The 72,089-nt window shown below is 41.2% G+C and overlaps 1 protein-coding gene across 2 annotated transcripts; it reads right to left on the reverse strand.

The window, feature by feature from the left end:
- Window positions 1-13,930: 13,930 nt before the first annotated feature.
- LOC131304782 (protein HASTY 1) lies at window positions 13,931-43,189 on the reverse strand. Of its 2 annotated transcripts, XR_009192473.1 has the most exons (23): window positions 42,916-43,189; window positions 40,509-40,610; window positions 36,573-36,716; window positions 36,414-36,494; window positions 36,255-36,324; window positions 34,180-34,250; window positions 33,942-34,105; window positions 33,785-33,856; window positions 33,460-33,697; window positions 29,117-29,179; window positions 28,724-29,011; window positions 26,954-27,067; window positions 26,669-26,795; window positions 26,413-26,582; window positions 26,214-26,315; window positions 23,029-23,132; window positions 22,630-22,924; window positions 22,252-22,496; window positions 19,887-20,390; window positions 19,460-19,754; window positions 19,149-19,332; window positions 14,783-14,946; window positions 13,931-14,165 (listed from the first exon to the last, which is right to left on the reverse strand). XR_009192473.1 is itself a non-coding variant. In XM_058332162.1 (22 exons), the coding sequence occupies exons 1-22, from the start codon at window positions 43,021-43,023 to the stop codon at window positions 14,864-14,866; spliced, it is 3,624 nt and encodes a 1,207-aa protein (XP_058188145.1). In that variant the 5' UTR covers window positions 43,024-43,189; the 3' UTR covers window positions 14,577-14,863. The 2 variants fall into 2 exon arrangements, 1 of the variants encoding a protein (XP_058188145.1); XM_058332162.1 differs by lacking the exon at window positions 13,931-14,165 and having other exon boundaries at window positions 14,577-14,946.
- Window positions 43,190-72,089: the final 28,900 nt, after the last annotated feature.

Genomic DNA, 72,089 nt, shown 5'->3' on the forward strand with positions numbered 1-72,089 from the left:
ACCGAACTTGAAACGCTTTATACGCTGTTTGATTTGAAAAGGTGGAAGCACCAGTTCGTCATAACCATATCTGGGTTCGAGAGCCAGGTTACGAGAGGGAAAGGGTTTTAAGGCACCCCTCTCGCCCAATCCAGAGATCGGTCTCTACTTAGGCATTTTATGAAAAGTTTCGAGATTCTTCTTTTTCAATTAACATTTTAGACAATTAGGGCAGGGAATAGTTAAAATGGGGATTAAAACTATAACACTTTGTAGGATGTGATAACATAGCATGAATGGATGATTTAACAAATAATACATGGGATAAAACCCAAGTACTGCCTTAAAGCCAAAACAGTACACTATTTGAAAGTTGGCGAGAATAGGAATCGACTTGCATGCAATGATCTACGTGCATGCAAGCAGACCTACGCGAGCCATACTCAAACAAGCGCGCGTGTGTTGTCCTTTTAAAATAGTTTTGATTTTATCTCTTTTTGGGTTCTGGAACCCAGAACCAAACCAAGCAGTTTTTATGTTCAGAGGAACTGTAGGGAGGTATTCCCGAACAGGTGCAAAATAAGCCCGAGCATGGTCAACAAAGGGTCAACGCACTGTGGGCCAGTGACATGAGAAGTCAATGGTCCAGAGAGGTTGTACGATTCTCGGTGCAATAACATGAGACGTTATTAGGACCAAATACAAGGAAAATGACATGAGATGCCACTATTCATAGAAACTTGTTCGGCAAGAGAGAGCCGAACAAGTGGAGAGTTCCTTACAAAAGATATGGTTCAAATTGTTTCCTTAGGACCAGTAACACGTGAGGTAATTGGTCCAGGCCATCTGTTCGGCCATGAGATGGCCGAACAGAGAGAGAAGTACTATTTGAGGGAACATTCTGGAAAGTTCCAGAGTAGTCATGTCCCATAAAGGGATAAAGATCCCAAGAATATAGGATCTGAGAAAGATACCCAACAACTATGGGATGTTCGGCTCTTAAAGGAAAAGGACTCTTTTCCATAAACTGATAAAGGAAACGAGACTCCTTGATATCCTGGGTTTCCTATACGAGTTAGGAATCCTATGGTAACATGGATGCCTGGACAGCAAGCATCCATAAATCTATAAATATGAGGTAAACCTAGAGGTGAGAGGTACGCAATACACTGCATTCTATTTGCTTTCCTACTGATAATTAGGGTTTGATCACTAGTACGAAATACTAACAAAGGCATCGGAGGGCCTTTGCCACGAGAGGCAAAGGTGCACTCACTCCTTGTCTGTTTTTGCAGGATAAGGATTCCTTTGACAAATTAGGGTTACGTTCAAGAGGCACGTGAAGCCGCTGCATTCCAGTGCTGTTCAAAGCACTACTTGAATTTGTCCACCTACAATTGGCACCGTCTGTGGGAAACGAAAGAGTTCCCTTTGAAATACGACTATGGTGGAAGTAGAGCCAGTAACGCCACACGACCCGAAGGATGTGCTAATTGGAGGAGGGGATAAGTCTCCACCCGGGGCTCCGAGAAAGCCCGAAGGAGGACACAGAAGGACCACGAGTAAGGGCCACCCCCTTACTATCCATGGCAACTCCAGAAATAGAGATGGAGAGACGACATCGAAGTCCACGAGAAGGACTAAATCCCATCGAGGGGATGAATCGATTGCACACTCCAGGAGTATATACCGTAGCGAAGACGTTCTTGATAAGAAGAGACAAGAAATCGAGGAGTATGCTCGTTTGATCAAAAAACGAGAACATGAGATCAGAGAATTAGAGAAAATCAGAGAACATCCGGAGGACTCTGGACTATCTCGAAGAAATTCTAGAGGTAGTGAATACGCTCTGGTGCAGTATCAAAAGGCTCCTTCGCGAGGAAGGAGGAGCAGAAGCAGAAGTCTGACCCCGAGGCGACATAAGACTTCTCCACGAAAAGGGAGGAGCAGGATCCGAACACCCGAGCGAAGGAGGATATCTCCAAGAAAGAGGAGAAGCAAAGGTCGGAGTTCTACCCCCGAAGAAGAAGGGAGTAGAAAACATCATAGGGACAGGTACGAGAGACCTGATTCCGATTGGGAACGAATTAGGTCCAAGAAAGGACCAGAGGATGAAGCCATGACTGCACGGGAAGCAGCACGGAAAGCACTGCAGAATATAGCATCTTCCCCTTTTGCAAGAAAGTTACAGGAGGCTAGATTGCCGACCAGGGTAAAGCACGGGACATTCATCCTTTACGAGACAGATGCTGATCCCGTGGCCCATATACAACATTACCAGCAAGCGATGTTTATGCATGAAGGGGATGATGCAATCATGTGCAAGATGTTCCCGTCGAGTTTGGGGAAGGTTGCTCTGTCCTGGTTCCACAAACTGGGCTCGCGCTCCATCCGAACATGGGTGCAATTGGCCGAGGAATTCACTGCACGGTTCTTGACGAGCAGGAAAGCTCCCAAAACCTTTGAGAGTCTTTCTTTTATGAAACAAGGAGAGGACGAGCCGATCAGGACTTATGCAAAGAAGTACTGGGAAACCTTCAACGAAATTGAAGGATGTAGTGAAGAGTACGCAATAGCCACGTTCAAAACGGGTTTACCTGTTCGGGGGGAACTGCGTAAGTCTCTAAACATGAGTCCCGTGCAGACATTGGCAAAATTAATGGAGAGGATTGAGCAGCACGCCAGGAACGAGGATGACATCCTACGAGAGGATGGAAAGTTGGCCGCCGAGCAAGTAAAGGGGCCTATAAAGAAAGCTGACAAGCCAGAGCCCAAAACTTATCGTGAAAGGAAAGATTATGGGCAGGCGAAGAAAAAGCAGTACAAGGATAAACAAGCCCCGGATCCCAAGTCATTCTTTTCAATAAACACGGTTTGGAAAGAGCCCATTTACAGGATTCTTTATCGAATAAAGAATCAACCATACTTCAAATGGCCCCCAACTCTTGGTGGGAATAAAGATGCAAAACGTGCTACGAATCAGCACTGCAGTTACCATAAGGATTGGGGTCACATGACAGAGGACTGTGAGATGTTTAAACGACATCTTGATGATTTGGTCTCACGAGGTTACCTTAAAGAATTTATCCAAGAAGATTCCAAGGATAAAGACAAGGCAATGGAATTGGATTACGAACAGATTCCAAAAGGGGTAATCCATATGATACATGGATTAGCCGAACCTTATACGAGAAATGAGGTGAGATTGCTTCAGAGGCAAGTAAAACATAACCAACATGTAATGCAGTTGGGGAAGAAAAGAGGGCGCGACGAAAGGGCAAGTAACGAGGGCATAGTTTTCATAGATGAAGATCTGGGAGGAGTCCAGGTACCTCACAATGATGCTTTGGTCATAACCCTACAAGTTGGGGAATATGATATGGAGAGAATCCTGGTGGATTCAGGGAGTTGCACCGAAGTGCTATACTACGATGCGTTCAAGAAACTGGGGCTCACACAAGAAGATTTGGTACAATCAGCAACTCCACTGGTCGGATTTGGAGCAGGAGCAGTTTGGCCCTTAGGCAAGGTAACTCTGCCTGTTCGGGCTGGGACAGTGGTGCTACGAACCGACTTCTTAGTGGTGGATGTACCGTCTTCCTATAACGTGATTATAGGAAGGACATGGTTGCACAAGATGAGGGCAGTCTCTTCAACTTTCCATCAGATGGTAAAGTTCCCAGGGTCTAATGGGATTGAGCACATCAAAGGTAACCAAAAGATAGCTCAACAATGTTTGGTATCCATCATTAAAAGAGTCCATAATGCCCACCATGTTAATACCGTGGAAATTCCGGATCTGCCGACCATTGAGGATATTGGAAAAGACCCAACCGAGAGGGTAGTTGAGGATTTGAAGAAAACACTGATCAACGAGACTGATCCAGATAAGTATTTTCTAATTGGGGAATCGCTGCCAGAAGAGGAGGAGAATGAATTAATAAGTTTCTTGAAAACTTATGTCGATGTATTTGCTTGGACACCAGAGGAGATGCCTGGGGTAAATGCAGATGTTATTTGCCATCACTTGAATATAGATCCACAGCATAAACCGGTCATTCAAAAGAAACGAAGGGCAGCCGTACAGCACGTTGACGCTGTAATCGAAGAAGTGGATCACTTGTTGGAAGCCAAGGCAATAAGGGAAGTTTATTATCCAGAGTGGCTATCAAATACTGTTGTCGTCAAGAAAAAGAACGGAAAATGGCGTGTATGTGTTGACTTCACAGATTTAAACAAGGCGTGTCCTAAAGACAGTTTTCCTCTTCCAAGGATTGACCAGTTGGTGGATGCAACAGCAGGATATGGACGGATGAGTTTTCTCGATGCATATCGAGGATACCATCAAATTGCAATGTTTGGGCCAGATCAGGAGAAGACGTCTTTTATTACACCACGAGGGTTGTACTATTATAATGTCATGCCTTTTGGATTGAAGAATGCAGGGGCAACGTATCAGAGACTGGCGACCATCATGTTTAGAAAATTGCTTGGCAAAACTATGGAGGTCTACATAGATGACATGGTGGTAAAGAGTAAATCTGGGCAAGGCCATATTGCAGATTTGAGAGAAGCTTTCGAGATTTTGAGGAAATACAAGTTGAAACTCAACGCCTCGAAGTGTGCGTTTGGAGTCGGCTCTGGAAAGTTTTTGGGCCATCTTGTAACTCTAAGGGGAATAGAGGCAAATCCCGACCAGATAAAGGCCTTACAAAATCTGGAAAGTCCTCGAACAACGAAAGAAGTCCAACGATTAACTGGGATGGCAGCAGCTCTTAATCGATTTATTAGCCGATCAAGTGACAAGTGCAGACCTTTCTTTCAGCTGTTAAAGAAAAGGGAAGGGTTCGAATGGGGAGCAGAATGTAAACAAGCCTTTCAGGATCTAAAGGGATATTTGGCCTCTCCTCCCCTTCTTTCAACTCCAGAAACAGGTGAGTCTCTGATTTTATATTTAGCTGTTTCTGAGCATGCTGTAAGTGCAGTACTATTAAGGGATAAGGGATCCGAGCAAATCCCAGTCTATTATGTGAGCAAAACTTTGTTAGATGCCGAATCAAGGTATTTGCCCCTCAAGAAATTGGTCCTAGCACTAAGGACAGCAACTAGAAAATTGCCACATTATTTCCAGAGCCATAAAGTTGTGGTTTACACTGAGTTCCCATTAAAATCATTGCTCCGAAAGGCAGATTTCTCGGGAAGGATCTCAACTTGGTCCGTTGAGTTGAGCCAATATGACATCGACTATCAGCCGCGCACAGCAATCAAAGGCCAGGTGTTGGCGGATTTTGTGGCAGAATTCTCACCTGCGGTTGCACCTCTGCCTCCTACGAGAAAGAGTGTGAAGCAAAGTCTCCTGTAACGAAGAAATAGGCATTAGCCGAACAAGATCCCCTGGAATGGAAGCTGTTTGTTGATGGGTCAGCTTGCAACACCGGTTCAGGAATTGGAGTTGTGCTTTTACCCCCCGAAGGGTCAATGTTAGAATTATCTGTTCGGCTAGGGTTCAATGCATCAAATAATGTGGCAGAGTATGAGGCGCTTTTAGCTGGTTTGAGAAGTGCAAAAACCCTAAAAGCTGAACGAGTTAGGGTGTATTCTGATTCACAGCTCGTAGTCCATCAACTGTCCGGGCAATATGAAACCCGGAGCGAGAAGATGGCGGCATATGTACAGGTGACCAGAGATCTACTTGATACCTTCGAAAGGGTGTATATTGAACAGATAAGTTCTGGGAAGAATGCTCATGCAGATTCATTGGCATGGTTAGCCGCAGCTGTGCCATTTGAGTTTAAAAGAAAAATAGCCGTAGAGTATTTGGCTGAGCCGAGCATTGGCAGAAGTGTAGAGATGGTCTTGGACGTGAATCAAGGACCAAGTTGGATGGACCCAATAGTGGAGTTTTTACGAGATGAAGTACTCCCTTTGGACAAAAAGGAGGCACATAAAATCAGGACCAAATCTGCTCGGTTCTGGTTATCCCCAAAGGGAAAACTATATAGGAAGTCTTTTACAGGACCCTACTTGCTTTGTGTGCATCCTGAGATGGTGCAAAAGTTCCTCCACGAAATTCACGAGGGGACTTGTGGAAGCCATGCTGGTGGTCGGTCCATAGCCCACCGAGCAATCACCCAAGGGTATTGGTGGCCGTACATGCAAGAAGATGCTAAGGTGTACGTAAAAATTTGTGAGAAGTGTCAGAAATTTTCACCACTGATTCGAACACCAGCCGAGGACCTGGTGCCGCTGACAAGTCCCTGGCCGTTTGCTCAATGGGGAATGGACATAGTGGGTCCACTACACAAGGCAACTGGGAATCGAAAATTCCTATTAGTTGCAACAGATTACTTCACTAAGTGGATTGAGGCTGAGCCGTTGGCCAAGATTACTGAGCCTATGATAGAAAGGTTTGTGTGGAAAAGCATCATAACTCGTTTTGGGGTACCCTATTCGTTGATTACAGACAATGGGTCGCAATTTCAGAAGAAATTCAAAACTTTCTGTGCCCAGTATGGGATAAGAAATTATTATTCAACTCCAGCTTACCCTCAAAGCAACGGACAAGCAGATGCTTCAAACAAAACAATCCTTGATGGGATCAAGAAACGTTTGGATAAAGCAAAGGGGAAATGGCCCGATGAATTGCCATTGGTCCTATGGGCATACCGAACAACGCCTAGGAGGTCTACGGGAGAGACCCCCTATTCATTAGCATATGGAACAGAGGCTGTTATTCCATTAGAAATAGGTCTGCCGACCAACAGGACCACTTTGGTTGAAAGTGGAGGAAATGACAGAGCCTTGGAGATTGAGTTAGACTTTGCCGAGGAACGACGAGAACGGGCCTTGGTGCACTTGGCCTCATACCAAGAGCAGCTCATCAAAAGTTATAACAAGAATGTACACCCACGAGAGTTTGGTGTTGGAGACCTTGTGCTACGAAAAGTGCTCGGCAATACTAAAGTGGCTAATGAGGGAAAGCTAGGGGCAAATTGGGAAGGCCCATATCGAGTTACAGAAATCGCAGGCATTGGGGCTTATCGATTGGCAGACTTGGATGGGAACCCAGTGCCAAGACCTTGGAATGTCCATAATCTAAGAAAGTTTTTTATATAATTTTTCTTTATGCACATCGTGATTGTGTGGGAGTTACGAATAAAACTCTCTTGTGTTCTAGTTTTGCTATTTTTACAAGGGATATGAGTAACGCCCTCTTGGGTTTTACAGTTTATGAATGAAGTTACGTTTTTTGTCTAGACTGCTGTTTTCTTGGTATTTGTTTTGAATACGAAATCACGACATTGGTTTCCCTCTTTCGTATTGGGGAGCAGGGTATAGGATATCCATTTAAGTACGTGATACTTGAACACAAGTTCGAAACACTTGTGTGAACTTCAAACAAGTACGAAATACTTGAGAAATTGTTCTAAGTACGTGATACTTTAAAGTACGTGACACTTATGAGAACGCAAGTACGAAATACTTGAAGAATTGTTCTAACAAGTATATGTTAGCCACGAGATATTCAAAGTACGAGAACCCTTACGGCGCATACGAATACATGCATAAAAGCATACGAGTATATATGCACCAACAGTCCACAGCATACGAAAACATGCACAAACTTGGAAGCATACGAATATATGCATAAAAGTACGTGAAACTTTTAAACTTTAAACTTTAAACGATTTAAGTACGAAATACTTAAACATCTTAAAACACCCATGACAGAAACATATGGAAAAGGTATCTTGACAGGAATAATTCAACAACAGATGTAAAGAACGACAGAGCTCATTCATCTTCTGTGAGATCTTGGACAGCTGCAGGAGTAATTATAGGAGCTACTGGAGCAGCCAGCTCTTCTGTGGGATTTTCATCTCCAAGTTGACCATCACTGACTTCCTTTTGGCCAGGATTGGTCATATCAACTTGAGGCTCCACTTCAGACACAGGTTGCTCAGCAGACACGTTCACCTCCTGCTCATCATTTATCTCCTCAGCAACATCCTCCTCTTGACTAGCAGCACTGGGTAGTTCAATGTTGGTCCACAGAGGAGATGATTCTGGAATCTCAGCTTTGGCAAGGCAAGCTGTCCAAGAGGCCACCCAGACTTGGTCTTGTATCCCAGGCATTTGGCTAGTATAGCTTTCCGTGGCAATCTTGATTCCTTCATTATATCCTTTCTCAAAAGCAGCTTTGGCTTCAGTCTGGGTCGTCTCCAGCTCCTTCAAAGTTTGAGCAAGACTGTCCTCCGCCCCCTTCAGTTGTCCCTTTAACCCATCTGCCACTTCCAAGGCTTGGTTCCTTTCTTTCTCGAGCCTAATGATGGTACGTTGAAGCTTGGTATTCTCACTTGCAAGCTTGACACGTTGAGGCTCAGACTGGCTAAGCTTTTGAGCCATTGCCACCATTTTTTGCATCACCTGGAACGATCAAAATAGTTAAACATGGAAACCAAATGCTATGGTATGCTATGATTTACAAAAGCGAACTTTTTACCTTGGCATTGTGAGACATGAATGAGCTTAGAAGGTTGTCAGGCGAGCTTGCCACCTCCTTCTGCATATCTCCTGGCAGCAGAAAAGCTTGAGACAAGGCAAGGGCAGTGCCTTCTGACTCAACACTGTCCCGAGCAGTGATAGCTCGGCTCCCGTGTGAGAATGGAGGAGCCCAGAGGGGAGCAGGAGATGAGGAGGATGTAGGGGGTCTTTCTTGAGTTTCCTCCACTCGGTGACGTTTTTCACGGTGAAGGGCTTCAATCTCTTCAAGGGAAAATCCAAGGGGAGCATCTGTTTGAGTTTGGAGGCGACGACCACGACCTTGAACATTTTGGCCCCGACCACGACCTCTACCAGGAATGGTGAGGAGGCTGCCCAAGTCAATTGGCCGGTTCATCTCTGAAGTTGAGAAGGTACGGCCGCTGGAAGACGAGTTGGATGTGGAACTGGAAGCTTCCTCAGCAAGAGGGATAGGCTCGTCAGAGATTGGAGGAGTCTGGGAACGCCTCTCTTCTTGTTCGGGAACTGGTCTTGAAGGACCAGCTACTGCAGGATTATCAGCTGCTCGGGTTCGCCGATCAATAAACCCACCGTATGAAGCTTTGTAGCTGAGAAGTACTTGGGCTGCTCTTGCTCGGTCTGCAAGGTATGTCCCTTCGCCGTTGAATGCAAGTGCTCGTCTGATATCAGCTACGTGAACTTGTGGGGTTATGATGTTATAACCACGGTTGATATTTGATGCTGAAACAAAAAGCACAAAGAAATTAGAAGCACGAAAAAGCTCTTCCTATGAAAAAGGACAACACATATGAAATTAGGGAAAAGCACTAACGTGGGCTCCCGAATATGTGAGGGGCATGAAAACCAATCACTTGGTCGTCCTCATCTCTGGGTTCGAAGTTGCCCGTAACGATCAGAAAGTCGTCATCATCCCCTCGAGCAGAGTCAGGGAGTTCAAGGACAAGCTTTTTTCTAGAATCCCTACTTTTTAGATAATAAGTAAGGGCGTCCCCAGTTCTGGAAATACTGTATAGATGATGAATGTCGTACAGGCCTAGCGAAGTCCCTAACATTTGGTTTAAAGTATTTATGCCCATAACTACCCTGAAGAAATTAGCAGAAACCTGCATTGGCGAAAGCCTGTAATACGCTAAGACTTGGCGGAGCAGAGGGGCTAAGGGAAACCTAACTCCACCTTCAACGACGGCTACTACCGGAATATGAAGGGTGTCGAAATCAAAACTCTCGCGGATGGCATCCTCAGGTGCCAAAACAATAGCTACGTTGTCAGGAATCCCATATCGAGATCTGAAACTAGCCATAGTTTGAGGAGTATTGCAATGTCTGCGAAATCTCCCCATTACCAGAAAAGCTTTTTGGGTTCTTTGAAGTATAAAGAAAGGGGACGATGAAACCCTAAACGAAAGATTGTGAACAATCCACCAAGAGAGATAGAGCAGTAAGGAGAGGAATGATGACTTACGAAAAATAGTCGACTGAATCCCTAAGAGCAGAGAGGAAGAGGTCTTGAAATGATGAACAGAGCTTCAATGGCGGGTAAACCTTGAAATCGCCTCTTTCTGCTGAGGAAATCTAAGAGAGAGATTGAGATTTTTGAAAATGGGACGAAAACTCAAAAATACCCCAAAAAGTGGGTGGCGTACGAGAAACGTCATCCCAGACGCCGTTTGAGCGTTCCGTTTTCCCATAAACACGTCTGTTCGTATTTAATGAAACGCAATACGATGATCGACGCGTGTAAAAGTTAGGGTTAAAAGCCTGTGACGGCCACAAGAAAAGATGATTTTTCCTTAAGCAACGTGATGAAACGCTGCACCGATATGTGAAATAGGGTGCAGAAACAAAGTAAATTTGTTCGGTAAAAAAGCTTTACTCGTCATCTGAGTAAAAAATAAACGAGCAAAGCTGGGGAGCAATTGTAGGGAGGTATTCCCGAACAGGTGCAAAATAAGCCCGAGCATGGTCAACAAAGGGTCAACGCACTGTGGGCCAGTGACATGAGAAGTCAATGGTCCAGAGAGGTTGTACGATTCTCGGTGCAATAACATGAGACGTTATTAGGACCAAATACAAGGAAAATGACATGAGATGCCACTATTCATAGAAACTTGTTCGGCAAGAGAGAGCCGAACAAGTGGAGAGTTCCTTACAAAAGATATGGTTCAAATTGTTTCCTTAGGACCAGTAACACGTGAGGTAATTGGTCCAGGCCATCTGTTCGGCCATGAGATGGCCGAACAGAGAGAGAAGTACTATTTGAGGGAACATTCTGGAAAGTTCCAGAGTAGTCATGTCCCATAAAGGGATAAAGATCCCAAGAATATAGGATCTGAGAAAGATACCCAACAACTATGGGATGTTCGGCTCTTAAAGGAAAAGGACTCTTTTCCATAAACTGATAAAGGAAACGAGACTCCTTGATATCCTGGGTTTCCTATACGAGTTAGGAATCCTATGGTAACATGGATGCCTGGACAGCAAGCATCCATAAATCTATAAATATGAGGTAAACCTAGAGGTGAGAGGTACGCAATACACTGCATTCTATTTGCTTTCCTACTGATAATTAGGGTTTGATCACTAGTACGAAATACTAACAAAGGCATCGGAGGGCCTTTGCCACGAGAGGCAAAGGTGCACTCACTCCTTGTCTGTTTTTGCAGGATAAGGATTCCTTTGACAAATTAGGGTTACGTTCAAGAGGCACGTGAAGCCGCTGCATTCCAGTGCTGTTCAAAGCACTACTTGAATTTGTCCACCTACAAGAACCATAAAATTACAAACAAAATGAATATAATTGAAATATAATCCATAAACAATGTGGGGAATTATAACAGAGGCCAAAGGCCAAGTTACCCATGCAAAGCCACGAACTGGAAGTCAAATTAAACCTACGCGCGCAGATCCAAGACAGGCGCGCTCCTGTTCTGACTGGACTTCCAGTAATTGGTGTTGCATGCTTGGGCTCTGAGACAAGTTTAGAAGCCACCCAGGGGTATTCCAAAGCAGCAAACAAGCATTCTAAGCCAAGACTAGCAATTTTAACATGTAAGACAATAAATTAGTTTTAACATGCAACACAGTGATTTTATAAGCAATAAAACATAAAAAAACCAACACTCCTATCCCCACGCAAGTCTATGCGCATAGCCACGGAGTGGCGCACGCATACGAACGACATGCGTGCGCAGGTGTGCTAGCCACACGGCTCTTGTAACCTTGCTAGCATTAAGACCAGGACTAGGACTGGTATTGATTACCAGCCTTAGCCCTAGCCTGCCAGCCCCCCTTAGGAATTAGAAAAAGGAAAACAATAATTGTTTATACCTTTGTTTGAGATTTGAAAATGAAATTCAACTTTGATATTTGATGGTTGAAAATGGATCTAAAGGGTGTTTGAGTAGTAGTGAGGATTGTGAAATTGGATGGAAAAGAACTAAGGCTTGTATGCTTTGATAACTTTTGAAATTTTGTAACCTTGGAGTTTTTGAGAATTTTTGTAACCCTTTACAGTGGAAGACCAATGGGCTATTTATAGGCAAAGAGGAGGTGGAAATGGTGGAGATACAACCAGCCAACAAGGCTGGTTGTGGTTGCTTGGTGGTTAAGCCTCCTCAAATGGTGATGGGAGAGATTGAGTGGGGAGGCACCCCAACACCTGCTGGAATACTGTTTAGGCGACGAAATCAGAGGTGTTATGGGTAATAGACCCCTGATGATCAAAAAATTCGGCTAGCAAAAAGGTGAAAGGGACATGTGTTAACCGATGCGTGCATGTCTCAGAGCCACGCACGCAGATCCATCCAACCACTACGTTGGTCAACGGTCAAAGTTTGAGCTTTGACTAACACCTGTCAAATTGACTGGCGCGCGCAGGTTCTAGATTGACGCAAGCAGATAAAACCTTTGGCTAGGTTTAAGATTCAGGATTTTAAAGTTCGAAAAGGGCTCCAAACACTCAAAGTCCAAATCATTTTCATACTCAAAACTGTTCCTGATCCAATTCATCATCAGGGAAACAAGAAAACCGAAAAACGAAGCAAAATCAATTAGGAGACCCAGATTGGGGTGTTTACACATATCCCAGAGAAGCAAAACTGGAACAACCAGAAAACAAACTACACAAAATACATCAGAACCTAACAACCAACTAGTTACAAAATTTTCTCTGAAATATTCCAAGCTCTACAAAGAGCTAGATTTCAAGAACTTCTACCAATTTCCTTCAAGAAGATACCCTTCCCTTACATCCTTGACAATCATGTCAAAGTACTACTTGTTGCCAAAAACAGTCATTTCGAGCTTTCCAAATGTACTATACCGTTCCAATTATATCTAACTTGTACAGGGCAGAGGTGAACCCTCTCCTCTTTTGATACTGAATAACCCAGCTTATCTCCTGCCCCCACTCCAAAGGCCTCCTAGAAATGCCAAACATATTAAGTATTCTACCCCATATGCACGCTGAGAAAGAGCAATCAAAAAAGAGGTGCAAATGGGACTCATGCATACAGTGACACAAAACACATAATGGATCCACCTGCATCTCCCAAGAGAGAAGCCTATCCTTCCTAGAGAGAAGACCCCAGCAAACATGCCATATAATAAAAGCCCATATAAGGATACCTTGCTTGAACCAGACAATAGGAGCCCATGGAGTTTTAGGAAGAGGAGTCCTAAGAGCTTCTCAAGCAGTTTTAACAGAGAACTTGCCATTGGAGGCTGGAATCCACATCACATGATCATCATTGTCCGGGTTAGGTTTGAAACTTGAAGGAGATTCCTCATAATTTTCATAGCTGCTCGGTTCCTTTGTCTAGGCCAATGCCAATTCCCATTTTGAATAATAGGCCCTCCGTCCCTTATTTAGAGTCCAGTATTCCATTTTAGGCTGTCCCATAATAAGTGTTTATTTTGTAAAGTTAGTAGGTAAAAATTGGTGCATTATCTATTTTGTCCCTAAAATTATATTCCATTTTAAAAAGTTAATGAGTAAAAGTGTAATGATGATGGGTAAGTAAGGAAAGTGGAGGAAAAAATTGATGTGAAAGGTATAATGATACTATTTTTTAAATAAATTGGAGTTACAAAATAAGACACTTAAAAAGAGACGAAGGGAGTAGATGAGACCTTGGCCAAAGGAGAGCTGCCCAAATCATTAACTATACCTTCACCAAACAATTTGTATAGAGGGCCTACATCATGCCAATATTCCAGCCAAAGAAAAGCAGAGTTTCCATTACCAATCAAATACTTGACAAGGAGCTGCACAACAGCTCTCCCAAATCATTAACTATACCTTCACCAAACAATTTGTATAGAGGGCCTACATCATGCCAATATTCCAGCCGAAGAAAAGCAGAGTTCCATTACCAATCAAATACTTGACAAGGGGCTGCACAACCTTTCTAAGTTTGAATAGCTTCCTAATCGTCCAAGAAGAGTCCTGAGGTATGCACATCTGCCAAAGACACTTATGTTTTATAATGTAAGAGTGAGCCCATCGAACAGCACAAAGAATCATATTTCTTGCTCAAGGCCCAGAGATGCCTAATCATCGTTGCTTTATTCCAGGTTTTAAAAGGCTTAAACCCAAGCCTCCATCCTTAGGAGCGGACACCCAATCCCAAGAATTTTAGCTCCGGTTTGCCTAAGCTGAACTCCTGTCCACAGAAAAGCCCCGATCAACCCCTCCAAACATAGCTTTAATTGTGTGTTTAAGTATGTTACACAACTTTAATTGTTTTTCTAGTATTACGGATGCAATTTTTAATCGATCTCCATTTTATCAATAAAATTACTGTTTCCTATTACAAAAAATATTATGGAAACACTCCAAACATAGAAAGCCATCTTTTTTTTTGGGTCTGGAATAAACACCCAAAGGGCTAGAACCCCCAAAGGGGCATATCCCGAACAAGAAAACTAGATAAAACATGGGAAGGGCATGCAAGCCAGGAAGGGGGAAGGCTACGATACAAATTGGCCAAATAATTAGTGACTTCATTTGCTTCCTTCCCGCACCATGAGAAAGTTAAAGAAAGCTCCAGTTTCATAGCTGTATGCATTAGATATTGCAACAAGTACAAGGCAAAAAAGTGTTTCATTTAAAGGCATATACATGCACAAATTTGAAATATACAAACTTGATAATTGACAAACATAGTCGTAAGTTAAGAGCCACCACAATAATAATTAGCCGATAATTGGTGTATTGCACAAGTAAACTACTTTCTCAACCTTTGTAGACATTCCCGATTAAAAGAGGAAAAAAAAAAACTTTTGTAGACTTCTGCCCAAAATAATGGGTGCCTTCAGAGTTAGTCGTCACTGTACAGCGGAATCTGACACAACTTTTCATTCATGTAATGGCTGCCAATCCTATAGCATCATCCTCTTCTCCAATCTTGGATTCTGGAGCAGAGACCAAATTGCGTGGTCTTGCTGCAAAAAAGCAGTTATTGGTTAGTAAGATAGCAGGTATGTTGGGACCCCTGATACATTATAATGGCCTATATCAAAATTCAAGTAGGCGACTGCAAGTAGTCGGGGCAGTTCAAAAGAAAAAAACTGCAAGTAGTCAGGATAAGGTTGTATTTGGTCGAGTCTATTTTATATAATTTTTTCCGGTCATAGTATTGGATCTCAGACCAATTACTCCAAACAACAATTTCCCCCTTTGCAAGGGACTAGTTCTTTTCAACATACAAGCTAAAATGGTAGCTTATCTATAGCAAAAATACATTTATAGCAAAAAGGCATTCAAGGTAATTGAGACAATCAATATGGCAACCTCAGAGCTCAACTCCGTTCGCTACTGCCTAAACATCTTGGTAATGCTATGCGACTGAACGCCGACAATAAACATTACCCATCCACCGTGTGGACTACATCACAATATTAGACAATTGGTAGCAATAGAGAGCACTCTTTTTTCCCCATCTCAGATCTTGAGACCCTAAGAAGCACGCAGATGCAGAACTATGTTGGGACTAGGCGGGCATAGGCCCAGCAAAACGGGATACGTATCGTGCACCGTTTTTTCATTTCATGAATCGCATTGGGATATGTATCGAGGATCATAAGAGAGGTTAACAAAAGCTAATATACAATTACAAGTTAATTGTACCTAATTACACTCTAAAATCACGTCAACAAAAGCTAATATACAATTACAAGTTAATTGTACCTAATTACACTCTAGAAATCTGCTATGGGGCCCGCAGGTCAAGATAAGTACAATATATAAAATGCCCCAAAGTTTCATAGATGTGCTCTTACATACCAGTGGTAGGGCATTACTCACGTACATGCAAGGATGCGAGTTCGAACCTTGCTACCTTATTTTTTTGATGGTTAAATGGTTTGAAAATTTTATTCTTCAGAACCTTTAGACTGCCGAGAGTTGAACACGGCCTAAAATGAACTTATGTGGTATTGGTACCAGAAATTCAGAAAATCACTACTTCAACATGCTATTATTGGGGCTACCTCAGTTGGCCAGGAATCTTGCATCTCACTAAGAGATCAGGAGTTCAAGTCTCCCCATCTGCGTGTGGGTATTCTTCCCTTAGAGGGCTTTTCCTTTCTTTGTTTCTACCCTATAATGGGTTTATTTCTTGTATTGGTTGAGTTGTTAGACTTGGTTGTCTCGTGGACTCTCACAATTGATGTAGTGTCCTGGGTTTGTACGCTATACTTCATATCTGATGTAAAAATGATCTCTTCTATCGATCGACAAAAAAAAATGCTACTCCCTCCGTCCCAATTTACTTGTCCCAGTTCTATTCTAACTGGATAAAAAAACTGGTTATATCTTTAAATTGGTAATGAATTTTATATCCAATATAGATCTTGTTTGATAGATCTCGATTTGTTCTATAGTATAATGTTTTCAAAATCACCTAAAACATTATAAATTACAAGATATAATCAATTGAAAAGTGGCATGAACTCCCAAAAGTGACAACTAAATTGGGACGGAGGTAGTGGCTTTGTTTGGTTTAGATTTTAGAAAGTTATTTTTGAGAGTTGGAGTAGTAATGAGTGGAGAGAGATAGAGAGAAAAATTTATTGAAAACTGTGCCGAGAGTTAAAAGTTACTCTCAGAGTGTTAAACCAATCGGAGTGAGTATTATTTACCACACAAATACATTATTAAACTTAAACTTTCCAAGTATAGATATAGACATGCTATTCTACTCATTTATTTTAATATTTGACTTCATGATTCATTTTAATTTTTCATAACCTCAAATTAGCTACAACACACACACACACATACATGCTTATTTAATGATTTATTTTTTAATTTACTAATTAAAATACGTAGGGCCCCATGTTTGGAACTTGCGTAGGGACTCCAAAAGTATTGGGCTGGCCCTGCGACCCTCTCTCTGCCACCATCGAACCACCACAAGTACATGGCAAGCAAAATAAAACTAAAAGAGAATAATTAATAGTAATATAATCATAATTTATTGATCTTTGTATCTATGTATCCTTTTAGTTCAGCTCTTAATTCTTTTAACAAATGTTTTTTGTCAAATACATAACTATTTGTAACAAATATATATATTCTTGTATCAAATATGTAACCATTTTAAACAAATATGCTTTTGTCATTAATTTTTAACCACTATTAACAAATGTTTTTGTCAAATTTTTTTTTATGCAACATATCGCCAACGTGTCCATGTCCTAGTTCTTGATAAAGGCAAAGCCTAGGCGACCAAGGCATGTTTTGGTAAGGTGCAAGGCATGTGCCTTTTGGTGAGAAACTTTCAATAAGTGCCAAATTTAATTCTAAAGGGCAACTATGCAACCAAGGTCTTAACGTAAGGGATAAAACATCCTCACACATTAGTACACCATGCCCATCTTTCATATCTCAATCGAACGACTCAAACTAAACGATCTCTGCTTTTGTTTCAAACATTGGATGATTGTTGAATTTGATGTTTTAGCTATGCTCTGTCTATGCAAGGATTGTTGGCTATTTGGCATTTGGTAGGTTGTTTTATAGATTTTTACATGGTACAATTTCTAAACTTCATTGTCTTAGTGTTTATCCTTTGAATAATTGGTGTATGTTATTTTTCTTCATTTCCTCCCAAGTGCACCTTTCTTCATTAAGGCCTGTGCCTCTCCTTGCGCTTCGGGCCTAGACCCCAACAAACTTTTGCGCCTTAGTACGTCTTTGATAGAGTAGTTGTCCCAGATTGCTGGATATTAAATGTGAGATCACTTAGTAACATTTGAGACCTCTCCACTCATTGTCAATTGGTTTTGGTTGAATATAAAATTTTCAAATGGAATCAGAGTGGGGCCCATTCCACCCCACGTTTTAAAAAAAATTCACAATCCACACCCCACGATGATAAACCAGCAAAAAGCTCTGTTCTAAATGGCGGCCGCCGAGGCGCTTGGAGGTACCCTGCCGCCACGCCAATACCCCTTGGCATTTGATTTGGCGCCCAGGGAGGTTTGGCGGTCGCCTAGGAGGCCTTGGCGGTCTCGGCGATTTGGCACCCAGGGAGGTTTGGCGGTGTTTGGCGGCCGCCTAGGCGGGCCTTTGGCGGCCTAAAATGTACAATATTAAACTAATGTAGATCAAGTTTTGGAAGGGTATAGAGGAGAAGAGTTAAAGAAAGGAGATGAACTTTTAACTTGGCATTAGGGATCTCCGATCTCGTTTGTTTCTACTTATTGTCTTATTCAACTTATTTGTTAGTTGCTACTACTTAATTTCATTTGGGTTTGTACATTAAACTTTGCATTATGGTTATGTAGAACTTTGAACTTGTATTATGGATACATAGAATATAGTTTGATTGGATAATGGTTTGTAAAAAAAAAAAAAAAAAAAGGCCGAATTGCTTGGCGGCGCCTAGGCGGCTTGGCGCTTGGAGGTGGGTCTCTGCCCTACTAGCGCCAAGCGCCATTTAGAACATTGGCAAAAAGGTTGCACGATGATAGACCCAAAAAAAGACTACACGTACCAGACCTCATTGCATGTGAGGGGGGATGTTAAGGAACTATAGTCCTACATTGCTTGGAAGTGCACTGGGTGATTACTCATTGCCAATTAGTTTTGGGTTGGATATAAAATTACCACATACGCTTGCCCTTAATAATTATGATTTGATGTAGACTTGACTGAAATCTGAAGTACCTTCATAGCTCTCAATGGTTGTGTACGGAAAAGACATGATGGAGGCCACCTCTATTTATAGGGATATGAGATGGAGACTTAGAGATAAACTACAACTCGTCAGTAATTACCTCTCTTAATTAAACTTTAAAAGAGATATTTACTATTTGATAACGATACCCCCCCCCCCCCCCCCCCGGTTTACAATTGATAATTATATGTACAGGGATGTTCAATTTTCATTTGTTTGATTAACCTAACTTCCTAAGCTAAAAACTGCATTATTTTCACACATTCATGTGCTTGGCCCATTCTTTTATTGTCCAACATTTTGGGCATTGCAACATGTAGCAACATATGCGGTATAGGCTAAAATCATAAGTACACTGAAAATAAAGGGAATCATAAGCTACAGCACACATATGCACTCAAACAAGAGAGGGATGAAATAGAAAATACAGTTCAGAAGAGGAGTCAATGTCAGAGAGCTTACTCGAAACATTGGTAATTACATTCACGCTTTTCTGAGCAGCAAGTGCCTTTAACTTGTTTCCTGTAGCTAGTATGAGCAAGCTCCTCATATGTTGCTTTTGTTCCTTAGGACTAGTTGTCTTTGTCAAGGCTTCTTCAAAAGCAAGCAAATCTTGGGGAGCAATGCAAGGAAGAGAGAGCAAGATCTGATAAACACACACACACACACACACACACACACACAGAGAGTTTCCAATTAGAAATGAACATTCCAATATCTTAGTTACATGTAATAAGGTAAAAAAATTTGAAGGGAAGTGGGGTCTTACAAACCTGCCTGGGTGCCGGGTCTCTATCAGAGAGATACAAGAAGATTTCACGGCAGAGACCAACCAGATCAGCACTAATAAAAGCATTTGACTCGAGGGCCAACCCTTGGATGATTCCGTAAAATAAATCTTTTGAGACAAATTGTCTGAGTTCCACATTATTGGATGAGATGGCCAGAAGAATCACAGCTCCGCAAAAGGAGGAAACTTTAGTCACAGCTTCACCATCAGTCCATTTCAAAGCATCTAAAGTAATCTGCAATGCCGGAAGGGCAAGGGCTTTTGTCTTCAAAACAAAACTGTAATTAAATCGGAGGATTGAAACAATTAGAACTTCGAACAGAGAAGGAAAGGAAAACCAATAATACATTAAATTCTCTCACAATAAACCACAAAGCAATTCTTGCAGAAGCAATGTGCTTCAAGCATACCCAACAAGTGAAGTTGACGCAAATGCATCCAAATCTTTGAGAGATGATGCATCCACACGGTTGACATGTCCCGACTGTTCTAAATTAGGAAGCCCAGCATTTAGTCCTGATGAAGCTAAAACTGAGAGGAGCGAACAAATCTCACGAGTTAGCCCTCGAAGTAGCTTTTCCTCCATTACTTCAACCTTCAAGTCTGATCCAGAAACTATTCCATGTAGATCTGGAACCTTTGCTCTGCCTTCCTGTAACAGACTGGACCATGAGCAGCTAAGAGCCTGCTGAATACAGAGAAGCAATGGGTGCAGGAGCTTCTCTAGCCACCCCTCCCACAAACCTGGAGGGCAGCATTTTACTAATGGAATCAAGATTGAATGAACGAGCTGTCTTTTATGCCTGAACTCCATTGACTGAATATTCTCCACCAGTGCTAGGGCAACATGATGAACGTCCAAACATTTGAAAAATGAATCCCCAATGGTTGCTGATAAGCCCAGTACATTGTACCTAGAATGGAACAATAAGCACTAGCAATGGATGGGACATAGTTTGCTGTAACGAAAATTACATATCAGATGACTGACAATAATAAAAATGATTCATCAAGTTCAGGTTCAAAGGCTACCATGCTCTTCCTGCATTACAGATTGAGGTCTTAAATTCCCTATTGATCTCTTAAACCCTATAATTTATACTTGCATATTATGCAAGTGTTCCTGGCGAACTTGGGCACTTTCCTATTTTATTCTCCTCTATTTCCCTACTTTCTCTTTCACTCGTGCACTTGCATGGTAAGTGTTAACAATCTAGCTTGTATGAATAGACCATCTTTTTTTTAACTTAATTCTTAATTTTGTTGGCTAGCTTGATATACATTGCTCAGACCATTTTTAAACAGCTTAAGCTTATGAGACACTTGGCAACTTACAAGGAGTACCAAAACTTGGGTTTCTTAGACACCTTAGATGCAAATCTCCACTAGCATCTGTTGCCCGTAGGCATTCTTCTTTGTTTGCAATATGCTTCTCCGTACAAAAGTTTGCATCTTCTTGCAAGATGTGGTTGCAAGTGTGCAAGCCTGTTGGCTAACCAAACCAAACCGAGCCTTATGTCCCAATTACTTGGGGTCGGCTACATGAATTATTTTCCTCCATTGAGCTCTGTCAAGGGCCACTTGTTCACACAAACCCATTATATTCATATCTTTGCGCACCACAGCATCTAATGCCAATTTAAGTCTACCCCTCCCCATAGCATTGCTACCCAAAGCTATCCTATTCGCTCTCTTAACTACTGAATCTCCTGGTCTACGGTAGACATGCCCAAACCACCTGGCCTATATTCCCTCAACTTCTCCTCTGTAGGTGTTACACCTACCATCTCACGAACCGTTTCATTTCTAATCTTGTCTCATCTAATCTTGCCACACATCCACCTCAATATTCTCATTTCCGCTACACTCATCTTGCTCACCTGTTGTTTCTTAATAGGTCAACATTCTGTCCCGCAAAGCATCACTGATCTGATGGCAATTCCATAGAATTTTTCCTTCAATTTTGTGCAAGCCTGTTGGCTAGCTTGGGAAAATTATTGGGTGCTCCTACTGCACTGCCACGTGGTACCCAACACCCCTCACCACATATTCATGTAGAGCCTAGAACTAAGTGTATGGACCCCATATGGATTTCTGGTGGAGAAGGGTGTTGGAGCACCATGTGGCGGTGCCCCAAGACATCGAAATATTACTCGCTAGCTTGATGTGCATTGTTGGTCCAATTTCTAACCTGATTAAGCATTAGGGACAATAAGTGCCTTAACAATTTCCATTTCCTTTTCAATCCACACTTATAATCTTCTTTTCAGAAATGATAAGATCAATCAGAGGGCTGGAGAATTTTTTTATGAATAAAACAACTAATTAGACATAGACATTTAGATGAGAAACTTTCAGCTGGAAAACTTTTTACTCTGATGAATGATACTGCAAGGAAATTAACAGAAACATTACACCCTATTTAGTCCACACTAATACGCTGTAGAATCTAAATGATAGGAAATGACACTGGAGAACTTGGTACGATGCTCATGTACAACTAATAGAATGCTTAAGCCTTAAATTTCTTTTTTAATGGAAGTTTGATAATGGCAGTAAGGAACCAAACAAAGAAAAAAATAACCTTCCAATACTCCAGCACAGAATCAAAACCATTGCTAGAAAAATATAAATACTTACCACTATCTCTTACCCACTGCCAAAAGTTATACATACTGACCCCATAAAGGAAGACCGAGACATCTGCTAGTTGAAAGACTACAAGTTTGAAAACGACAGTAATAGAACCCAAACATAAAAAATCTAAATACTTACCCACTATCGCGTATACCTTTCAACCAATTTCGCATATCAATCTCATTAGATTCTGGATAACCTTCCTTATGCAAGTCAATTTGAGATAAATCAGACAAAGTTAATGCCCCCTTTGACAATTTCGAGTTTGCTTCGCCAAGAAGAGTGGTTCCCTCAGCATCACTTATGGCCATTGCTCCTTTTATTTCTGCAGGTAATGCTTGAGTTACAGATGGAGACCAAAGGGAATGTATAGCTCGAAGTATCTGCAGATCAAGGAGATACCACAAACATAAACATGTAGTGATCCAGTAAGATCCTGCTTAAGTTGGGGCTCCATTATCTGACAGCATGCGCAATGATATTGACATGACCAACTCTTAACCCTGGTTTACTTACTTTTAACAGAGGAGGCAGCATCCACGATAGATGAGAAGCCATTGGATGCAAAGGACCGGAACATCCTGCTGAGTTGTTCTGTGAGCTTATTGTGGCTTTCCTGAAACCACTCCTCTTAAGAGCCTTCTCAAAAAAGGTCACAGTGTGAAAAAGTGACCACATAAATTGAGTCTCAGAGCACAAGCGAACCAAGCCTGTTGGGTCAGACAAGTAAGCATTTTGCCAGTCCAGCTGTGTCCACTCTTTACTCAAAGGTTCGAGTAACCAGGCTAAAACTTCTTGCTGCTGTTGAACCCTGCACAAGGTTTAGAAATTGCAAAGGGAAACTGATAAAGGAGACATCACGTAGTCATAGACATTTTCACAAGCACTACAAGATCATAGGAAGCAAGTACTTACCCAGATGCAGAAGCCATGACAAGAAATGCTTCACCCAACAGATTATGCTCCGCACGAAGCAAACGGCCTTCTTTTTGCAAATATGCCATGGTGTCTGCAATTCCCTGTAAGAAATAAAGCGACAAACACAATAAAACAATATATAACATAATTGTTTCAATAGACACAAAAATTTAAAAGATGGAATGAATTCTGGAGGATATCCAACATGTCTCAGAAGCTTATTGTTAATCCAAAACTCTATACGAGATCCATGAGCATGCACTGAATCAGTAGTATAGTATTCCATATACACCTGAGGTAGGAAGTAGGCCAAGAACTTTTTATTTATCTCTATTTTTGGGCGAACCCCAGGGATCGGCCTGGCGGTCACCGCTTGTGAGTTATGGGGTTTGCTCCCTCCCAAGGTTTCAGGTTCGAAACCTCCCAGATGCTACCAATTTGTATTTGGCAAGGAATTTGTCCCAGCCCCCCTTCCCCCCCCCCCCCCCCCCCCCCCCCCCGCCTCAAGTGGACCACGGGATTGGTCCTCGAGGGATATGTTGAGGTGAGTGTAAGCTGACCCACAAACACAGATGTCAAAAATAGGACAACTTTTTCCATGAGGAATAGTCGCACCTAAGAAATGAAGAAGCCAACTAAGGGTCCAACATACAAACTCTTTAATAAGTTGTCAATCCATGAATCCATGGGCCTTATTGGATTCCATCCTTGCAACAATGGTAAATCACACAACTCAAAGAATGTTAATAATCGTAAATGCTCATACAACAAACAGAAGCAATAAATGGGTGCTTTCTAGCTTTGTAATGCCATGTCCAAGGGCGGAGGGAATAAGGGGGGCGGGGTGGCAGAATGAAAGAACTATTTATGTAATTTCTGTGTTACTCTATAGAATACGTGTATTATTTTTTTGGTATTAAGTATGTTTATGAGTGATTAACTGATGAAAATGTGTACTATTTCTGGTATTATGAATAGTTAACCTTAGAACAAGTGTGTCCTTTACAGTATTAAGTATGTTGATGGATAATTAACATATAAAAATGTGTATGCATAATAAATTATTAATAATAAATTATTAACCTTAGAACACTTGCGCTTTTTAATACTGATTACTCCTTTTGCCCTGTAATGATAGTCCACTATCAAGAAAGTGCAATTTTCGGATTAAAAACCAAAGTACTCCATGCATGCTTTCTTACATTTCTTAACGCCAAATTAAGGAACTGAGATCTTTAATGCGGTGTTAAGAAATAAAAAAATTATGCACAAAAGTACTTATTTTTTATATATAAAAATCGTACGTCTTTTTGTAATAGACTATCTTTCTGGGAGGAAGTACATTGATTTTGGGTGCCAACTCCGAATTGAAATCTTGGCTCCGCCACTGGTGTCCAGTAAATATCTCACACCCAAACCTGTGTCGTGCTGTGTCAGCCACAGGTGCTAAGACGAAAAGGGCGGATCCAAGTAACATATGTTGGTAGTTGATAATGCATGGATAATTTCAAGCTTTGCCTGATATGAGCAGCAGTGGAAACCCTTGCTTTTTTTTTTTTTTTTTTTGGGTCAATTGTTGTTTTCAATTAGTCATGTCTATCCTTAAATGGTAACTACTGAAAAGTTTTTCAACTTTCCCATTAAGAGTCCTGAATCCTAATTCTATTTGACGTGGTAAGAGAAATCGATGGAGTTGAAATTTCGAAGTTTGAAAAAGCTCAACACTCTTGAGTGACTGTGCTGTTACCATAGAGTGTTTAACTTCGAGAAATAATGAGACGCCCCGCCCCTGGGAGTTCCAAGTGGTGGTCGACCAGCCTGGCGTGGTTGGGACCCGTGCGGGGGCTATCTGATCGGTGACCAGAGAGGTCAGCCGGGGGTGGTCCCACATCCCTTGGTGAAGTGTAAGTTGTGTGTTATAAATAATAGATCGTCATCCTACCTTATACAAGGCCTTTTAAAGCCGTGCGAGCATCAAAGCCCATTGGAACTTCACAGTTAAGCGTGCTCGCTATGGAGTAATCCAGGGATGGGTGACATCACTAGGAAGTCTGATGGGGTTTGGTGTTCAAAGCGGACAATATCGTACAGGGCGGGAGCGGGTCATTACATATAATTTCTCAAAATAGTCTTTATTCACCTTCCTTATCATCATAAGATATTAGTTCAACTAGTGCTGCTTCTTTTGTCTGTCGCCCTCCTAATGACTTGTTATGTGGTTGCTGAATAGCTTGGCAACAAGTATCAAACTGTTACGAAAGGTATACTACTTAAAAGAAATAAATGCTAGTTGCAAAATGTGCACTGCAGCATGGCTGTTTGTTGCAGGTCTGTGACTGAAAGTCAAATCCACCTGCCGCTCCCAAGGTAGCGAGGACACGACCAGATTCATAATACTCCTACTTAACATCTGAGAATCAGGGTTAACTGTATTCATAAACCAACTCTCAGCATTTAATGACGTAATTATCTACTTGAGTATTCATCCATATTTGGCGGATGCATGTTCAACTAGACATTCCATAGACACAAGAGTCTAAACAAATTGAAAGATCCACGTAATATTGTCATTTCCCCTTGGCTTAAATTTCAAAACTAGTGGTGAAAATTGACATCAGAGCTTTCATTTTGCAATATATTTCACTCATACGTCTCTAGCTGTATTCTTCCATATGATATTCGTCCACCCAAGCTCCCTTCAGTTTGCATTCTGTTTTTATTTTTTTATTTTTTGTGCGTCTGTCTCAAGGCATGTGGAGAAGTAGGCACTGAAAAGGCCCCGAGTAACAAGTCATATTGAGAAAAAAGTAACTGTTCACCTACTGGAGTAACAAGTCATGAGGAGGGTTTCAATATGAGCCCACAGAAATAAGATTTTGCCCACTTTGAAGCTGCGTTACAACAGTTCAAATATGATTAATCAGTAGATCTTCATCTTGCTAAGTAATGAGAGATTCCTGCCCAAAGTTAGTATGGGTTCGAAAGACTGTGTAGGGGTGGATGCGGAGTGTGTGGATACTGGTTATGCATTTGTAAGACCTCTGTGGTCAAGTTTCATTTTCAAATTGGTAGTGTGGACTGGTTAAAACATTGACACATCATGCTTGACGGAGGGCAAAAGTACCACCTCCATGTGGCATAAGTATTCGAATACTTGCCAATTCCCAGAGAGTAAGAATTACCTTCATATGAGGCAGAAGGCTTTTGTCAGCAGCTTTGGCAATTCGAATAAATGATGTACAAATCTGCAACCTTGCATGTCGAGCAGTACTTGTTGAGGGATCCTGCAACCAATCAAGGGTTGAAAATTTCACATCCAAGTTCTCTTTGCATGTCATAAAAGCTCAGAAGATATCTATTCCAATACATCAACAACAGTACCTTCAACACGAAAGGCAATATGGTTAGAAGCTCAAACAGTTTGTTGATGACACTGCCAACCCCATCCGGGAAGTATTTCAAAAAGGGACCCATCGCGTCTATGTAATGCCCGAGTACTTCCACAAGTGTCGGCTCAGTCCACTTCAAGGAAAGAAGTTGCTGAAGTAAACCTTCAGTTCACAGTGATAGAGTGTCAGCAGGCCTTAAGATAAAATTTTATAAATTCCAAAGTATTGCAATGAAGTCAATGGTTAACCTTCAAATATCCGGCACAATTCCAGTTGAGTTTCAGATAAACTGCCACCAGAGTCATTTGATCCATCAAAAACTACAACAACAACATTCTCCAGAGCCGATTGCATGCTTTCCATTACAAACAATTCCTAGGATCGCCAATAATCAAGATGTGTTACATTTTAAGTAATGTTAACTTCCAGAAGATGCCCGTAAAAAGAAAAATGAAAATTTTGCGACGTCCCAGAGATTGAAAATTGAATAATTGAATCCACCATGAAAGAATCCTGTGGAAGCGTAACCAAACCTGTGCAGGCACTGCAGCAAGCATGATACTCTTAATAATTGCAGTTATCCTCCCAGAAATGTTAGCAGCAGCTATTATGGGTTTAATAGAAGCAATAATACGGATAAGCTCCAACTGCATCAAGGGTTCGAGCATGATTATAAAGACTAATGTGAAAAACAGTATCTCCTTGAAATCAGCGTATAGAAAATGATCAGATGCAATGCTAACACTTGTAATTAGAGGAATTTATAAGTTGAACATCAGCAACACAGAGCCATAAAGAAATGCAGATTCAATGACGTATTAGTATTGCTTAATTTCTTTAGAACACAAGCAGACTGAGAGCATTACTGAATTTCCTTCGCATCTCAATTGGAACGAATTGTCACATATTTCATGCTTTACACACATGGTTCACAAAATATCTCCCTCGTAGCTCGAACCATAGCTTACACATTATATTTCCCAGTATGAGCGTAAACAGTATGCTGTTGTCCATCAGGTTATATCTCTCTGTTTAGCATCGCTGTTGCTCATGGATTTCAGGGTAATAGGTAGGCTGGAATGATATCCAGCATGATCTACGCTAACATCTACCCTCTTTCAAGAAAGATATATTGTTAGTTAAATCCATACCTGACTTTCTGATACTCCACAGCGATTAGGAACTTGAGTGTTTTTTTTTTTTAAAAAAAAAAAGTTTGGAAGTTGAGATGGAATGATAAAAAGCTCCAGAATGTGAATGCTTTTCGTCCTTGAATGAACCCTAAATAATGGTCTAGGGCTAGACACGTGTCAATCTTCTTAGTTTTCAACACTAGGTAATCACTTAACCTGTTCGGCCCACTTAGCACGCCGAATTAGAACGGATCAACACTAGGTAATCAACGTCCTATTTTATCAACAGAAATGTGAGTGGTCAGGCACCTGCACACATCCAATCAGGTTTATATTTTGCATAGTTCATAATCATGAAAAGTACCTAACCCAGCTATGCACTTTTGCAAAATATGTATCCAATAAATAGTTATGATTATTGATTACTAATAACTAGTTTGGCATTGATGTATGCCAATCCCACGTCATGCCACAATCCAACGGAAGGTACAAGATATTCTGATTCGAGTGCACCCACATGAAAAGAGAAAAACTAATGTCATTTTGAGTGAGATGACTTCATCCTTCAATCCCAATTCATCACTCATATTCTTCCACTCAGAGATTTACTGCTCTACTCTGTAAACCATTGGTGCTTCAATTACCCCGTGGTTGACAAGGCGAAGCAAAACATGTAGAAGCTACATAGAACCATTTGAATAGAACTTCTTCACAAAAAGGCTATGATGCAAGTAGATTAATGTAACATGAAAAGGCTATTAAACAGTTACAAGTGGGCATTTATCATGAAAATTTAAGATAGGTCCATATATCCCCCAGGAAAAATGAATTAGTGGCTGTGATGTCAGACAACACCCGTGTTGTCCAAAGAAGAGAAAGAAGGGAGAGGAGAAGAAGAGAAAGAGACAAGAGAGGTGGTGTTGAGTGGCTCGTGGAGGGGAGAGAGAGAGAGAGAGAGAGAGCAAATTAAAGGGGTAGTGGCCCAAATGACTTGCTTTGAGATGCACAACACCAGAACAGTCAATAAAAAAAGGTTGAAATTAAGATGCAAGGGAAAAGAACAATAAGTTTGGACTCCTTTTTTCAGTTATTTCTGTGAGTTACGTATATCTTTTATGGATAACTGTACAACGCTGTAATAAAAGCAAGGGAAAAAAATGTAGAACATACAAGCTTGGAACGATATTGGCCGAAATCTCCTTTGCCCTCAAGATCATCACTCCATAGTTCCAGTGACCCAACAGGAAGTGCTGATCCAGGAAGAACTCTTTCTTTCTTGAGCATGCGTTGGAAGGATATATCCAGTAGACAACTACAGACATCATTGGTCACAAAAATTGAAACCTTTTGCTTTTCATTGACGCCTTGTCCCAAACCAGACGTCAGATTTTTAACTAAACCATCTGTAGATGCATGTGCCACATTCTTTTGTTTGGATGCAATATCTCTCAGCAGTGCCTACAATAGGCAACCACAAAAGATGTTTAGTGGAAGCAGCCAAGCAGGGATGCATAAATGCTTTATTTTAACTTTGCAAGGAATGTACTTTCTCACGAATCATACCAGCCAAAAAAGCAGAGATTGATAATGAAGCACCAGCTTCATATGCTGGTAGTATCCTAGCATCTGAAAATAAGAGGAGTTAGATTGCAATCTCGTGAATTAGTTACTCAGTAGTCACTCTGATCAAAACACAGTTTAGTGCAAAAAAGGAGGAAAAACTCCCCTTCCAGACTAAAATTCAAACTTTTTAACCAAGACTTGAAGGCCCAGTTGACAATGCCCAAAGTGATATTAAGCAACATGAAGGAAAAATGTTTCAATGTCAATAGCCATAAAGGAACATCAGTAATACTGAAGGAAAGCCGAAATGTGTTTACTATCCTGGTTATCGATCAACTTTCTTACAGACCACCACAGAAGACAGCACAGAAGTTCCTTTGGGTGACACTTAAAAGCACTCAAGCACAAACAAGGATTCGAGCAGAAGAAACATAAAAACTAGGCTCTATGTGCTACATATTCTGCAGCGACACCAATTCCAGCATACTGCTTCCAAACCTTCATTTAAGAGCGCTGATCAATCAGGCTTGTGGCACGTGCAGCCTAAATGGATAATAAGAAGGCCCCAGTTTTTATGTGAAAACTTGATCACATAGGGAAATTGTTCCTTAAGTACAGTAGGTATATAGTACCTTGACAAGTGGTCAGGACTCCGAAGGCTAAAGGGTTTTCGAAATATGAACCACGATAATATCCTCTTGATGATGAGGATGTTTGCCTCTGGAAATCGAATAAACAGTCAACTACATATACAAATTCTTGCATGCCTCCATTATGTTCGAAGAGTAGGCTGCAGAAGTTTGAAGCACTCCTTCTCCTTTTTCTTATTAGGTTTAATTTGGAACTGTAATCCTATGATTCGATTATCCGTTGCAACCTAGTCCTTTCAAATTTGTCCACCAAATTCGAAATTGCAGTACTGAAAATGATCTATGGAAATCGTCAAGGATTTTTTTTCATTTTAATACGTAATAAGAAGTTTCATAAAACACAAAAGAGGTGTAACCTTCCTGTCACACTACGCATACAAATACAAAATTCACAATGAGCTAATAATTAATTGATTCAGTAGCCTTTCAATTTCAACAACCATGTCCCTTTTCTTTTAGTTTTGCACATCCAAAATAAAACGCCAAATACTTTCTCTGAGTAGAAACCTTCCAAAGACATTTAGACAAAAGAGTTGCGCACAAGCACGCACACACACAAACACGCACACTCACAAACATGTTGCATAGACTGCATGCATTACAACTATGTGCATATGCTGCACAAATACGCGTTCTGCTACTGACAAAAATCAATGTTAAATTTCATATGTACGATCCAAAACTGATGATTCGGTTGAGTTTGCAATTCAAGAACTATGCTCACAAGATACTTCAACTCGTCGAGAATAATCATGCAACCTGGAAATTATGCAAAATAGAAGAAACTGCCCTGAACAAGTAGCTTCTTCCTCAATGGAATTTTACTGCCATGTACTGTTCAGATTGTATTTTTCTTAGAAGCTACATTGTCCTAGGATTTTTTATAGAACAGTTGCAGATATGAACAGAGAAAAAGGTTGGATGAGAGAGGAAGATGCAGCAGTAGCAGCAAATTCATGACAAGGTTGAGCTTATCTCCAGCTATGAGACCAAACCGATGTAACCTGGAAATTGCACAATTACGGCAAACACAATCCATAAATGCAACGAATAACTTGTATGTTTGTATAAAGGGATATAAGATTTAGGGATGGAGAGAGACCTGGGGAGAACCCCTAGAGTCCACTAGGGATATAGGGACAAAGAAAGTGGTCAAAACCCAACTAATAAGGGGCCTTGAATCTATGAGGAGAAGAAGAGAAAGTAAGAGATGAATACTAATTGATCTCCATTCTTGCTGTGTAAAATCATACCAAATCGATGGTTAATAAACCAATGAGTCCACAAAAGGTCAACTCCATCGTTCATAATGAATTTGAATAGAGTACTTGTGTTGATAACTTGATACAGCCAAGATAAGCATAAGACTTTGTCCTTAGTTGCACAAAGCAGAAGAGGAAGCAGGAGCAGGAGCATGGAAACGGGGACAAGTAGAAGATCCTATGGTTAGGAGCGCCGAGAGGAGCGTACATGTGGAATTTATGTTATTTATTACTAGCTTGGCTATGTCTGAAATATATTTCATATTTTAAAATGGAAACTTATTCCCATAATGTTTTTAAAATGAAATTTGGTCCAACCCCAATACATAACCCAAACAAACCCATCACTTCTATTGAATGAAGAAGCCCAAGGAGCACAACTACAAATCCATCACTTCTATTTAGTAAAGAAGCCCCATAATTAAAGAAGCCCAACTACTTAATTAAACCCTACATTCCTTAATCTTCTTCGTCTGATCTGTTGCAGCTGCTGCTACTCCCAGATCTGCTGCTGATGTGATGATCTGTCGCGGTCTGCTGCTGCTGCTGCTATCTTCTTCTAGAACTGGACTCACACTCCAGTCACAAATTTCACTCTGGAGTGCAAATCCGAGCTCCTGTGTCAGGATTGAGAGCAAAGCAGCGCTCCAGTCACGAATCTCACTCTGGAGTGTAAATCTGCACTCCTGTGTCGGGATCGAGAACAAACCGGGCAATCCCTACAACAAAGACTTGATCCAATTGGATGTGTCCAAGTGTGAGTCTGTTTCAAAGGCGATTCTGAGACTTGCCTCAGGACAAGGCACTGCAAAAATGTCTCTAGGCGTTGATTTTTTGGGTAGAGAACCACAAAAGCGCTGACCCATCCGTTGGAGGCATACAGAGGCGTACACTTTTCACGCCTTTTTTGCCCAGACGATGGAAGTAAATTCCTAAGAAGAGTCGGATCTTTTTCTTTTTGCAAGTAAAGAGTTGTTTCATTTGAAGTTGTTGGGGCAAAGACGCCAGGTTTTTGCATATTTGCAATACAACTTAGAGTGCTTTTAGATGTTGGATCTATCAACGCACTAGGGCTGCAAACAAGCCGAGCCAAGCTTCAACATGTTCAGACTCGGCTCGCCATATGTGACACTGACTCGAGCTCGTGGCGAGCCACTCGGTATGGGCTCGAGCTTGGCTCGAAAAATATTCCTTTGACTTGAGCTCGGCTCGTTGTCGCTCAAAAGTTCGTCCCCAGCCCAGCAACAAACGCTCCGAGGATTGCTCTCTCTTTATGAAGTGCTCTACGTTGCTCTTTTGTGTAAGAGTTCAATGTGGGACTAGAAGAGAAGGAAAATTTTGCTTGGTTTCATTTGTCCCACATCGGAAACTCAAGTGTTCAAGAGGCATTCCTTCCTTCTATAAAGCTTCCTCTGGTGGAGTGCTTGTTTCTGCGTGCTCTCATGTATTGGGGACTCACAACAGCCACATTGATGGCAGTCAACATTTCCAATTACAATTACTATGTACTGATGTATGTATGTGGAGTAATAATATATAAGCGTGTGTATATATATATATTTGGGCTCGCAAGCCTTGGCAAACTTGAGCTCGGCTAGTTTATGAAATGAGCTAAAAGTCCTAGCTCGAGCTTGTTCATTTACATCACGAACGGAGCTGAGTCGAGCTGCTCGCGAGCAGCTCTATTTGTTTGCAACCCTACAATACACTATGTCTTTATGCCTTAACATGTTTTTTTGTGAATTCTATCTACTATTTTCTTATTTTTTGTGAGACACCTTTATATGGCACAAACACTATCCCCTCTATGGTATTTCTAGTTAATTTTATTTTTTACCAATAAAAAGTATAAACTCTAGAGGCTTATGCCTCAACGCTTTGAGGCTTGAGCCTCCCCTCATGAGAGGTCAACAACGAGGCCCTTGCGCTTTTGCCTCTGAAAACTTTGAGAAAACGTACCAACTTTTCTGAAAGAAAATTTTGTACCAGATAAAATCAGTGAAGCTCGTTTTGAAGAAGCCGGGAGGTACATGACAAACATAACTTTGCCATTATCACAACCTATCGATTCTTTATTTCTTTCTTTAATCCAAGTTACAGGCAATTAGGTTTAAAATCAACAGGAGGCAAACAAGCTTCAAAGTTTATCTTCCACATAAATATTCTGAACAAGTAGAACTTACCAGACACAGGCAAGCGGCCATGAACTTTTTAAAATGGACTTGACACCTTACAAAACTAATAGGTAGACTTGTCGGCTTATGAAATTCACATAATGGACCTAAGACCAATTTTTTATATAATTAAGTACTGCAAAGAGATGACTGAGAACCTCAATTTACTATATTCCCCCACTCATTCCATCTCATTGACGGTCCTAATTTCTTCAGCTGATTACTTATAGTAGATAATGATTAGTATCGAACATTACCTGCTGAACATATAATGATAGAGTTGTGCTATCCTCAGTTATACATTGCAAGTTTGAGGAACCCAAAGACACCATACTCTCGCAAATGTATTCCGCAAACTCAAATTCACTTTCATCAGTGCCACCAACATTTGAGCTAGATCTGATCAAGAAATCTCCAGAGACATTCATCAATATCTGAAAGATATTACTCATTGTGGAATCAAATTCTGAAGCAGTGTCATCAACAGGTCTCTTCCTGGAAAACCAAGTCCAAAATTACCATAATAGCCTATATTTTGCCGATATGACACATAAATTGCATAAAAATAACTTATACCCATACCTTGATGAGACGAGTTTGAAAAACTCACAAGCATGAAGTCGAAAATCAGGAGAAGAAAGTAAGAAACCACACCTGATGAGAGAGACGGACAAAGAGATGTCAACTCTCCTCACAGAATTTGAAATGAGGCTCTAGAATATGCTTAAGCAAATCATACCCATGTATCAATCCATATTTGGAGAGATCCGGTACAGGAGCCCACTCAGCATACGCATTGATAGCATTCAAAGTAGCCGTTACTGTAGCTGCATGCAGTTTTGCAATATCCAGTTGTTGCCTACTTGCTTCACTCACCGCAGCTCCAAAGTGCCGCTCAAGTAACTGTATCACAAACAAAGGCATCATGAACATTTGAAAACCAGCATCTCATGCCAACAGTTAGAACAAAGACATACAGTATATAGTAACGGCAAGATTTCAGGCAAAGACTGAGTAAGCCCGCGTAACAATAGTCTGCGCCGGTCACCTGAAGCCAATAGAATACATTCAGAACCAGGTAAGAGAACCAGCAGCAGAAAGAAATTACAAGAGCATGTCAAATAACTTATTTATACTCATGGATCTAAAAGTCACTAGGTGCTAGTTGGGCAGCGGAGGGGCGCCTAGCGCCTAAGCTGACTAGTCGCCAATTAGTCGGCACCTATAGATAAGACGGGTTTTCTTTTTTCAAAAATATTTCCCCTTCCCCAAAGTTTGAGTAAGTAGAACAAAGCATCAAATATCATCCAAAATGAAAACATCAAACCTTATTTGCAGGGAGCTTATAAAGTGGTGCCAATCCTACCTTAGGAGCGCGCTCCTGCGCTCCCAACTAAGGTGCTCGACGGGAGCCCACTCCTTACGAAGATGGGAGCTTTTGTACAATCCTTGTATAGAAAAGTGGGGATTTATCACTTGACTTTATTAATTGGTCTTTGATGAAAAGAAAACCATATATTGAAACACTAGCACATTTCTTACGCTTATGGTGGACTTGGCACACATGTTTTTATTCCCCGAAGAGAATGTACTTTTTAAAGGTATATTCTATGCTACGTTCCTTTCACGCTTATACCTTGGGAGCTATATTCTGGCGCTCCCCCACTCATGCTCATTCAGCTCCCGCCCTTTCGTGCAACTAAGCATCAAACACTCACCCATCTATGAATCCATCAAAACCAAATGTTTTAATGTCTAGTTTGGCAACCATAAACTACTCTTTAGTCATGGACTCTTCATCATCGACCATTTCATCAAAGTGAATATCCAATTGTTGGGTCGCTTACTTCTTTTTAGTCATAGTTTTTACCCTATGAGAGTTTTGTGTTGCTGTAATTTAGGTTTGCGTTTGCTCCGATTTAGTGATGCTAATTGTCGAGAGAACTTAAAAGTCATTACATATATTTTTTTGGTGAAACAACAATTGACACCTTGTCTTTCTACTATTACATATTTAAACCCCCAATTCAACAAAATTACAAAATATACCCGCTAACTAGTCCCCACTTACCCACTAATGCCGCCCTCCCAACTAATCATGCCTCGCCGACTAATCCTGCCTACCATCCCGCTGCCTAATGTAATGCCTAGGACCCTAGTCGAGGCGGGGACTACCGCCAGTGTTCTAAATGGCGGCCGCCGAGGCCGCCTAGGTGCTTGGAGGTGCCCTGCCGCCACGCCAATACCCCTTGGCATTTGATTTGGCGCCCAGGGAGGTTTGGCAGTGTTTGGCGGCCGCCTAGGCGGTCTTGGCGGCATCGTCGGCGTCTTTGGAGGCCTTTGGCGGCCTAAAATGTATAGTATTAAACTAATGGAGATCAAGTTTTGAAAGGGTATGGAGGAGAAGAGTTAGAGGAAGGAGATGAACTTTGAACTTGGCATTAGGGATCTCCGATCTCGTTTATTTCTACTTATTGTCTTATTCAACTTATTTGCTAGTTGCTACTACTTAATTTCATTTGGGTTTGTACATTAAACTTTGCATTATGGTTATGTAGAACTTTGAACTTGCATTATGGATACATAGAATATAGTTTGATTGGATAATGGTTTGTTTAAAAAAAAAAAACGCCGAATTGCTTGGCGCCGCCTTGGCGCTTGGAGGTGGGTCTCCGCCCTACTAGCGCCAAGCGCCATTTAGAACATTGACTACCGCTTGGGCCATAGGCCAACTTCTACAACACTGTTCATACTTCTTATGTTTCCGTTATGACCCAAATAGAAGAATCTTAACCCCTCTATTTGGTTGAAAACTAATAAATAAACAGGAAGGGAAACAAGATCACTCGGTTTTTCATCACTTTAAAGATGAGGCATTGAAGTTCACCAAGCGGCCCCATGCACACCACGCCCCTTTTTTACAGTGCCAAGAAAAGGACACATGTTCCTTAGTTCATAACATGAAAATTTAAGGCCACATTAACGAGGACCAACTTACATCTAATGCTACACTAAAAAAGGAAAGGTATACTCATGGCTCCCAGTTATAGACCTTCTAAATCTTCATTATGTACAGTAATGTCTTCAGGAAGCCACCTTAGCATCATTGAAATCAACTCAGCCTACAATGGATTAAGCAAATCAAAAAAGTATCATTAACAAGAATGGTAGACTTAATCAACAACTGTTAATAGAGAAAGTTGCCATATACTTGTATAGGACCACTGTTTGAAAGAGAAACTAGAGATGGAAGAAGCTCCTGCCATAGGTTTAGGCCTTCCCTCCTCACTATCTGTAATCAAGGTAAAACAAATGAATATAACATCCCAACAAGATCCATCAGCTACTTGACAAAAAGGGAATAGACAACCTCAGCAACAAGAGCAGCCATCTGACTTTTCAAAGCCCATTCTTCAGAAGGGCTTGCAATTTGAGACATCAAATCAACTGCACCATTTGCCAAATTCCTTCGCTCGATCGGGTTTAATTCATCCCATCGCAATCGCACCAAATGCTGCAGACAGATATCAATTGAGAATCAAAAGAAAGAATGCAAGATGAACACGCCCTTTTAGGCACCTTTTCTCGACTTAAGACCTTAGACTTTCTCTGTTCTTACTACCCCTTCGCATACCTGTAAGAAAAAAAGAAGGGTCACCCATATCTAGTCTGGTCGGTAAGACCCTACTGCCCTTCCATGACACTAGCCCCTATTGAGTAAGGAAAGAGCTCACATGCCAGGTTAAAAAAAGGTCACTCTTGAATAAGAGGAAATTCTCTGGTCAAGAAGGCAATCATCTTGTTTAACCACCAAATACAAAGCGGTGAACTAATGCCCATCACTTTAATAATCTTGATTTGCACAAAATTTTCATTAATTGCTCAGGAGCCGGTACAAAAGCTATTTACTTATTGTTTCCTATTTGGTAAAAAAACAATTTTTATATATACCAAGAGAAATTAGCAGGTCACTTACTTTTCACGAAATTGTACCCGAATGAGTTTATATAATGAAGTATTGACAGTGACTTTTTCTTTCTTGTTTTTTCCTTTTCCAAAGAGAGGGTGGATACTGGCATGTCAATGGAATTCCTTTCCCTTGAATTGGACGCAATTACTGGTTCATATGTCTCCAGGAAAACTACGATACCCATTGCAGAAGTCATTGTCTATATGTGGAAATTATGTCAGTTGTTGGCATAGGAAAACCAGAAAACATACACACATTGTATTATTGTACTTTTGCATGTATATAGCAGCGTAATCAAGGTTTTGAATACCAACCGTAATGGAAATGGTACCAATGTTCTAAATGGCGCTTGGCGCTAGTAGGGCGGAGACCCACCTCCAAGCGCCCTAGGCGGCCGCCTAGGCGCCGCCAAGCAATTCGGCGTTTTTGTTTTTTTTTTTAACAAACCATTATCCAATCAAACTATATTCTATGTATCCATAATACAAGTTCAAAGTTCTAAATAACCATAATGCAAAGTTTAATGTACAAACCCAAATGAAATTAAGTAGTAGCAACTAGCAAATAAGTTGAATAAGACAATAAGTAGAAATAAACGAGATCGGAGATCCCTAATGCCAAGTTAAAGTTCATCTCCTTTCTTTAACTCTTCTCCTCTATACCCTTCCAAAACTTGATCTACATTAGTTTAATACTATACATTTTAGGCCGCCAAAGGCCTCCAAAGACATCGATGATGCCGCCAAGGCCCGCCTAGGCGGCCGCCAAACACCGCCAAACCTCCCTGGGTGCCAAATCGCCGAGACCGCCATGGCCACCAAGGCCGCCTAGGCGACCGCCAAGACCGCCAAGGCAGCCGCCAAACCTCCCTGGGCGCCAAATCAAACGCCAAGGGGTATTGGCGTGGCGGCAGGGTACCTCCAAGCGCCTAGGCGGCCTCGGCGGCCGCCATTTAGAACAGAGAATGGTACCATTTCCCCTGTTGGTACGGTACGGTTACCGGGTACCAATTCGAATTCCTCTTCATCGTATAGACATCTAACAAAAATATAATATACTACTTAATACTTATATATCCAATCTTCCTTCGTAAACAACCTTATCTAATGTAAATACTAGGACAGAACTGGTTGCATGACAAAAAAACACAAGGAAAGACACCACAACAAATGGGCCCATGAGAGGCTCCCCCACAAACTTCTTCCACAGCTCAGTATAATGGACAAAAGAGAATATACATAAACCCAAATGTGGTGTTTTGTTTTGTCCACTAATGTAATCTGAGTGAGGCTGATGGGTTGCACTGTCCAATACACCTCTTCCTCCTCCCACTTCCACTGAACCTTCTGCCAATTTTCAAAAAATTGCTAGGTGCTAGTCGGGCGGGAAAGGTCCGCCTAGAGCCTAGGCGCCTACTAGTTAGCCGCCTAGGCAAGGACTAGGTGCCAAATAGTCGGCAGCCTAATCTAGGTGTTGGACCACTGCCTAGTGCCTAGGTGGGGACTAGTCGGCCTAGGTGGCCAACTTTTAGAACACTGCCTTATGCTCAAGTTCCCAAAAATCCTCAGTGCCATCTTGAGGGAAAAAATGCATTCAAGTTTGAAACGGCATGAACTCATTCTGGTTAGATCAACTCAATGCTCACCGACACAAAGATCTTCATCAACTCACCAACGGACAAGACCCAAAAAGAATTGGTTACAGTGGTGCTTTTTGATCTTCTTTCCGGTGTTCTAAAACAAGAAATTAATCGGCAATTAATCGTTGGCGGGGCCTATCCGATTAAGTCCGCCTATCGATTAATCGCCGATTACTATTTAATATGCACCGATTAATCCGATTAATCGCTCGAAGGTGGCCGACCGCCCGACTAGTGCCTAGCGACTTTTAGAACATTGCTTCTTTCTGATATGCAATATGCCGAATAGGTCCAAGAATCAGTTTTAACTTTGATCTTCTTCTTCTCTCATTTCCTTGGATTTTTCTTCATTTTTGTACTAAACCGTACATAATGCAGGTACCTCCGGTACTCGTGAAGAAGGCCAGAAGTTGCCAGAACTTTCTGAAACTCACAGCTACCTACGAAACTCACCAAAAAAATTGATCGAAACAACATGAGACCTCCAAAATACCGGTTTCTCTCCAAAACCATAGCTACGATACGCTATTCACAACCTTGATCGCAACATCAAGAGATATGTTTTCAACATAAGAGCAACATCAAGAGATGTGTTTTCAACATAAGACATTGATACAAATTGAATATCAACAATCAATCACACTTGTTTCTTTGATGCATTAAGAATGCGTCCTTTTCCAATGTTTTCTCTCATAAACACGTGTTGACTCTTCTTGAAAGTCTAGTTCTTTGAAGCAACGTCGTTGACAATGCAATATAAGCATACAACAATGTGTTACCGTCACAAGATGGTTTCCAGTACTTTTTTGCCTCTTAATGTTGAAGTGTTTGCGTGGTCCTTGGCTCATAAATGTACTTTATGGCCTTAATGGCGTGTCATGTATAGGAGGCCTGACGAAACTGATGACCATTATTCTTACATTGTGGTCAAGTCTGTCTCTGCAGTAGAGGTCGATTCATCTCATGGATGCGCATGGGCTGATTCCATAATCTGGTGTTGACATCAATCAGACGTTTCGGGTCAAGTGACACAATGAAGGTTTGTTGGGGTTGATTGTGTTGTATTGTAGGTTATATGGTTGAAAAGGAATGCTAAATTTTTTCAATACAAATTTCAAGACTTTCGCATTATATGAGATAAGATATCTCATTTGGCTTCTTTTTGGGTTTTAGTGGCTCTTCTTTTGAGGGGAACCCTACATCTTCCATTTCTAGGGAATAATGGTAACTTTTTTTTCCGGAGATGTTTTTGTACCTTTCTTTTAATTCGGGTGGATTTCTAGTCCCCTTGTCATTCTTATAGTATTTCTTATTTTCCTGTTTTCTTATTCTTTGCACTTGCTGCCAATCCACATAAAAACTTACTGAAAACTAAATATACCCTAATATATGAATACAGTACAAATATAATAAATGGAGTAATTCCCTACAACTGGCTGTCCTAGGCATTTCCTAATATCACCTATTATGAACACATACTTAAGTTAAGTGGATGTCCAATAGTCCATCCCTATGATTGACGAAATGAATAAGAAAACAACATGACATTAGTTTATAAGATTCCAAGTACACACCATAACACAAGGAATCTCACGATATGACACAAGGACCTCCTATGCATTACCGGCTCGACTCAAAGTGACCAATTGAAAAACAAAATCCCTTCCTATTAAAATGGCCAAGAAGCGTGGACACACCTGCAACATTTTGAAAGCATGCAACCGAATTTCTGAAGACCAGTCCTTTTTGACTAAAATAAACGATGTGTTTGCCAAGACACGTACATCCCCAGCTTTAATCTGCAATGTAATGAAAATATAACAAATAAAGAAAAAGGTGAGGTGTGGATCATCAACATATTTAGGCATCTTCCTCAATTCAAGCTCGAAAAGTTGCAAAAGTACGGGCAGATAGAACGCAGTAATAAATTAATGAGAATGTGAGACGTGAGTATCCAACAAATATTGCTCCAACTAAAGAGACTGAAAATGCTACTCCAAGTATATTTCCAAACAAGGCCACCAATCACATCAAACTAGTATTCCACTGACTTGGAAGACACCATGAGAACTAATCATAAAATGTAATGGGCAAAGAGAAGTGAAAGAAAATTTCTGAAAACCTCCAAGGGGTCCCAAAGTGTAATTTACAAACAAACGCTTATCCCAATAAAGTAAAAGACGATTAGGGAAGCACTCTATGATATTCATTAACCAGAAATATATTTATCAGAAATAGAAGCCATCATACAAATAGAAGTTATCAATACCAAGTAAGCACATAAAGTGGACTGAATCCCATCAAACCACAGTACCATAACCTTCGAGTTGACCAATGTTTCAACATGCAATGATGGAACCATTAGAAACTACCCTCTCTAAAAGACAAGCAGTTCCCTCTACTTTTTTTGGATGAGCAACAAGTTCCACTGCTGAAGCCTGAAGTACAACCGGATGCCAATATTGGTCACTGCTAGCTATAGTCTATATGTACATTGGAATGCTTGATTACCAGTACCAAGATGAATAAAAACAGCCCTCCAACCCCACCCGCTCTCTACAAAGCATGGACAATTCACAGAGAGCATCACATGCATGTCGGATTGTCGGGCACTCCTCAACACTTTACCGAATCCAAAGTGTCCTACCATTCTTTTAAACAATTGAACATTCTTCAATGATTGAGAAACACAGTGAGTTAAAAACACAAACACAATTCAAGTTGAAAACAAATAACTCTGGATACAACGATAAAACAAAAAACTAGGTTGATATAAACCCATGAATCAAAGCACTCCTTTATGTATTTTATCTTAGAAATGGTGGAGCACAAAACTTCCAATGTGTTGATGAATAGAACTTTCTAAAAAAGAGATTTAAAAGTTTTCACATGCTTTACCTTTTGATTTTCAAACAACAAACTGCAGGTGTTTATATGAACCACATTGTGAGAGCTCGCGCATTTATGACCGGATAACATTATGCTTGCTCCATCGAGTTTAGCACACACATATGAGGGCCCTTACTTCAACGATTCTAGGAGTGAGTCAAGTGTGCATACACACCGGAGTTGCATCGCCCAACCGACTTAAACACATTAAAAGTGCACTAATCTAATCACCCTCTTCTTTTGTGACACCAAAAAGACATACCCTTTCATTAGACTTGTATGTGAATAAGGGGTAAATAGTACTAGAGTGCAAGATGAGTAATCTTGAAGTTGGAGCATGATTTGAACTCACTTTATGCAAAAAGCTGCTTATATACATCTTTATTTAAGCCAACAAAAATGTAATATTGCCAATGATTTTTAGAACGAATGCATTTATGAGTTTGACACTGCTGCAGTGCTGTTTGTAATGGCTAAACTTACCAATGCCTTAAACCATATCAAATTCGGAAGGCATCTCACTTCAAGGACATAGAGCAAAGGCCATAACATCCGAAGTTCGACGAAGTCAAAAAACTATTTTCAAATAAGAGAGAAATAACCACAAAAACTGTTACACCCATTATCACTTAATGTCATTAGGTTTAGAAACTACAAGAAACCCCAACAATTTTTTACTGCAAGTGATTACTCCTAAAAAAATTGACGATGCAGGTCTCGAAAAATTTTGGCAGTCAATTAGGTCACTATGATATAGTTGTCTAGAATTGGGGAAAATGTATCCATTTGAAGACAGTCACCCCCTAATAAGTTTTTTTTTTTTTTTTTGCTAATGAAGATTGTCCCGATGAAACAGACTAATCTCTCCACCTCTCTCACAGCCATTTCCACGCATTTGGTGAGGTGAGGTGGCTCCAAGGACAATTTGTTGTTGAGGGGAATCGACCTGCGACCTCGGAGTGGTAAGCCATGCTGAGGCAAGTCGATTAACCACTGCAACAACCCCCTTGGGTTAATAATAAGTTACTCATTGTGATTATGATGGTACCTTTACTTGCCGGTTCCGAGAATAAACACAATAAAAATGTCTAGTTGCAAAACAGAAATCCCACAACATCCATCTGTAAGCCCTAAAAGCAACGAAATTCGTAAATGAGTGTAGAAATACATATGTGCAGTGACATGCGTATAAGCGAGTAGGGAGAGAAGTTATACAGATTCTAAGTAAGAGACGGCGGAGTTCCTGGCATCGGAAGAGGAGCTCCAGTCTAGGGCAGCAACTATGGCTCTAGCCACATTGTTTGCTACGGCACCGTCGTCCATCGCCGTCAGGCAGGAGGGTTATCGATGTTTTGGCGATTCACAGGGTAGGATAGAGCAATGGAGAGAGTAGTAATAGCAGCAGCATCAGCACAGAGCTAGAGACCAGAGAGGTTAAAAGCAAAATTGTTGGTGGTCTTTGAACGTGTATTTTCGGGAACTCGGGGCCCTTCTGGGAAAATTCTATTTGGAACCCGCTTTTTCAACGATAAAAGCATCAAGGTTTTTTTTTTTTTTTAATCATTAACAAATGTCCAACGGAAGAGATTATTCAGTGCTCTTGAGACACCTCCCCACCACACATTATTGTTATTGGGTCCTCACATTTGTCCCGAATTCTACAGAAATATGTGATTGAGAAGAGATCTGCGGCACCACGTAACCGTGCCCCAAGGGGCATCGAATAATTTTATGTCCAAAGGGTACAAACACCCAAAATCCAAAAACCCTCCATTGGGAAAAACGATCAAAACTTTCGGGCAATCCATACCCATAGAAGGTAGACAAAGTTCCACATAGGAAATGAAAATCTTCATAACCAAAGAGGAACAATAACAACCAACGAACATAAAAACTCCGGTCACCGAAGATGTCGCCCGAGGAAACACCAAACCCCCTTAAAACTACACAAGCTCCACAATCTAACACTCTTGAGACTTAAATCAGAGCCGAGGGAGGTGGAACAAACCCTGCAACACTATCACTAATGGAGGTTCGATGATGGAGGCAGTAGAGGGCTTCGAAGAGCCAAAATCATGAGCTGGTGAGGAGGCCAGCAAGAAGAGTCCCAACCAAATTGGCAATAGAGGAGGTGGAAGGAGGAGAAGTGAGTTTCGGACCCCGCCTCCCCTTCCCCGGGTTAAACGAGAAGAAGAAGAGCTTTTTTTTTTAGAGACAAGGAGCGTGCTTTTCCCACCCCTCCCTCATAACTATACTCAAAAGTTCTGATTTTCACACTCTCCTCTTTTACAACTACATTTATTTTTTTGTCTTCTTGTAATATGAATTTATAATGTTGTATTTCAAATGTGAAAGAGTACTCAAATAATAGGCTAAATTCTGTAAATTCAAATCACTTAAGAACAAAAAGTGTTGTTATAAAAAAAAAGTGTGAAAATCAATTACCTATAATTACCATTAATTTCCAAACTACTCTCCCTCTCTCTCTCGAAAAACAAGCGATAAACAAGGCGACTTCATTTAGGGTTGTTTGGGGGGAGGCGTTGCCTCCTCCCCCTTCATCTTTGTCCAGCAAATAACTCCCCTTTTTACTCCCAGATCAATTTCCCCCATATGGTTGCCACTCCATGGCATGTTCGTGATCTATTCCTCGGGTCTCCTCTTGCTCCGACGCTATCATCGGCATTGTCTCTAGCTCACTTGGCGTCCGATCAAGCTCCCAATGTACTGCCTCAGATCTGTGCTCTGGTCTTTAGACCTCTGTTAGCCTTTGCTTATCACTGGCGTTTTCTATCCTAGGGCGATAGTGCAGGTTTGCGACTCTCGTGGCTTTTCGATTGTTGGGGACTGATTTTGACTGCTAGATGGTTGAGCTGTTTATGGTAGATAGTTTGAGGGTATTATTAAGTTTAACTATGTACTAGTCATAGCAACTAGTTGTCGTGGTTGCTTATTTGTTTTCTGTTGCTCTGGTGGATCTGCGCCTAATATGAACTGCGCTTAATCTTGTAATATTTTCTGGTTGTGAATATATGTTTGTGTTCCTCAAAAAAAAAAAAAAAAACTACCGTCTCCTTTCTCAGTGTTCACCCATCTTTAACCTCCAAACTTTACCCTTTAGTCCAACCTCACCACAACCCCCTCCACCGCGGTTCTGAAGTCTGCTTCCACCCCGAATTGAAAGTTTAAGGATACAAATCACACACACCTCCTCCACATGGTTGATAGCCTTAACTTCCTTCTCTCCTTTTAGTTCCATCTTTTCTAACTTCCGCGCTAACTCTTCCAAACAAGTGTCATACTCTGTATGCTCAGCTATAGAAAACTTGCCGGAGCCACTCGGGCCTTGGTTCCTCATTGCCTGCTCACCCGGATCTGTATATTGCCAAGTCTGTGCCCTTTCCGCCAGAGCGTCCATAAGGTCACCACTTCCCATCGTATAAAGGAGTTGCTTGCTATCCCGAGTGCCAAGTAAAAGTAGTTAATCAGCAGGTACTTGGGGAAATTATGATGGGGAATAGCCATAAGCAAATCCTTAAAGTGTTCCTAATACTTGTAGAAAGCTTCTCCGTCTCGTTGCTTGAAATTTTGAATTTGATCCATAAGAAGTTTGTTTCGGCTAGCCGAGAAGAACTTGGTTGTGAAAACATCTTGAACATCACCCCAAGTTTCCAATGAGCGGGGCTTCAAAAAGTTGAACCACTGCTTAGTCTTTCAGAGAGAAAGGAAACAGCCTCAGATGAGCTTGATCAAGTTGTCTCGAAACACTCACAAACTTGTGCACAGTAGTTTCAAACTAGAGAATATGGACATATAGGTCTTCAAGCCCGCGGTCACGGAACTAGGGGATCACACAGAGGTACTTTGGCTTGAACGCAAATGTATTGGCCGCAGTGGGGGTTGGAACCACAATAGGAGACACATGAAGAGCCCTTTCCGGATTCAGAAAGTCACGCAACAATTGAACCGGAGGATTGGCCATTGGGCTGCCCGGAGGAGAAGGAGATCGATGTAGCCAATTTCATAAAGGACTACGATAGACGTGGGGCATGCAACCTGCATAACACTAGTTAACCAGACTAGAGGGGCTATGCCGCCGCCTCCCTTTCAACACAGTCTCGAGGGGTTAAACTGTAGAGACTTGTATTTTACGAAAATGGTTTAAAGGTTTTATAAATGCTACAGTATTGGATAAATGAAGAAAATTATGAGTTTATTTGATTTGGGACCCAAATGATAGAATTGTAAAATTGAGGGAGTGTAAGTGAAATTGAATTGTGTGCTAGTATATAAAGATTGTGTGGGTGTGTAGAGGATAGAAAACCCAAAAAAATATCTCTCTCTCCTCACGTCTCTCTCTCGGCTCTCCCTCTCTCTCTCCGGCTCTCACACTCTCTCTCATTCTCTCACCCAAAAACTTCACTCCATATCACAAAAAACCTCAAGGACCCATCTATATTTCATCTCTAGAACACAACCTTGGGCTCGTATTGTGTTGGGTGAGGCTCGGAGGGAAGATCTTGGAGGATCGATTTCGGAGGTTTGGAAGCTAGGGCTCAATCGTTGATCTCGTGTTTGAAGTTTCTAACCTTGAGGTAGGGATTTCTTACCCATTCTATGTGTTTATGAGTTGATCTCATGCTTTAATCGAGTTTAGATCATCAACCATTGTGTCTTCGAAAAGCTATTGAAACCTGTAGAAAATCGCCCAAAATCGCCTAGGGATCAATCCCCAAGCATGATGGATCGATCCCTCATTCAAATTTGGACTAAATCTGGACTTTTGCCCTTGGGGATCGATCCCCAAGAGAGGAGGGATCGATCCCTCCCTTCTCTGGAAATTCTGCTCGCTTTTTGGGTTTCAGCCCAACTTCAAACGGCCATAACTTCTTTGTCCGATGTCTGTTTCATGCAAACTTTATATCGATTCGAAGATCTTGAAGTTAGCTTTCATTTGCCACCAAAATCACCTTAAACCTATTAGTACACAGAAAGTTATGACCATTTGAGTAGAGGTGTGTCAGTCTGCAAATTTCTGTGACTATTCCTAAGGTTGTTCTCGTTCCGTGTTATGATTCCCTATATAATTGGAATACGTTTAAGTCACTCTTGAGCATGATTGTTTATGTACTAATGGACCATTGTTCGACCTTGTTTCTTGGCACTCATTAGAGCATAATATCAACGACGTTGGTTAGGGAATGTACCGTAATGTTGATAGGAGTATCGTGGGCTATAAGGGATAAAGTGATGTGTGTTGTGAGTAGACATGAGCTTGTCTAGTGATCCGAGGGGTAGTATTGTGACTTATATCCTCGCGCTTTGTCGTGTTAAGTTCCCTAGATTCCTTTGGCATTCATTCTATAAGATTCTTGTTTAGAACCTAGCGGGTGGTGTGTCGAGAAGTCAATTGTGGTTTCGATATGCAGAGAATAACGTCGTGATAGACTTAGAGAAATAATGTGAACTTAAGGTAATAATCAATGTACGATGTGAGATGTTTACGAGTTTGTATTACAATGTGAATTTGGGAGATGTTGCCTGCTTGTATATTGAACTATGGTTTATATGTGTGTATGCTTGAATTGAGAATTTGAATAAAGGGCTCGCAATGCAAGGTGTGGTAATGCGAGGACTCTAGAGGGCCTGCAACGCAAGGTGTGGTAATGCAGAAACCCAGGTGGAGAGAATTCACTGTCACGGAAGGGGTGGTAACACAGTTGAATGTCTTTCAAGGATGAAGATAATTTTGATTGATTTTAGAAGTTTATGTTGAAGTTTGGATTGTTTGTTGCTTGGGATCGTGGTTGTCGAAAAAGAGAATGAACGGAGGTTTTATTAAAGAAAGGATTTTGGATTTTGAAAAGAGGATTTTTACTAAAAATCCTCCGGTATTCTTGAGCGAATCAACGGATCCGGTATTTGGGCACAAATCAACGGACTCCGGCATTCAAGCTCGAATCAACGGAGCTTGACCTGTGATGGTCTTGAGTTTTCTCTAAATTGTTTTGGAAATCAAAAAGGAAAGTTTTATGAAATAAAGCTCTATGGTGAATGGTATGAAATGAGGAATTGGTTTGTGGCATTCATTCGAAAAGTTATGAGATGGTTGAACTATTGTGGTTATTCGTTTGGCTTATGTGAGTTTTAATGCTGCTTCTAGTTGACGTGTTGATGGTTAGGATTATCTCTAAGATGTCCGAAATCCCGAAGTCTAATCGTCTGTTCATTTTGGTAACCCCTGCATCTCGTGTCCTTTTATTGAAACTCATTCACTCTTATTGCATGTTTCATCGCATTTACATATCACTGAGTATAGATTTTTCTACTGGGCTAGTGTAGCTCAACCTATCATTTTCAGGTAAAAAGCATGGAAGTTAGCTTGGCGTGCATCTCGTACTTGTTGACCATATGTCTCGAAGGTACAAAGGAGGAATTTAATTTACTTTTGAAATGAAAATAGTAATCGGGAGAATGATTAATGAAAACTGTAATATTATTTTGGCATTTGTATAACTTGAGCTTCGAGCCAAAATTGTAACTTTTGAATGTGACTTGAGAACGGGAAAAGATATGTCTTTTGGGTATTATCGGTACTTCAGTAATGATTTTATTTATTGTAAACGATTATTATTTATGTTGAAAATCGAGGGCGTGACAAATTGGTATCAGAGCGTTAGGTTTGAATACCTAGAGACCGTGGGGAGACTTAGTCTCAGGGGTTCAAAAATGATTGCATATTTTTAACAAAACATGTGTGAGCTTGCATGACTATCGTGTGTTCATTGAACTGGCATTGCATTTATGTCTACATGAAACAGTGAAAGGCTGATGCCTATGTCTGAGAAAAAGTGAAGCTTGATTTCCTCGTAGTGGCTATGGTTGTGACTGTTGGTATCGTTGTCGTTATTGTTGGTAGTTTTGGCCTTGAGCCATTTGTGGTAAGGTGCCCTTTTAGATGAGATGTTGGACAAAAAAAAAGGGTGAAAAGGCCAAGATTGTTGTAATGCTTATGCGTAGTGGCAAGGTCGACATGTGAGAGATGATATCCATTAGTATACAATATATAGAAGTGTTAGACTGTTAGTAAGATTTTGTGGGCTAAGTAATTGATGTGTTTTATTTGAACTGCGCAGATTATGTGTCAAATTTCAAATGCCTTAAATAATTTTTATGTGATGTGAGGTGTGACAGGAACCATAGCTTGTCCAGAAAGTAAGTGGGGTGTATCATAGCTAGAGGAGTGAGCTAGTGAATGTCTTGAATGTGTTTAAGGGATAAAGTCTTGTTGTGATAATGATTGTGGTTTGTCATAGTTATGGTAGTCATTGAGGTAGTGATTTTAAGTATAGGGTAAGACACGTTGAGCCTTCATAGAGAATTGTAAGTATTTGAGGTTGACTTAGGAAGATGAGGGTTATAGGTAAGGTGTCTAGATACAGCATGTGTCTTTTGGACACTCAGGCGACTACCAATGAGATCCAGTTGGAAGAGGTGCTTGATCACTGCCCCTTCTAGATGGAGGTCTCGGAAAGTCAATTGGACACTAGGATTGTGTATAGGGGCTAGATCACTAGGCTTAAGAAGAGTTACGTTGTTGTAGTCGTCATTGCTGAGGTGAATGTTGTGATGGTGTCATTATGGTAGATTGATAGGAAATAGTGAAGACATTGTTTGGTGAGAGGGACAACAAGACTTGAGGCAAACCGTATCGATGTGACTGGAGTTGAATGATTGATGTAAGTGTGTGGTGAGAAACTTGTTTGGAGTGAGGGCAATTCAAATGTGAACTATTGAGGTATGCCATTGAGATAATGAGTTTGTTTGAAAGAGATTAAGAGATAATAGTGATAATGACAGTGATAGTAGAGATGGTGTTGGTAATGGAAGTTGTTGTTCTTAAGGTTGAGTGTAGAAGTGGCGAATGCCTTGGGGAATATTGAGGTGAATATGATTACTTAGTTGAGAGACAATTGTGAGCTGTGAAACTCGTGGTAAGCGAGACTGTTAAAAGTCATTGGTGCGAGTGAAACTGATTCTTAAGTAATGAGGTGGTAGGAGTCTTAGAATATAATGAGAATTATAGAAAGGTTGTATGCAACCCCAGAATCTTGTCGGTGTTTAGTAAGAAGCCTATCAATTTGTTTGTATTTGTATTGTTTGTATTTGTATTGATCTTTAAATTTAATATCGAGATAATCAATAGTGGTGAAAATTCATTAGTGCAGCTATTGCACACATTGTGTAGGTATTTGGGTGATGAAATGTCGTGTGATTGTAACGTTGATAGAGAAATGATTAATATTGATGTTGTGTATTTGATAAATGATATTTAAGATTGTGAAAATGGGGAACATGCGGTTTGATTAGACTAATTGATGAGAGTATACTAGATTGATGGGTGAACGGAAAATGAGAAAAGTATCATGAGGATTGAAAAGAATGAGCTTTCTATTGGGCTTTCTAGAGCCATGAATTGTGAAGTGATGGACACATTGTGGGTATGTGGATATGTGGCGAATGTGTGGGTGTAAACTATAGAATTGTATGGTTGGTTTATCGAGATATTTCGTGTGTGACACGTGCAACTATTTGACCTTAACTTACATGCTTGACTTGCTATGTAATCTCGATGTGTGTAATTTGCTCTTAGTATATGGTACGGAATAGACACTGAGGTGTGTGGGCATGTACAACGAGGAGATAAATTTTTTGGTTAGAATCTGGTGTGTGTCCTTTCTTTTACTAGCCATAGTGAGATTTAAAGTTTGAAAATGGTATAACTTAACTTCATATATATATATTGTGTCCTTGCTACTCCTATGTATGATACGATTAGAGAATTAGAGGTGAAAGATTTCCGTGATAAGTCAACCCACAGTTGGGGGTGGTTAGTGGATGGCGGTAAGGAGAATAGTGGATTTGAGAGTTTATATGAATGGTTTCAAAGTTGAGTCGTGTTGAGAAACGTAGGGATGAAACATTATAATAGAAGTGAGTTTAGTCTTCTAAAGCAGAAATCGATGGTGAATCTGAGTGGATTAGGGAAAATGGAATAGTGTTAGAAGTCGGTTGTGTTTGAATATTAGATGGGCAAAAATGGCGTTTGAAGTTTGTGCAGAGTTCATAAGAAAGAATTAGGTGGGTGGATAGAGGTGTAAATTGGAGATCGTGACTAACAGTTTGTCTTATGTATGTTTGGTTTGTTGTATATATGTTTGGTGTCGGTGTCTATCCTTAGTACTATTAATAGAATTGGATCGATCGTGGGATGTGTTTACTTTTGGAATTAAAGAGGATGTCAATAGCTTGGAGACGTAAGAAGTTTTATTATGGCGAGTTGGTGTTTTGACTGAGTAGAGGGTGATGATCATCGCAAGGTCTAATCATTGGATTTTAGGTTTCTTGGTTTTATTACTGTAGAGGTTATTCGGGGTTTTCTAGATTGGCAGTTGGCATTGATTAGGAAAAAGAGAACGTGGAATTCAGAGTTTGAAAAAAAAACGAGAGGGTATAAATCGTTGAATCTCGGAGCGAGTGTTAGAATTTGAATGTCAATGAAGGTTAAGATTTCGTGAGAATGATTAGAGGTTGGTGTAATTCTTGAGGAGAAACCAATATACATTTTAGGCATACGAGACTGATTGTTGGGTGGTATGACCATACCGTTAGTAAGGGATTCCGTGGAGTAAAGGGTTAAGGGAAGGTCTATGTAGAGAAGGGAGGATGAAGTTATGGTTATGAAAATGTGGAATATGGTTATGTTTTGCGGTTGGTGACTCGGTTGGATTTGACTTAGCAAATTTCGGGGATGAAATTTTTTTAAGAATGGTAGAATGTAGAGACTCGTATTTTACGAAAATGGTTTAAAGATTTTATAAATGCTACAGTATTGGATAAATGAAGAAAATTATGAGTTTATTTGATTTGGGACCCAAATGATAGGATTGTAAAATTGAGGGAGTGTGAGTGAAATTGAATTGTGTGCTAGTATATAAGGATTGTGTGGGTGTGTAGAGGATAGAAAACCCAAAAAAATATCTCTCTCTCCTCACGTCTCTCTCTCGGCTCTCCCTCTCTCTCTTCGGCTCTCTCACTCTCTCTCATTCTCTCACCCAAAAACTTCACTCCATCTCTAAAAAAACCTCAAGGATCCATCTATATTTCATCTCTAGAACCCAACCTCAGGCTCGTATTGTGTTGGGTGAGGCTCGGAGGGAAGATCTTGGAGGATTTCGGAGCTTTGGAAGCTAGGGCTCGATCGTTGATCTCGTGTTTGAAGTTTCTAACCTTGAGGTAGGGATTTCTTACCCATTCTATGTGTTTATGAGTTGATCTCATGCTTTAATCGAGTTTAGATCATCAACCATTGTGTCTTCGAAAAGCTGTTGAAACCTGTAGAAAATCGCCCAAAATCGCCTAGGGATCGATCCCCAAGCATGAGGGATCGATCCCTCATTCAAATTTGGACTAAATCTAGACTTTTGCCCTTGGGGATCGATCCCCGAGAGAGGAGGGATTGATCCCTCCCTTCTCTGGAAATTCTGCTCGCTTTTTGGGTTTCAGCCAAACTTCAAACGGCCATAACTTCTTCGTTCGATGTCTGTTTCATGCAAACTTTATATCGATTCGAAGGTATTGAAGTCAGCTTTCATTTGCCACTAGAATCACCGTAAACCTATTAGTACACAGAAAGTTATGACCATTTGAGTAGAGGTGTGTTAGTTTGTAAATGTCTGTGACTATTCCTAAGGTTGTTCTCTTTCCGTGTTATGATTCCCTATATAATTGGAATACGTTTAAGTCACTCTTGAGCATGATTGTTTATGTACTAATGAACCATTGTTCGACCTTGTTTCTTGGCACTCATTAGAGCATAATATCAACGACGTTGGTTAGGGAATGTACCGTAATGTTGATAGGAGTATCGTGGGCTATAAGGGATAAAGTGATGTGTGTTGTGAGTAGACATGAGCTTGTCTAGTGATCCGAGGGGTAGTATTGTGACTTGTATCCTCGCGCTTTGTCATGTTAAGTTCCCTAGATTCCTTTGGCATTCATTCTATAAGATTCTTGTTTAGAACCTAGTGGGTGGTGTGTCGAGAAGTCAATTGTGGTTTCGATATGTAGAGAATAACGTCGTGATAGACTTAGAGAAATAATGTGAACTTAAGGTAATAATCAATGTACGATGTGAGATGTTTACGAGTTTGTATTACAATGTGAATTTGGGAGATGTTGCCTGCTTGTACATTGAACGATGGTTTATATGTGTGTATGCTTGAATTGAGAATTTGAATAAAGGGCCCGCAACGCAAGGTGTGGTAATGCGAGGACTCTAGAGGGCCCGCAATGCAAGGTGTGGTAATGCGGAAACCCAGGTGGAGAGAATTCACTGTCACGCAAGGGGTGATAACACAGTTGAATGTCTTTCAAGGATGAAGATAATTTTGATTGATTTTAGAAGTTTATGTTGAAGTTTGGATTGTTTGTTGCTTGGGATCGTGGTTGTCGAAAAAGATAATGAACGGTTGATTCTATCAAGGTTTTATTAAAGAAAGGATTTTGGATTTTGAAAAGAGGATTTTTACTAAAAATCCTACGGTATTCTTGAGCGAATCAACGGATCCGGTATTTGGGCACAAATCAACGGACTCTGGCATTCAAGCTCGAACCAACGGAGCTTGACATGTGATGGTCTTGAGTTTTCTCTAAATTGTTTTGAAAATCAAAAAGGAAAGTTTTATGAAATAAAGCTCTATGGTGAATGGTATGAAATGAGGAATTGGTTTGTGGCATTCATTCGAAAAGTTATGAGATGGTTGAACTATTGTGGTTATTCGTTTGGCTGATGTGAGTTTTAATGTTGCTTCTAGTTGACGTGTTGATAGTTAGGATTATCTCTAAGATGTCCGAAATCCCGAAGTCTAATCGTCTGTTCATTTTGGTAACCCCTGCATCTCATGTTCTTTTATTGAAACTCATTCACTCTTATTGCATGTTTCATCGCATTTACATATCGCTTGAGTATAGATTTTTCTACTGGGCTAGTGTAGCTCAACCTATCATTTTCAGGTAAAAAGCATGGAAGTTAGCTTGGCGTGTATTTCATACTTGTTGACCATATGTCTCGAAGGTACAAAGGAGGAATTTAATTTGCTTTTGAAATGAAAATAGTAATCGGGAGAATGATTAATGAAAACTGTAATATTATTTTGGCATTTGTATAACTTGAGCTTCGAGCTAGAATTGTAACTTTTGAATGTGACTTGAGAACGGGAAAAGATATGTCTTTTGGTATTATCGGTACTTCAGTAATGATTTTATTTATTGTAAACGATTATTATTTATGTTGAAAATTGAGGGCGTGACATAAATCACCACCTCGGCTATATAAAACAATAAAAATGTGGTATATAAACAATAAAATTAATAAAAGAAAAGGCAAATGACGCTTATTCTAGCTTCGTTACACTCAATTTTGATAAGAGAATCGATTAGAGGTATCGGCTAGAATTAGTATTCGTTGCTCAAAGTAAAATTAAATGGAGTATTTACAGTATTTTGTCGAACCTCCAAATAAGCTATAATAAGATTATCCCCGGCAATGGCACCAAAAATGCTTATGACGAAAAGATGCACTCTTGAAAGCAATAGCCCGAGGCATAGGGCTTCTAGTCGTTCGTAGAATAACTCAGTAAGTCCGAGATCGTACCACAGGGAGATCGAATTAAGATCGTTCAGATTGTAGGTTATATGTGAGGTTTTTGGTGTTTAAGATGCCCAACTGTAGGTTTTACTTTAAAAAGTGGACAACTATGGTAAAAAGACTAGAAATGAGGTTTGAACTTAGTTAAAACAAGCAGCAAGGTCTAGGGGATCAAACCGCCCAATGGCTTAGCCAATTTAACCATTTCTTTCTAACAACTCCAAGTCAAGACATAGACAATCCTAACCTGAAGCACTCAACGTTAAAAGCTGAGCATAATCATAGTAGTAGCTCAGAAATGACTTAAACTCATTTAAAAGACATTTAACTCAAACACCAGGAGCGTTAAAAGCCCTAGGCCCCGTGTGCAACACAAAGGTTAAAACTCCAGGCAACACACGATAAAAGAAGGTATTAGCCCTTTGGTTTGGCCGAAAGTTAGAGTTTAAGCCTTTTCCTTACTAAAACCATGATCAAGTCATAGAGAAACCATTAAAACAACTAAGTCATGAGGAAGATATCACCCCATGACCAAGCCTAAGTGACTACCCAACCATACTAGGAAGATGAAGCATTCTAGGAAATTGAGACATTAGATTCAACGAATAAAAACGAAAACTAACTTTATATTATAAAGGATCTCAACCGTAGCTACAACTTTAATACTTGGGAATTTAACAAACAACTAAAACTTACAAGTGTTCTTGAAGGAAATCAACTTAAAAGCTTGAAGGACATTAATGGAGTGAACTAGGTACCAATAAAGGAAAGAGAGAGAGATATATATACAAGGTGACTCTCTCTCTCATCACAAGGTGACTCTCTCTCTCATCCAAAATATGCAAAAAAAGCCAAAAGTGGAAACTTGCCACTTATGGAAAGTTAAAAGCTGTCAAAAAGTATGTCGGCCAACCTTCCGTATCGATACAACAGTCCCTGTATCGATACCGAGCAGTTTTGGCTGCAATCCAAAATTTCCCGTAGACCACGCGTATCGATATAACAATATCCTTGCCAATACGCAAACCTTTGTTGTATCAATATGCTGAAGCCTGGTTTGCTCTCTGTTTCATTCTGGTATCGATACAAAAGTTGGTGTTTCGATTCCGAGCTCCTTTTTGGGCAGATCAAGTCCTTTGTGCCTCGTCTTAACACCCGACTGCTCTTGGCACTTTTCGGCCCTTCGGTTCTTCATTCTCAAGCCTCAACGGTTGCGTTCCATATGGCCTTGGCCTCTCTAATACCCTCGAGGGTTGTCAATAGCGTCAAAACACACCCTTTTATTGCATATTACCTGAAACGCTTAACAAAATACCTTACGCACAAAATCACTATAAACAACAAATAAACATAAGTTAAATTGACATAAAATAGGACTAGTACGTCGCACCAAATATCTGCAATATTGGGTGCTCATCATCTATCCGCTCCTCGACTTCACTTTAGTCATAACGACACACGTTTAAAGAAAAGGACCTGTCGACACATGTCTCATTGGTGTTATTTCGACAATCAATCATTTCTTTTGTAAATTCATCAAACAACCCTTACATTCACTTATATTTATACATCACCGTTGTAAACCACATCACACGTCATAAGTGAGTGCTCTTTCTGGGCTGTTTATGGAGTCCCGCTACTCCCTGCAAGTGCCTCCCTCACTAAAAGAACTGAATCAAATCACACATTATAGGTCACTATACCACAATTCCTCCAATACACTTTATAACTCAGCCATTCATCTTAATCACATATAATAAATTCACAATGAAGACTTATTCACATAGAAGTAGTACGAATAAATTCCACTTTAGTCAACTCGCTATCATTACGCCATTAGTTTCTCATATCACCATTTAAGCTTGTACATATTATACATCAAAGGGCACTTACTCACAACGATTCATAGATTTCATCCTATCAACACTTTAAACCGTACAAGCTACGCAAGGGATGTACCACACATCAATCGTGAGGGAAAGTTCTCTCGTATTTACGCCTAGCATTGTTTAACTTAGTGGAGTGTTCTACATGTTCGTCTTTCACATCACATGTTAGCACACACAACCTTAGCCCACCAATATTCATTATGTTCTTGTAACGCCCCGAATTTTGGGGTACGTTAAAAAGACAATTTTTATTGAAAATTGAAATAGAGTCTAAGAGTTTGGCTCATTATTACATCTCAAAGTCTTACAAGAGTACTTTAGAGCAAACAAGGAGGGAACTAGGGTTCCTAACTACTGCTCCGCTTCTTCCTCCATCCGGGCTAGCTCTTCGGCTCCAAAGGCCTCCAAGGTGTAAAGTTCACCCTGTTCGTCTATGAGGTCTGACATATTATACTGGCGTCGCCACCAATACAATAGGTCAGGGTCACCAAAAAAAGGCAACACCATGAGCTGCAACGCTCAATAGAATAATCCAAACCCTTTAACCCATAACTTACAAACAATATATCATAAAGTCAACAATTTCCACATAACACATACTAATTTAGCCAAAATAATTAACAATGACGTATCCGCATTCAACGTTGGTGTTCAAGAGTTATGAGTTTCTCCTACGCGACTTTCGTAAGTCGTGTCTTGTTTCCCTCATTTTCATAACCCATTCATTATTTCAAAACTCGTTTTTAACACACCCAACCTTGGTTCCACCGTTCCGGGTTCCCAAGTATCCTCACAATGGTTCCGCCGTCCCGGGTTCCCATTGGCACACATTGCATTGGCTCCTCTCCGCGGATAACCAAGCACACACCCAACCTCGGTTCCGACGTTCCGGTCTCCCGAGTATCCTCACAATGGTTCCGCCGTCCCGGGTTCCCATTGGCACACAAAACACACACCACACAATGGGCTACCACGTCCGGCCACATTGCGGTTTCCAAAACATTTCACCCTTTTCAAAACACGTCTTTTCATAAACCACACCTTAGGTGTCATGTTTCTACTTTCTCGATTTCCGTGTCTCGTTTTTATGCATTAACTCCGTGGTAGGACTTTTCACATAAACAAGCATTTATCGAAACTCAAAATGAAACCATCAAGATCATCCAACTCTAAACTACTTAACATGTTTGAATCATCAATAACGAACATCATGCATTTCATACGTTCCCAACAAAAGATAACCTTATCTACTTTAAATAAATGATCAAAGTTACTTCCTAATGAACTTATATTTAGAGTTAGGGTACACAACTACTTTATACTTGGGATAGTAGATAAGGATAACTACCGTTCTTCTTGGCGGTGGTCGGCTACGAAGATTTGGTCGTCGGTTTTGGAATTCGGCGGTGTAACGGCGTCGGTTTGCTCCGAAAGGAAAAGAGATGTACTTTCTTTTCCTAGAAACAACTTTACTAACTAATGTGGACTACTTTAGAGATCTATGGGTGGTTTTAAGAGGTGGTTTGGTGGTTTTGCTCAAGAACTCAAGAAAACTAGAATTTTGGAAGCAAGAACACTTAAAATTTCTAGAGAGAAGGAAGAGCAAAGCTTGAAGGTGTGAGTTTAAAGCTTGGAATGGCTTCTATTTATAGGCCAAGACTCCCCTCTCTCTCTCTCTAGCCGAATCTCTCTCTCTCTCTCTCACTTTTCTTTCACTTGTCATGGTGGATTGATAGGTTGATGGGTGAAGTTAAGGCTTGCTTGCACACTAATCACATAGTTTTAGGCTTGCATGGCTAGTTTAGTACCTTGGATGGGATTTTGGAAGATTTGTTGGAAGGAAAGGAGACAATGGTACAAGATTCTTGTGTTAAACAATTGAAAGATGTACAAAGGAGGACAATGGCGTTAAGATTTGGCTAGGAAGAGTAATCACCCAAGATTTGAAGTACAAGGAAGATCAATGTCAAGGTATACATCACATCCCTCTTCTTTCTCCTCCTCTCTCTCTCCCTCTCGGCTCCTCTCTCCTCTCTCTCTCTGTCACGGCCTCTCTCTCTCTCTCCTCTCTCTCTTTCTCATGTACTAGCATATATATATGTATGTATATTACAATGTGCAAGAATACAAATAAAATAATAAGTACTTTTGTACAAAAGATCAAAGTAGTCCTTTAAGGTCAAGATTTCTCCCATAAAATTAATACAAAAGGTTCTAGTACTTAATTAATATAATAGTGTACTTTGTACTCTCGGGAAACTTAATAAAAGATTAGTTTAATAGGACTAGTACTTAGTTGGCAAGACTACCCTATGGACCAATGGATAATAAATCCCCTAATGGTTAATGACCAGTGAGTAATAAAGGACGAGTACCTTAAATAATAAATTAAGTCTTATAAAAAGACTACATGTCCTTTTGCATGTGGCAATAACATATATGTATATATATATATATATATATATATATATATGTACTTATCAAGATATAATATTTGGAAAAGCTATTGTCCAATGGGTAAAGATTATCCTAACGGTTATTGTCCAATGGTTAATGGTTACTAGGGAACTTTTTAAAGTAAAATAATCAAAAAGTACTTTAAAGCAAATTATAAAAGTCTTTGCTCAAATCTTTCATTGAATCTTTTTAATATAAAGAATTGGGTTTCTATTATCCAGTGGATAATAGTTTCCCTAACTTTTATCGTCCAAAGGATAAAGAATAAAATCAAAACAATAAAAGAAATAATTAAACAATTTCTAGTCTAGGGTTTGAAAAGGTTCAATAGGTTCAAGATGGGCAAAATGGTCCATCTATGGTTAGGAAAAAGTAACTAGGTGACTTCCTAGTTTGGTTATACCAACAAGTCGGTTAGAAGCTAACTAGACTTGCTAAGTAGGGCTTAAAAGTCAAGAAACGATCTTTGAGGGGCTAAAGTGTAATTAGGGTTTCTAGTCGAGGAATATGATGATAAGGCGTTCAATTGCTTGAATACAAACTACTAGGAATCAAATAAGAAAATCATCGAGCAATTAAGAGAAATTAAGAAATTTCGAATAACAACGAGATTTTTATTGAATGAAAAATCGGAGTTGTTACAGTTCTCTAAACTTTCGTTTCAGTATCAATAGGCTCATGCAGAATCCAGCAACCCATACCAAAGCCTTAAGTATACCACTAGCCTCATTAAACCGTTCAATTAAGTACTCAGGCAAACCTAAGAACATTCGTGTCTCGCTCAACGATTCTAAGAAAAAAGGAATACCCAACGTATACGACCATGTCTATCTTATTTTGGATACCAAACCTTGTCGATTTAGAATTAGGATATGAGACCACCACCATTGGAAAATAGATTTTCAGTACATGAATTTCAATATAAAATTTGCCTAAAATGAGTTCATATGAAAAAGTTATGCCTATTCGAAGTTTGCTAAAAATGTAGATTTTTCAATCTCTACCCGTAGGACACAACCTCCAATCGAAAGGAGACCAGAATTTCACAAAAAATTTCACCTCTGGAAAGTATTTCTACTGGTAGGGCCAAAACTCCTACTACCTGGGTTTTTAGGGAGCGATTTTGAGATTTTGCAAGGACAAATCCAATAATGAAACCAACGATTTAGGGCACAATTCAAACACAAAATCAACACATAAACACATAATAGAAGTGAGAAATCCCTACCTCGAAGTCAAAGAACAAAACCCAAGCTCAATCAAGCAAGACCTAGCTCTGAAAACCTTGAATCAACCGAATACTCCTCTCTAAGCACAAACCCTTGAATTTTCAAGCTTTAGAACACTTGAATGCGAAAACCTTGTGGTAGATCAAGGTGGGTTCAAAGTATTTTGGGGTGCTGGAGTGTGAGAGTGAGAGAGGGAGATATAGCGTGGAAAGAGGGAAGGAGATCGAATAGAGAGAGAAAAGGGGGTGTTGTGTGGTTCTCCCACATACACTCCTACTTGTACTAGAACCAACACAAATCACACTCACACCCCTCCACTAAGAATCTTATCACATTAATCCCAAATCTCATATTCGCACAACATTTCACGTTATCTCGATATTCTAATTTTCATTTAAACGCTAAAATTATTGAATTTAAAAACACGAGTCTCTACACGTGGTTCTAACACCCCTCTGGAAAAGTCCATTTAGAACCCGCTCCCAATCGATCGACCTAGAAACCACTTGCTCAGACAAAGAGATGGTTGATCTAAAGGTTAGGGACCACCCGGTCGTTGATGTCGACCAAGTCATCCGCTCCCAACCCTTCAAGGTGGAAAGGATCATCGAGCTCATATACGAAGAAAACCTACTGCTTCTGAGAGCCGTGTATCAAATCCTAGAGACCGTTGTTCTCCGAGCACCGAGCGCAGAAGACAAGGCATGCGCATTCTCGGAGAACGAGGTCTGCCTCTACGAGGAGGTCTTCCATGCCGGTTTGCAACTTCCTTTTCCTAGGATTGTGCGCGAGCTCCTAGCCCACCTGTGTCTGGCTATGGGTCAGCTGATGCCGAATGCTTGGAAGATCTTTTATAGAGCTATTGTGGCGTTTGAGGAGCTAGGAGAGCCAGGCCGATCGATGATGGTAAATGATTTTCGTTACTGCTATTCCTTGAAAATGTTCGAGCCGGGCTTTTGGTTCTTTCAAGCCCGAGATGATCGTCAAATCGTCTTTAAACTGCCCACCTCAATCAAACGTTGGAAAGAGAAATTCCTTTTTATCTCCAGTGAGGGTTGGGATTATCAGGAGACGGAGGTCGTGGGTCCAGTAACCCTGGGAATCAATCTTGTGTGGGGTGATTCGAACTTAAACGAGATTGGAAACATCTACCCCGAGGCCAACGACCTTGAAGATATAGTCAAGGCGATAAAGAAGAAATCGACAGGGTATAGTGAGCTGGTGACCCCGGAAAAGCTCTACTCCCTTCTCCTGAGCCCTAACCTGAAAAGTAACTTCCAACTTCACCCTAATAGTCCTGATATGATTTCCTAGGCGGCAAATGCCCTGATCGCGTCCTTTCGCAGATGGGTTGGAAATCGATGAGGTTACCTTAAGTTGACTCAGGGGTCGCTAGACCATTGGAGCGGGCAAGCCGAGCGCCCCAAAACTGAAGATCGACAAGAACGTCCTTGCCCAAACCGTTCAGGCTGGCGCCTCTGCGGTGGAGAAAGGCTTGGGTAAGAGGAAGAGAAAAGCAGACCACACCGACGGTCAGGCGACCGAGGTGGCGATTGGTTCGATAAGCAAAACTTTAAGCCGAGTGCTGAGCCCCCCAGTCGATCACACTAATCCCGTGAAAACGGAGGGGACCAAAGCCAAAAGTCCTGCCGAGACGACCTCAAGTTAGGAGGCGGGAGATGTAGGAAAGAAGAAAAAGGTGGGCTTCCAATCTCTTGGCCAACCAAGCTCTTTGGAGACGGACCTAACGAAGTGGTCGCAGGAAGACTTGGTGGACATGTCCAGATTGATATACCCTGGGGAAAGCGAGTTCCCACGAGTGTCAATCCCAGGAAACATTCTGTACGACCCCAAAGCCTACGCCGACTCACTCAACTCATTCTCCATACCAGTCTTTGATAACCTTAGCGCGCTGACAACGAATCATTTGTGCAGGAATCTATACCTGAGCATGGGCTGAGTAAGTTCCTAATCCTGTTTTCCTTCATTTTTGGATATTTACTTGCATCCTCGGTCTACTCATTTCTTCATTTCCTCAGTTGATTTCCAGTCGATTGCCGTAACAGTGACTTTGACAAACCGACTGTCAAGTTGAGAGAAGTTGGTCTACTCAGCAATTGACAGCGCCAAGGCCTAGAGCCTGAAGAGAGAGAACCTAAAGAAAGACCACGCTCAGTGTGCTGACGTGTTGAAGCAGGCCATAGAGAAGGCGACGAGGGCGTTGACGAGGCACAGACCAGTCAAGCAACAGCTGCCAGTCCCAAAAAGTGGCAGAAGATAAGTTGGTGGCGGCCGAGAAAATGTTGGTGGAGGAGAGGAAGAACATCAACATGCTAAAAGGTCAGCTTGAAGCCTCTAAGAAAGCCTCCAAGAACACGCTAGAATGGAATACCCAAACCATTCTTGCACTGCAGAAGGACTTGGGGCAAAGCAAAGCCGCCCTTTCCACAACAACTGAAAATTTCAAGGCTTCAGTTGAGTACCTTGTAGAAAAGACCTTCTATTTTGTGGGTGGTTTTGAACAGGCAAAAAAGGCTTCCCAAAAGAGGTTCCCTGAAGCCGATCTGCAGGGTTTTGACCCCGAGCCCCCGTCGGAGGAAGAAACTACAACCGAGGCTGAACAGAGCAGTGGTGAGGATGACTGGGATGACGCTCAGAGCTGACTGCGTCGGTCGGCCAGCAAGCATGCCTTTTACTTGCACTATTCCAGTTCTTTTTGTCTATTAACTTTTGTCGTTATTAAGAGCTAGATTTAAATTCAACAAGTTAAGTTTGTATATGGACAAGCGTTTATGACGATGTTTGAATCGGTAGTCTTGACATTTGATTTTTTGTAATGCATTTATTCTCGTCGTCCGAACGAACTTCAGCGCTTGCCATACGCCGTAAGTCGCGTCCTAAGCGAGCAACAGAGTCTAAGTTTGCCAAGTAATTCTATGGCGAGCGCCCAAGATGCACGATCGGCTCCTAGGAGCGCCTTAGGAGTCGTTTAGCCCCTGAGCATGCTTCTCCTAGGGAAGTGGAAGAGATAAGCATGATCCGTTCCCTTTGTTAATATCTATCAAATCAGTGTTAATGATAAGAACTCAGAGAGACGGCGAGGCTTCGACTTCTGCCCTCAATTAACTATGATAATTAATAGAGAGGGAGTACGAACATATCAAATTCGGAAACCTAAGGGCCCTTTATATAGGCAATTGGTGACTCACTCCGGCCAATCAAAACGCACAATTAAATCGGAAGTATATATGCAAAAGATCTCTTTTTGCAATCTCCTTACGTAGCCCAAATGCATTGGGATTTGGCTGCTAGGGTTTTGTGAATGGATCAAACGTATGACAGAACATTCCAGAATCTGGAAAATAGACGATCTGGCGGCCGAGCAAATGATCTGGCAGCCGAAGGATTGATGTTGCGGTCGAGTGATCGATCTCTCTGGGAGATTTTCAAGCTACACGTTTCACGGGTGAAAGAATGATGCTGAACGTGAGATCAATATTAAGGCCGACAGATGGATTCTCCTAAGATACTGTACTTTTGTCTGAAAGGTTATTTGGCTCTGGATTGGGTCCTCTAAGTGGCTAAAAGTACTCACCATAAGTCCATGGGTTCACGAGAAGTCAATCAGCAATCACTGTATCCATTCATAATCGGGATGGTCCCCAAGGTGGGACTTGAAATAATCATTAGGCCAAATTGGGGTGTCTATAATTGACTAATAACCAACTGAGAATCACTCAGCACCCTCACATTCCGAGAACCCATTGCACTGCACAGTTGGAGACTGATGACAACCGCCTCACATTCTACTTCATTGTTCGTGGCCTTAAACACAAATTGCAATGCATATTCTACCGAATTTCCTTGTGGAGAGATCAGTACGATTTCGGCCCCACTAGTCGATTGGTTTGATGATCCGTCAGCACAGATAGTCCACCAACCCCCCTGCGACTCATCTGAAAGCTGTTCATGTTGGCCTTCTAGCTTCACCTCCCGACCTTTGTGTGTGAATTCTGCCAAAAAATCGGCCATGATCTGACCCTTCATCGCTCATCGTGGTTTGTATTGAATGTCAAACTCCCCCAACTCGATTGACTATTGAATAAGCCGATCGGAAGTCTTTGGCTTCTGAAGCACTTGTTGTAGTGGTTGATCAATTAGCACAACGATAGTATGCGAGCAGAAATACGGGCGTAGACGTCGAACGGAGATCATCAGAGCAAATGCCACTATTCAATAATTGGGTACTGGCCCTTTCAAACCTCTGTAAGCCCTGTTAACGTAGAAAATTGGCTTCTATATGTCTTGTTCTTCTCGGAATAGAACCAAGCTAACGGCGTGAGGCGAGGCTGACAAATACAGGTACAAGATCTCCCCTGGGGTTGCCCGGGATAGCAGTGGCGGAGAGCTGAGATAGGCCTTCAGCTCACAGAATGCCTCCTAACACTCTGAGGTCCACTGGAAAGCTTTCCTCAGAGTTTTGAAGAAAGGAAGACATTTGTCAGCCGATCAGCTGATGAAACGATTCAACACTGCCACTCAACGATTCAAAAGCTCTAACCTCCCGAAGGCAGCCGTTAATCCCACAATCAAACCCTGAAGTTCAAACCCTAAACCTCGGGTTTTCAAGAAGCAAATCAATCAATCACACTCAATCTGAAGCAATCAAGCAACTGAGGGATCAAGGTGGTGAGGCCCAGGGGCCTATGGTTTGATATCTTTTGCGTTTTTGTACTATAATCATAGTGTTTTGATCTTCTGTTAGTCGTAAAGTCTGATGTGAGGAAGAACATTGGCTGGATCTTTGATCCATTGGCCAGTATATCAAACCAGGAGGATCTCTTGGCCGTGACATCTATTCATCGGCCGCGAGATCCATTTCCCTAGGACATCTTGTTTTATTTTGCTTATTCTGATGCATATTTCAATTGTTGTCTTGGCTCACCATTAATTGTTTAAAGGCTAATAAATAAGCTATGTGTTAGAATTAAAAAAAGCATGTATTAATCTTATGTCGAACGATTATGGGCCAGTTTCACGATTGGGCAAAGAGGGGTGTCTAACACCTTCCCCTTATTGTACTTTTTGGCTCCTGTACCTGGAATCTCTCTATTTTCCTAGTTTTTATAAACTAGGTGGCGACTCTATTTTGATGATAACCGTTATCGTGTGGCGATGTTCCTAACCATGGGAATATCCACGATCCTGGTTTATGAAGTGGAAAGCAAACAAGCAATGATCAATCTGTATGGTGATGCCCCGCTCAGGGATGTGTCTATAGTTTTTGGCGACTCTGCTAGGGAATTGAGAGCCACAACCAGAAAGTTCGACATAGGACTAACACATGCTTTATTTAGTTCATTTATCAAATGCATCGAGCGGGCAACCTCGTTGAGTTCACCTAATATCCCGGCATATCCCGGGGCTATGTTAGGGGTTCCAGCAAACTCCACAGTCACTCGTATCTAGTGGTATATCAAAAAGAAAATCACCCGATTACCGCCTATGATGGGCTGGCAAAAGGATTGGTGCCCTTTGACATCGGAGCACCCTTGAGACTACCCAAACCTTGCACGTGTTAGAGAGCCATAGAACTTATCAAAATAAGGCAGGAACCCGTAGGTTAAGGACTTTTCCTGCATTTTGCTTTGAAGTTCTTCTTCACACCCTGTATAAACTGCTGTTGTAACATCTTTTTTTGTGCAGAAGGGTTGGGATTTTCAGCCCAAATCCTAACCCTATACGACCAATTACTGACTTACAGGTATTTTACTTTAAAGCAAGCACGATAGGTAGACTAAAGAAGCAACTTCAGCTAGTTTTATACTCTTACAACACCCGAAGTCACGCCAAACAGAGGTCTTTACAGCCATCCCGACTGTCACCCTCGCCTGTCAAAACACCTCCACCGTAATGGTCTCAATCACTTCCTGGGACTTTGCGGTCATCTTCCTAGCAAATCCGATCATATACCAACCCTCAAGCTTCACTAAGCTATCCTCCCATTTCAAAAATGGCAGACAACGATGCCACTATAGCTAAACTTCGAGCTCAAATCACTTATCTATTAGCCGAAAAAGCAGCAAGAGATATTGAAGACAAGGAAGAAGCAAAGAATCCTCATGAAGTGGTATTAGCAGAAAATCCTGAATTAGTCAAGCAAGTCAAGGAGATCAAACACGCCTTAGCTCGTTCCTAGGGGGACCAAATTCTGGACTTTGAAGGGCTTTGCCTTTTCCCAGATTCTCAACTACTTGAGAAGTTCAAAATGCCAAACATCGAAAAGTTCAATGGAACTGGTAACCCTACCAGCCATGTCCGCCATGTCATCAACACTCTAAAGCCAATGGGCTTGACTGATGAGCTCATTGCTCAGTTGTTTCAAAGGATTCTCACTGGAAGCGCTCTCGATTGGTTTTTCACTTTGGAATTTGTGCATTATCAAACCTGGCCGCAGATTGCTAATGTTTTTGTCAAACAGTATGCATACAATGTCCAAATTGAGCTAACCACTCGAGATTTGGAGATGACCAAGCAAGAGTCAAGCAAAGACTTTACTACCTTTGTGGCTAGATGGAGAGAAAAAGCCGCTAAGGTGAAGAACCGTCCCTTTGAAGAGGACCAAGTGAGGATAGTTGTCAAAAATCTGCAGCCTAAGTATCTCAGGCATATCTACACTCAGGCTATTACCGATTTCAAACGATTGCATGCTACTGGGCTACTGATTGAAGACGGAATCAAGTTGGGGCTCATTGGGAAAGAAGAAACTCCCCATCCCCCCAAAAAACCCTTTCCTACCTGTACTTCTCATGCCTCCGTAAACACCCTTACCCCAACCTTACCACAAGACCCTTTCCAAGCTAGTTCATCTCAAAACTCAAATCGCCCCCGCCACAACTTGGGCATCTCAAACCCTTAAACAACCCACCTCCTCAGCCACCTTATGGCCCAAGCTATGATGCCAATAAACAGTGTGCTTATCACCAACATCTTGGACATGAGACAGACCGTTGCATGCGTCTTCGACATGACATCCAAGATCTTATTGATAGCCAAGCCATAAAGCCACCCAAGCCCAATGTACAAACTAATCCATTCCCCACTCACAATGCTGAACCACCACCTCGAAATATCAATCTCATAGGCCTACCTAGCAAACCCACATATAACTCTACCCGATACATTATCCCAAATATCCAAGCCAAGCCACCTTTGACTTTCCTTGAGGATCATGAATGTCTTACAATAGAGGAGGAGTTCAATTTCCTTCACATTTGCGCAATCGATGATGGGGATTAATGGCTAGAAATGGGCCAAGCCCTGCCAAGTGATTGGGAAGTTGGAAGAATTGAGCCTGCTGACCCTTAGGGAGCTCAAGAAGAAGAGATAGGTCATCTCACCAGAAATGGAAGAGTATACAAACCTCCCAAGCTTAGTGGAGAAGGCTCGGTCATGACCCGAGTAATGGAGGAGGAAGAAGAGGTAAGTCAAAGAATGGAACCTAAAGAAGATAGAGTATTAAGACAACTGAAGAAAATTCAAGCTGATATCTCTATCTGGGGATTAGTCATGTCTTCTTATGAGGATCACAATTCCTTCGTCAAAGCCTTAGGAAAGGCCAAAGTTCCCATCAATATCACTCTTGAGAATCTGGTGGGCCTTATAATGGCATCCAAAGCCCCAAAACCAACAATAGCTTTCACTGACAAGGATTTATCTCCTGAAGGTTTTGCACACAACAAACCTCTCTACATCTCTCTCAAGTGTCTCACTAAATGGATCCCACTAGTCTTGGTGGATAATGGGTATGCTCTAAATATGTGTCCTCAAAAGACCCTTGACAAGTTAGGGGTAAATGCTGCTGATATACGCCCCTTAAGCCAAGGTGTAAGGGGCTATGACAACTCAAAGAGAAGAGTGGTTGGGTGTGTTACCCTGCCAATAGAAGTGGAAAAGATTAAGAGAAACGTGGAATTCCATGTGATGGATATACCAGCCACTTTTAATCTTTTGCTAGGAAGGCCTTGGCTACATGACACTAGGGCAGTACCTTCCACTTTACATCAAAAGGTCAAGTTCGCAGTAGACGAAAGAGTCGTAACCATCCTAAGGGACTCATCAATCCGAGCTCATTCCGACACACCTGTGCAAGAAGTAGGGACTGAGGAAACCTTTCTTACTGGATTTAGTCTTGAGGAAGCAACTGCTGTGCAAGCTTGGATGGCCAAAAGAAGTTTCTACGTAAGCACTCCTACCATACGGATGATGAAGAAGCAGAACTACTATCTTGGATTGGGTTTAGGCAAAAGATCACAAGGCATCCCGCAAATGATTGATCCCCCGCATAATCAATACGCCTTTGGTCTTGGCTACACCCCGATAGAGGCCAAGATACAGAAGAAGAGAAGCATAGAAAAAGCGAAAGCAAAAGGAAGCGAGGTCAAAGAAGAGAAGTTCGTGCTTCCAAAAACGCTCAACGGTTGGTTTGTGAGGGAAGGAGAAGATTTCCCATTTTGTGGTATCGCAGAAACATGGGAAGATGAAACCACCAAACAAAGGCATCCCGAGATGCAAATCTTCTTTGAGCAAGAATGGACTGACAGTGATATGGAAGAAGAACTGACAAAATTGTCCCCCATTCCCGAAGACTAGATCGAGGTGCTAGCTGAGTTTGACCTAAAGATTTTGTTTGGCAAAGAAGAGGGTAAAGAAGAGTATAAAACTGTGAAAGGCAAGAAAAAAAGAGCAACTCCTAAGATGCTGCAGTAATTGCATGGCAAAAACATTACTTTCATTTCCTAAATCAAGCTAGGACGTGTTTGGGGCCCCTGTTTGGGCATTTTCTATTGCTAAATAAACTCTCATTTTATCTTCTCATTTTCTGCTTATTGAATGATTTGATCCTTGAAATGCAATTGCTATACACTATAGTCTTTTTGCCAAAGAAGGGAGATCTTAAGAATCAAAATTTCTTATGTTGATAACAAAAAGGAAAGAAGGGACGGCCCTGATTACTTAGAACTAGGTTTTTGTCAAAACTTGGAAAGAAGATGCTATCTCCGTGAGAACACTTAGATTTAGCTTTTCCATCACGAAGGTACAAACACAAAGGAGATTCAGAAAAACATCTCCAAATTCCTCTTCAAAATACAAAAAACCTCTTATGAGAAATGTTCGTTGGGAAGCCTAAGAAACCCAAGCAAAAGTAAGAGCAAAGCCTGCTAGGACAAGAAACTACAAAAGCACAGCCTAAGCAAAAGTTGAAGCATTTGAAAGCTCGCTAGGGACTAGGGACTCAACCTCTATCAGGTAACCTAGGCAAAATTTAGAGCACAGGAAAAGAAAAGAAAAGAAAAAGTGGGTAGAAACCCAACCTCAAAGGTGGTAATTTTGGAACTATGTAAAAGGCCTAATTGAGATACGTAGGCAATCTCGCTTCGAAATGCGACCCAAACAATTGAAGAGAAGGAAAAGTATCAAATAGATTTGTACTCAATGATGGGTATAGCTAACCTTGCGTTTGAGATCGCAAAAGACGAGCTTAATCATTTTTTTTTCAAGGAATTGACAAAAACCAAAAGTCACAAGAGTCATTGCTCATCCCCTCTGACTCAAAGGTCATCGATATAGAAGACAAGATATCTTAGAAATCCTAAACCAAGACAAAGAGACTATAGTAATGGCAAAAGCAAATGAAGGGCGTAAATCAAATTCAAGCATGAGGAAAATGCCACCTGGTCAAAATAAATAAATCAGCTTCTTTAGGAAATTGAAATAGTGGCCGAAAAATGAAATCCTCGGCCGAGGGATCCATTCCTCGGTCAATGTTGATTTACCAACCCAAAGAACAGTTTCATTGCAAAACTGTTTACTCATTCAAAAGACAGCAAAAACCTGTTCAAAACAGTTTTAAACCATACTCTAGAGCTATTGCATAAATCCGAAGCCTCTCGGGGACAAAACATGAGTTTAAGTTACAAACTCGCCAAACATGCTGAAGTTACTTCGTAAAAATACATATCCTTGTCTGTTTTAGGACTAATGATACAGGTATGAAAGGAAAAGCAAGCTACTGCCCATGACCCCTCTTGGATGCAGGTCGAGAAGAGGAAGGACGAAAGCGCTAAGGAACTGGGACACTGATCCTCTGTCCCTCACCTTCATCATCAGCTCCAGCACCTCCATCACCAGCCCTTGTACTCTCACCTTCGCTAACGCCAACATTCTGAGTGACAGACACTGTTGGCGCTCGCTTCGCTTCAAGCTACAAAACACAAATGTTCAAATTCATGCAAGAATATAGAACGAAAAAGGAGAGAACTAAAGGATACGTACCGCAACTATCTAGCTGCGCTGCCTCCATACCAGGGCCTCTGCACTTTGAAATGCACACAACCACTTCTAAACTATGTCAACAAGCACCTGAAGGGGAAATGGTCATATATATAGCAAAGCATGGGAACAATGTCAAAAGAGACCAAAGCAAAATTACCTGTTGAACTTCGGTAGGAAGCACGTACAACTGAGTAGCACATGGAGTCAGCGTCAAATGCTCCTCTTCTCCATTGGCATTGTGGAAAGAGACAAAGCTAGGGGCCCGTGGCCAAATGGGAGGAGCAACAGCAGCAGCGGTAATGGGTAGGGCCAGCGAGGCCAAATGGAAGGCCGAGTAATCTCCCGCCTAGAGAAAACTTGTGGCTGGCTATCTCTAAAGAGTGAGAAGAAAACCCTCTCCCGTCAAAAGATGAGTCGACCTCATGCCAGCTGGAGGAGGAAGAGGAACAAATTGCAATGCCTCTGAGCGTGGGAAGTATTGACTCGCCACCCTTTCTCCAAGGTACCAAGCCCTTGAGAAAGGGCCCTCCAAGAGAAAGTGATGGCTGTCTAAAGCCCGAGCCGAAGTCAACTCCAAAGGAGCGTCGTCAAGCAAGGTATCCCAGGGATCAAAACGCACCTGTTATGAGCAAGACAATGTCAGTATAAAAGAATGGAAAGATAGCGTGAGGATAAAAGGATAAAACATGTCATATCTAGTTCACTGTCAAACGGTCCAGGACCCGCCTCCAAGCTAGCAAGTCCATGGCAGGCGATCGCGTCCTCCGAACCCCTTTCAGCCAGCGGACTGCCCGTGGAACAAATTGTGGCTCCCTATGCCTCGTCGGAGGAGGAAACTGTAACAGGTGCTCAAAAGCCCAGAGCTATAAGAAAAGATAAAAGACAAGCATGAGTTACAGAAACCAAGGCAATAAAGGAACGACAAAGAAAGCTAAAACATATACCTCGAGAATGCGGTGGTGCCCACTTAGTGAGAGGCTTACGCCCCGCGAATAAGCACTCAGATGCCCGTACAGTGTAGCCAAAGCAGGAGTCCCCCAGTTGAACTCTGCTATAGCATCCAAATTCACCAAAGTAGCCAAGAACTGAACGTGCACTGAGTTCTCCTTGTTGTAGAACAAGGTTTGGCTAAGAAGATAAAGGAGAAAAGCCCTCACCAATTGCTGCGTCGATATCTCAGATTTGATGCCCACACGATCAAATTGCTCCCAAAGCCAGGAATAAGTGATGTGACCGCTCTCCGACACAACAGGTATCTTTCCTAAAAGGTATTCAAATGCACCTTCTCGCTTGTGGATCCGTGGGTCGATCGGAAGGGGATCGCCACCAACTCTCAAACATGTAAGCAGAGCAAAATCACCCAGTGTGATTGTCATCTCTCCAGCCTCGGGAAAATGAAAAGTGTTGGTAGTATCCCACCATCGTTCTACCAATGCTGTAGTCTAACTCTGCTTACAAAAGATGGAAGCCCAATATCAACTGCTCAAAGCCAGCCTAAGTAACTGCGTCTTTAGCATCCTGAGAAAGCCTCTCGTACCACTCAAAAACTTGAGGACAGCTCCCCCACATGCGTAGCTTCTCATTTGCCTGACAAAAGACAGAAGAGGATCAAAACAAAATCGCCTATACAGGGGGCAATTTCTAACTCAAATTCATTCGCAAACATTGCTTCGTAAATTCTTATGCAAATAATATTATTGGCAGGATAAAAATTACCTTCACATTGGAAAAACTGAAATGTTGCTCCGGTTCCCTGCACAAAACCTCAGG

This window comes from Rhododendron vialii, chromosome 10a, assembly GCF_030253575.1.
Source record: "Rhododendron vialii isolate Sample 1 chromosome 10a, ASM3025357v1".
NCBI classification, from domain to species: Eukaryota; Viridiplantae; Streptophyta; class Magnoliopsida; order Ericales; family Ericaceae; genus Rhododendron; species Rhododendron vialii.

Bases quoted from the DNA above. Each gene is read 5' to 3' on its own strand.
- LOC131304782 (XM_058332162.1), bottom strand. From the start codon at position 43,023: ATGGACGACGGTGCCGTAGCAAACAATGTGGCTAGAGCCATAGTTGCT. The intron at 33,698-33,784 runs GTATGGGTATAA...TTGGTTTTCCAG, and splicing joins TTCAAACTCGTCTCATCAAG to GAAGAGACCTGTTGATGACA. The intron at 26,796-26,953 runs GTTTGGTTACGC...TGGCGATCCTAG, and splicing joins TTGCTGCAGTGCCTGCACAG to GAATTGTTTGTAATGGAAAG.